Source organism: Hemitrygon akajei, chromosome 19, assembly GCF_048418815.1.
Source record: "Hemitrygon akajei chromosome 19, sHemAka1.3, whole genome shotgun sequence".
NCBI lineage: Eukaryota > Metazoa > Chordata > Chondrichthyes > Myliobatiformes > Dasyatidae > Hemitrygon > Hemitrygon akajei.
Genome location: NC_133142.1, coordinates 13,091,823 through 13,163,911, shown reverse-complemented (window position 1 = coordinate 13,163,911; position 72,089 = coordinate 13,091,823). Strand labels below are relative to the sequence as shown.

At 42.9% G+C, this 72,089-nt stretch overlaps 1 long non-coding RNA gene across 1 annotated transcript; it reads left to right on the top strand.

Annotated features, from left to right (window-relative positions):
• The first annotated feature begins 15,877 nt into the window (after nucleotides 1-15,877).
• On the top strand, nucleotides 15,878-45,819 carry LOC140742099 (uncharacterized). The gene is made up of 3 exons (XR_012102215.1): nucleotides 15,878-16,062; nucleotides 28,463-28,611; nucleotides 45,112-45,819. It is a non-coding gene; the product is annotated as an uncharacterized lncRNA (long non-coding RNA).
• The last annotated feature ends 26,270 nt before the right edge of the window (nucleotides 45,820-72,089 follow it).

The following is a 72,089-nucleotide window of genomic DNA, read 5'->3' as shown; positions in this document are numbered from 1 at the left end:
AAAGAGAAAGCAGCTTCAAGTTCCTGAGTGTCAAGATCTCTGAGGATCTAACCTGGTCCCAACATATCGATGTAGTTATAAAAAAGGCAAGACAGCAGCTATACTTCATTAGGAGTTTGAAGAGATTTGGCATATCAACAAATACACTCAAAACTTTCTACAGTTGTACCGTGGAGAGCATTCTGACAGGCTGCATCACTGTCCGGTATGGAGAGGCTACTTCACAGGACTGAAAGAAACTGCAGAAGGTTGTAAATCTAGTCAGCTCCATCTTGGGTACTTGTCTACTAAGTACCCAGGACATCTTCGTGGTGCGGTGTCTCAGAAAGGCAGGGTCCATTATTAAGGACCTCTAGCACCCAGGGCATGCAATTTTCTCACTGTCACCATCAGGTAGGAGGTACAGAAGCCTGAAGGCACACACTCAGTGATTCAGGAACAGCTTCTTCCCCCTGCCATCTGATTCCTAAATGGACATTGAATCTTTGGACACTACCTCACTTTTTTAAAAAATATACAGTATTTCTGTTTTTGCATGTTTTTTACACCTATTCAATATATGTAATTGATTTGTTTATTTATTATTTTTTATTTTATTTATTATAATTATTATTTTTTCTCTGCTAGATTATGTATTGCATTGAAATGCTGCTGCTAAATTAACAAGTTTCATGTCACGTGCTGGTGATAACAAACCTGATTCTGATTCTGAAAATCAAAGGAAATATGTCAAGATCCCCCATTCTTAACAAATTGAAAGAATTTGCTGATAAATGAATGTAATTTTCAGCATAGCCCAACCCTTCATCACATTCACCTTCAAAAGTTAACAGCAAAGATGAATCATTCATGTTGTGGGCGAGGCCCAGGAATTACTGAGAGAAAGAAACAAGCTGTGCCAAATTCAGATTAGTTTACGAAACTTAACTCTTCCGCAACTCATGGAATGCAGCAGCAAGCAAGTGTCTGGCTGCATTTGAACAATGTCAGTGGTTTCATATCCCAGTGCAATGATTCAGAATTGAGATCTGCACACAGTGGCAACTGTTGGGCACTTAAGTGAGAAGCCTCAGACACTGAGTACAAATGAGAATCATCAACAAAACATTTCTAGTTGAACCATAGTAAAGTGTCCGCACTCTTAAGTAATTACCGGTAAATGCATTATAGTCAATAAAGCTAATTTCTTGTTTCTCCAACTTCCTACGTGATACAAGTAGACTGAAATAATATTTGTGTTCAGCTTCAAGTAGGCTGTCAAAGTCAGATAAAATCTCTGAGGAAGCAATATTTTTGAAAAAAAATTGTGTCCAGTGATTTCCCATGGCACTCACTAAGAGAAACTTAGAGTTTTTCCTGCTGTTCTGGCCATTATTTATCTCAAACTCAACAGCACTAAAAAAATTATCTTGTCATAAGCTCGTGAAACAATGATTTAATTTAATCAGAAAATGATAGAAATACTTTTAGTTGTGGTATTTGTGGAAAGAAAACTTAATGGCTCAGATTACTGACTTTTTATGGCTCTGATGAAATTTTCTGTTTAAGGGTCACCCTGTCTTCAAAGATACCATCTGATCTGTTGTGCTTTTTCAGCATTTTCTGATATATTTAATCTGTTTCTTCCTTTCTATGTGATTTTTACAAAATTCTTTCCCAATCTCCATGGAGACCTGGAATAGTATTGATTGAATGCAAAGGGAAGAGGCATTAATTATCAGAATCAGAATCAGGTTTAATATCACTTGTGTATGTCATGAAATTCGTTAACTGTGGTAGTAGTTCAATGCAATGCATGATAATACAGAGAAAAAGAAAACAGTAAATTATAGTAACTATATAAAATATATAATGAATAGTTAAATTAAGTAGAAGTGCAAAAAAAAAGAAAATAAAAAACGTAGCGAGGTAGTGTTCATGGGTTCAATCTTCATTCAGAAATCTGATGGCAGAGGGGAAGAAGCTGTTCCTGAATCGTTGAGTGTATGGCTTCAGGCTTCTGTATCTTCTCCCTGATGGTAGCAATGAGAAGAGGGTATGTCCTGGGTGGTGGAGGTCCTTAATGATGGATGTTGCCTTTTTGAGGCACTGTTCCTTGAAGATGACCTGGATACTATGGAGGCTAGTGCCCATGATGGATCTGGCTAATTTTATAACTCTCTGCTTCTTACTTCAATCTTGTACAGTCGCATTCCACCCCCCCCCCCCCCCCCCACCCATACCGGATGGTGATCAATGGGATTTTCATGCTGACCAACAGAAATTTAAGGAAAAACAAACTGCAAGCTCTGCCAATTTGAAAGGTCAAATAATTAGTGAGTAACTTCAATGATTTTCTCCCAGATGATAAACTTGTAAATTTTCTCTGCACTCTTTCAGTTTTATTTTTATCTTTCCTGTAGGTGGGTGACCAGAACTGCACACTATGTTCCAAATTAGGATGTACCAACATCTTATACAACTTCAACCCAACTCCTGAACTATTGTACTCTTACTTTAATTTATGACCAATGTGCCAATTATGACCCTATCTCCCTGTGATCATTAGTCAGTGCTTACACACTAATCAATAATTTAAACAAATCCCTCCCTTTCTCTCCTCATGTACAGTCGAAATCCTCCGAAGCAAAGGTTTCAGACTTCTAATTGAAAGGTGTTTGGATAAGGCAAAGTGAAACAAAAGCACAAGGAAAATAACCCTGTCATCTGAATTGCCTTTACAAATCACAAATCAAGGAGGGATTGCATTTTTGACCTAAAATCTGTAACTGGAATGCATTTATTTTATTTAAAGAGCAGGCCCTTCCAGCCCAACAAACCGCACCACCCCTCAACCCATCTATTTAATCCTAACCTAATCACGTGACAATTTCCAATTACCAACTGACATACTAACCAGTATGTCTTTGCACAGTGGGAAGGAACTAGAGCACCCAGAGGAAGCACACACACCCGCAGGAAGAAACAGAACAAAGTCCTTATAGACGGCGCCAGAATTGAACTCTGACCTCCGACAGCCCAAGCTGTAATAACTTCACTCCAACTGCTACGCAGTTGTAGTGCCCAACGGAAGAAAAACATACACCAGTGAATGAGTTAAATAAAAGGTTAGTTATCATTGGTCAGAGCTACTTCCTAATCATAGGTAAATATTTATTTATTTATTTTATTCAGATACAGTGCTGAATCGGCCCATCAAGTCACCCCACCCAGCAATCCCCTGATTTAATCTGAACCTAACGACAGGACGATTTACAATGACCAATTGACCTACCAGCCGGTACATCTTTGGACTGTGGGAGGAAACTGGAGCACCTGGAGGAAACCCACGTGGTCACAGGGAGAACGTACAAACTCCTTACAGGCAGCGGTGGGAATTGAACTTGGGTGGCCTGTACTGTGAAGCGTTGTGCTAACCACCGTGCTTCCGTGCCACCCCCATGGATCCCATATGTCTCCTCCATGAGATCACAGTTACTAAAAAATTAATATTCCTCACAAAAACAGCACTAATTCCAACTAATCCCCAACTGCATTGATGCTGTTTGAAATAACAATAGGGAGGTTTGTGTCTGATTCTTTCTAATCTCTTGAAGATTGAAATACTTTATTGAACCAAAGGATGGATGTAGGTCACTGTTATCAAATTAGCTTTTTTTTTCTATTCTTCTAGGACAGCTTATGTTTCTTAATGATATCATGTCGATCTGGTTCTAACAAAGGGAACTTAAAGAAAGGTGAGACATAATTGCTCTATTGGCAAGCCTAGCATTATATCAGTCTTGAAATCATGTCATTTGAACTTCTCCCTCAATATTTTCCCTCAGGTAAATCTCATACGGGTCCAGAGAACTATTTATACATTATGCCACCTTTAGTTTTTTGATGATTTCAAGCCTGGAATGGAAAAACTAAAGTATTCTCACAATACACAACGGTGCTAATCACAGACACATCAATAAAATCTGCTCCAGTTTGCTTCTTAGGGGCTTTATAAAGCTCTTTATAAAAATCTATCCTGTTCAAGCTTAACTAGATAAAACATATAGAAACAGGTTTCTGGTCTCTCCAGTGACTCCAGGTGCTGTTTTGCCTCCAAAACTAAGATGAGGCTGCCCTCAGGGTGGAGGAGCAACACTTTATATTCAGTCTGGGTAGCTTCCAACTTGACCACATGAATATTGATTTCTCCTTCTGGTAAAATGCTTTCTCATTTCCCCTCCTGTCTTCTTCTCTTCCTCACTCAGGCCTCTTACCTCTTCTCACCTGCCTATCTTCTGCTCCTGAATTCCCACCTCCTTCTCTATCTCCCATGATCCTCTCACCTCTCCTATCAGATTCCTTCTTCTCCAGCCCTTAACCTTTCCTACCCACCTGGTTTCCAACTATCACCTTCTAGCCAGCCTCCACCCCAACCCCCCACCACCTTTTTATTTTGGCGTCTTTTCCTCTTCCTTTCCAGTGGTGAAGAAGGATCTCGGCTCGAAACGTTGACTGTTCATTCTTTTCCATTGATACTACCTGAGCTGATGAGTTCCTCTAGCATTTTGTCTGTGCTGATTTGGATTTCCAGCATCTGCAGACTTTCTTGTGTTTACATTACCTTTGATAGAATTGAAAGCAGGGTAAAATAGCCAGTGGCTACTACAGGTATTTGTTTTTATGATCAATGGATTACCATGGTAACGTAGCAGTTAACACGACACTATTACAGCTTGAGGTGTTGAAGCTTGGAGTTCAATTTCGGTGTCCTCTGTAAGCACACTTGCACATTCCTTCCCATGTGACAGTGCTCGGAGAAGCTGTGCCGGAGGGGATGGTCGTCGGCTTGGAGGTTCGACGGACTCGGAGTCCACTGTGGTCAGGTCGCTTTCGGTGTGTGCTGCGTCTGCGAGGTTGGGTTCAATGGAGCTTCCATTGTGTGCTGCGTCTCTGAGGCTGAGTTGGGCGGCGCCGTGGAAGTCCATAGCGGGGGTACTCCCTTCTGCCGCCGGCGTGGGATGGCGAGTCTGTCGGGACCCTGGGGACTTGTAGAAACTGTGTGGTGATTTCTTTTGAATGTATAGTCCTTTAACATCTTCGGACTATTTTTACTGTGCCCATAGTCTGTTTTTTTTATCAGTTATGCTATTGTTTGCACTGTTGCAACTATATGTTGTAACTATGTCGTTTTGTGCAGGTCTTGTAGCTTTAGTTTTTGGTCTTGTTTGTCTGGTGGATTTGGAGCTCCTTTCCGGGGAACGCGCTGAGATGGTAGCGCGATATTAATACGCAGCAGCCTCTCCCGGACTCTGGATTGGGGATTGCCAAACGTTATGTGGATTTTCTGGTGTAGTCTGTTTTGTCATTGGCTTTTGTGATATCATTCTGGAGGAATGTTGTCTCATTTTTTAACTGCATTGCATTTGTGGTTTCTAAATGACAATAAGCTGAATCTGAATCTGAATCTGAATGTGCACATGGATTCCTGTTTTCCTCCCATAGTCCAGAGGTGTGCCAGCTAGTAGGCTAGTTGGTCATTGTAAACTGGCTAGAGTGAAATTGGTGGGTTGCTGTGTGATGGGACTGAAAGGGCTGAGAGGACATGTTCCTTGCTGTATCTTTAAATAAACAAAAGTTCATTCCTCTGCTTGAAAATGTAATGTTAATGTCAAGCATTGCTGTAGAAGAAAATCCTTCCATTCGTCCCAAGGATCTTAAAGTCAATAGACAATAGACAATAGGTGCAGAAGTAGACCATTCGGCCCTTCAAGCCTGCACTGCCATTCTGAGATCATGGCTGATCATCTACTATCAATACCCGATTCCTGCCTTGTCCCCATATCCCTTGATTCCCCTATCCATAAGATACCTATCTAGCTCCTTCTTGAAAGCATCCAGAGAATTGGCCTCCACTGCCTTCCGAGGCAGTGCATTCCAGACCCCCACAACTCTCTGGGAGAAGAAGTTTTTCCTTAACTCTGTCCTAAATGACCTACCCCTTATTCTCAAACCATGCCCTCTGGTACTGGACTCTCCCAGCATCTGGAACATATTTCCTGCGTCTATTTTGTCCAAAGTCAAAGTCAAAGTTGAGCTTATTGTCTTATGTATATGGACAAGTTGCAATGGGTGACTTACCTGGAGCAACATCACAGGCACATGGTATCAGATAATCATTCACAACATAAACATAAGCTAAACATAAATTATACACAACTTTTACAAGAAGGAATGTATTTTGAACCAAAAAGAAACAAAGTCCATTGTAGCGCAAAGTGATCCTTGTGATCATGGTGGTGCTGTTCTGAGGTCACGATTGGGTTTCTGGCTCTCAGCTCAACAATTGAGTGGTTGAAGGGAAGCAGCTGATTTTGAACCTGGAGATGCAGGACATTAGGCTCCTGTACCTCTTGCCTATAACTTCACAACAAACACATTAACTAATCCTGTAACTTTCCATTTCAAATACCAGCCAAACTTTTGATCTAATTATCACAATGTAATGGTGAAATGGGTAGATTCTGGGGAACGTCTACATAAACCTTAAACTGGATCCTAGTTTCCTTAAGCTTCTTAATGCAAAATTAAACCAGCTAGCAGAGAAATTTCATTTCAGCAATTTGACTCCATATTGAAAAAGCGGAAAAGCAGTCCATCACACCTCCCACCTCTTGATTTCTAATCTGTTTTATATGTCTGCACATATGGTAAACACATTTATATCACAGAAGTTATGACGTGGTTGTTAAGTCCAATGTCATTTAACAGATACTTAAGGCACACCCTATGACAAAGCAAAAAAGTGTTCATCAAGGTTCAACAACAGAACCAGATAGCAAACAAACATTATAAATGTGTGTCTAGCTTCAGATTAATAGCAGAAGTATTACCCCACACCAGGAGAGAATAAACCTGCTGAGGAACCAGCATAATACAATCATAAATAATTCAGATATCATGCAAAAGAAAAAAGATAAGGGTAGTGAACTAATGATATTCTATTAATATGACGGTCATCACAAAACTCTGGAAGAGGAAACTTAAAGGATGGAGTAAGGTGTAGTAAGAAATTGAAAACTGGATTAGACAAGCTCGAGCTTCCAAATCCAGCTTCCTCCAAAATTTTATTCCTGCCATTGCCAACCATACTTAATGGCATGAAACTGAGAACGTGGAGAGAATATTCTGTTCAAAGTAAAATTATTATCAAAGTACATTTGTGTCACCATATACAACCCTAAGAATCATTTTCTTGTGGGCATACTCTATAAATCCAACAACCATTATAGAATCAATAAAAGACAGAACCAACTGCGCGCACAATTACTGTGCAAAAAAAATAAACTGTACAAATATAAAAATAAAGAAATAATAAATAAATATATTGATTGATAGATAGATAGATAGATAAGCAACAAATATTGAGAACATGAAGTGAAGAGTCCTTGACAGTGAGTCCATAGGTTGTTGGAATATTTCAGTGATAGGACAAGTGAAGATGGGTGTAGTTCTCCCCTTTGGTTCCAGAGCCTGATGGTCGAGGGCTTGTAACTGATCCTGAACGTGGTGGTGTGAGTCCTGAGACACCTGTACCACCTTCCTGATGTCAGCTGTGTGTAGGGAGCTTGGGCTGGGCAGTGGGGTCCCTGATGATGGATGCTGCTTTCCTGCAACAACACTCTGTATAGATGTGCTCAGTGGTGGGGAGGGATTTAAGTGTGATGGGTTGTGCCATTTCCACTACTTTAGTGGGATTTTCCGTTTAAGGGCATTGGTGTTTCCATACTAGGCTGTGATGCAGCCCGTCAATATGCTCTCCACCACGCATCTATACAGTTTGCTCGTGAAGTAGACAGCATCAATAATTCACACAATCACACCACCAAACCTGTGTTGGATGAGCGTAGATCCCTTTAAATAAGGTATCAGCAGAACTCCTCCACAAACTTGTGCAGTTCTTAACCTTTGGAAAGGCAGGCACAAGCAGGAAGCTGTCAGTTTGCACTCTCCCAGTCCAAAGTGAATCTACGCGGCATTCAATTCCCAGTGTTCATTGTGTAGACAAACACAATATACAATGATGAATGCTGCTGTCCCTCGGCAGTCATCATGCCTCAGCGTGTTACTGTAGTTTAATAATAGACAATGCACTTCTTTTGCAGAGACAGGGAGTCTCTTGTGTGTGGAAAATTATGTACATGGGGCTTCTAGTGCTTTGGGAGGTGGGGGGGCAGGGTGATGGGAAAGAATATCAGGAGATTCATTGATGGTAATCCCCTGTGCCATTCCAATGAGCAACCGTAGGTAATTTCAAGGGAAACGCTAGTGGATTTAGAACGTGGGGATACCTGCTCTGCCTGTAAATAAACATGCCAACAGAAGAACATGAATCAATTAGCTGGTCTGATTTCTTTAATGAATGTATAATACAATACACATATATACATAACGTAATTAATGCATGTTTCTCTATATTTATCAGGTATTGCATCGTACTGCTGCCACTAAGTTACCAAATTTCACCACATGTGCTGGTGATATTAAACCTGATTCTGAACAGATTTAGAACCTGGGTATTTCTGCTGTGTCTGTAAATAAAGATGGTAACAGGGGAACGAGAATCAATTAGCTGGTCTGATTTTTTTTAATGAATGTGTGGTACAATACGCAGAGAAGTTATGTGTTCATATATCAGTGGAAGCTGATCTTCGTGATGTCAGTGCTGCATACGTGCATCTATTCATAATTATGATACAAAGTTTCAATCCACACACACTCTTATCAGCATTCACATCAGGATCAGATTTAATATCACCGGCATATGTCGCTGTCATGGAATTTGTTTAACTTTGCGGCAGCAGTACAATGTGAGAGAGGAAAAGCGGGGAGTTATAGTAAGTGCAAAAAAATTAATTAAAATGTAGTGAGGTAGTGCTCATGGGTTCAATGTCCGTTTAGAAATCGGATGGCAGAGGAGAAGAAGCTGTTCCTGAATTGTTGACTGTGTGCCTTCAAGCTTCTGTACCTCCTTCCTGATGGTAGAAATGAGAAGAGGGCATGGCCTGGGTGATGGAGGTCCTTAATAATGGATCCCACCTTTTGAGGCACCTTGAAGATGTCCTGGAAACTACAGAGGCTAGTGTCCATGATGGAGCTGACTTACTTTGTAACTCCCTGAACTTTCCCTTGACCCTGTGCAGTAGCTCCCCCCCTCCCCCTCCCATATCAGATGGTGATGACGTCAGTTAGAATGTTCTCCACAGTATATCTATAGAAGTTTGTGATATACTTCCAGGGTACCACTGAAGAAAGTGACTCATGTAAGCAGCCTTCTTCTCAAAAATATCTCTTGTACAACAAAAATTGAGTTGCCACGCAAGTTCTGTCACAACCACGGATTTGGCAGCGCTGCAGTTTCGGCAATTGCGCTCGTGAATAAACAGGTGTCAGCTAATTATTATTTCATTGTCGTAGTATTTAACTCCAATCATTCCATCGCAGTATTTGTCGAGACTTGGAACAGCAACACTTCGCTGTCTGCATTCCGCCTTGCCTGAGAATCTGAAGACTAGCAGTATTCGTTTAATTTAGTTGTTTATTTCAGCCACAGTGTGGGTTTCGTTTTCCATTTGAGAGTTTTAGTTAATGGCCCTGTCTGGCCTAGCTTTTATTGTTTTCTTTCCCTTTAACACTGTTTTCATTAAAGTCTGTGATCTTTCAACCTGCTTCAGTGTCTCTCATTCCGCACTTGGGCCATATCCGAACCTGGTGACACTATCGGCGCCTCGAACAGCTGCCTCATTATCCGACACATTCCTGTGAGGCACAGTGTCCAGTCAAGTTTTCAGGAGTTTTCTTTCGTAGAACATAGACCATTATAGCACATAGTGGCATAGTGGTTAGCACAACGCTTTAGAGTGTGGGCAACCCAGGTTCAATTCCAGATGCTGCCTGAAAGGAATTATTACATTCTCCCCATGACCATGTAGGTTTTTCCAGGTGCTCCGGTTTCCTCCTACAGTCCAAAGACGTACTAGTTGGTAGGCTAATTGGTCATTGTAAACTGTCCTGTGATTAGGTTAGGGTTAAATCGGGGGATTACTGGGCTGTGTGGCTCAAAGGAACAGAAGGCCCCATTCTGTGCTGTATCTCAATAAAATAATACAGGCCCTTTGGCTCATGATATTGCACTCCACTTTTAACCTACTCTATAATCAATCTAACCTCACCAACATAGCCCTCTATTTTTCTATCATCCAGGTGCCTATCTAGAAGTCTCTTAAATGCCTCTAATGTCTCTACCCCCACCCCTGGTAGTGCATTCCACACATCCTCACTTTCTGTATAAAGAACTTACATTAACATCCCCTATACTTTCATCCAATTAACTTAAAATTGTACCCCCTTGTATAAGCCATTTCTGCCCTGGGAAAAAGTCTCTGGCTGTCCACTCTACCTATGCCTCTTATCATCTTGTACACCTCTATCAAGCCACCTCTCATCCTCCTTTGCTCCAAAGAAAAAAAGCCCAAGCTTGTTCAACCTACTGTCATAAGGCATGCTCACCAGCCCAGTCAACATCCTGGTATATCGCATCTGTGTCCTCCCTAAGGCTTCCACAAATCCTTTGTATAATGAAGTGACTAAAACTGAACATATTTGCATGGACGAGGAAATCTGCAGATGCTGGAAATTCAAACAACAACACACACAAAATGCTGGTGGAACACAGCAGGCCAGGCAGCATCTATAGGGAGAAGCGCTGTCGACGTTTCAGGCCGACACCCTTCGTCAGGACTAACCGAAAGGAAAGATAGTAAGAGATTTGAGAGTAGTGGGGGGAGGAGGAAATGCGAAATGATAGGAGAAGACCGGAGGGGGTGGGATGAAGCTAAGAGCTGGAAAGGTGATTGGCGAAAGTGATACAGAGCTGGAGAAGGGAAAGGATCATGGGACGGGAGGCCTCAGGAGAAAGAAAGGTGGGGGGGAGCACCAGAGGGAGATAGAGAACAGGCAAACAACTAAATATGTCAAGGATGGTGTAAGAAGGAGAGGAGGGGCATTAACGGAAGTTAGAGAAATCAATGTTCATGCCATCAGGTTGGAGGCTACCCAGCCGGTATATAAGGTGTTGTTCCTCCAACCTGAGTTTGGATTCATTTTGACAGTAGAGGAGGCCATGGATAGACATATCAGAATGGGAATGGGACGTGGAATTAAAATGTGTGGCCACTGGGAGATTACATTTTCAATTGTGGTAGTTTTGATGCCATGAGTTGTTCAGACTTGAAACATGCAGTGTATATTTTGGGGATATATTCTGTATATTTTGCCCCTTTTTCTGTGATATATGATGCATCTCTTCTTTCTAACTAAGAGTTCCATCTAGGTTGGGTAGGTGAATAAGGAAGATGTCCTGAGTGCGTGGCTTTCAATGGTTCAATGGTACAATTTAATATCTGAGAATGTATACAGTATACAACCTGAAATTCTTACTCTTCATGGGCATACACGAAACAGAAAAAAATACAAAGAATGAATAATAGATACATCAGAACCCCAAAGCCACACCCTCCCCTCTCCCTTACACAAGCAACAGCAAAAGCATTAACACTTGCTCCGTAAGTGATCCGTTAGTTGAAGCTATTGAAACATGTGACAACACACAGCATGCAATTTGTTGTCAGTCCATTCATCAGAGCTGTAAAGTTCAACCATCAGAGCCTTACATAAGAAACATTTGCGTTGGAGCCATGTATCTATTTTCCATCTGATTGCATTTTGTGATACACTTGCTTAAGTTTAAGAAAGATTAAACACACTTAAATACATTTGAATATTCTTGAATACATTTAAGAAGGCTTGGCTTAAGTATATTTGGTACGCTAAGACTGCTTATTTTGTTATATCGCTAGCTGTGGTTTCAATAGTTTTTTTTATCACTTACAGATTGTTTGTGTTGCTATCTTCTTAAATAAAGATCCAATGTATTCTTCAACTTTGGAGCCTTATTATTGGATTGGATGGGAGGTGCATCATACAGGAGCTGCTCCCCCTCCACCCCGTTTAGTCTCTAAGCGGTATTGGCTTGTTCCGAGTAGCTGTTACAATTTGTATCATTTGTGTAAACTCCTGTCATCTGCTGCATCGGGCGTTTCCATTTCCCAAGACAGCAGAAGCGGCACAGAGGTTAGCATAACACTATTGCAGCGCTAGCGGTCACTGATCGGAAATCAGTTCCCACCGCTGCCTGTGAGGGGTTTGTACGTTCTCCCCGTGACTGCGTGGGTTTCCTCTGGGTGCTCCGGTTTCCTCCCACATTCCAATAACGTACAGGAGAGGGTTGGTAAGTTGCGGGTGTGCTTTGTTCAGCTGAGCATGGCAACATTAGTGGCCTGTCTCCAGCACATATAGGGACTGTGTTGGTCCTTGGCGCTTACGATGCACTTCACTGTTTGTTTCGGTGTACATGTAACAAATATAGTTAATATTTAAATCTAATTCTTTAAAAATTATATTTTTGTATCTCCATTAAAATGCCAAAATGCTCTAAGGTGCTTCAGGCAAAATTAGGATTCAGGCCAGGTGACTTGGTGGAAGGGAAAGGGTTGAAGGAGAATCTTTAAGGTGGAGGGGTAGCACAGCCACATATCTGGGTGCCAACAGACAGCAGGGCTAGAACCAGCTTCTGGAGGATTTCCATTGTCTGGTTTTCTCATGGGTGAAGTTTGACAACAGCATCCTGTAGAACAGAGCAAGATTAGATTATTTCTAGTCCAAGCAATTCATTGTTAATGATGGAACATTGCTTTTGGAGGGGGAGGGGGCTCCAACGCAAGTTCCAGTCGGATAGTTACGGGCGCAAACGTATTCTGGAACTCACGTGGGCAAAACTGCACAAATGCAACTTACTAGGTTCCTTCTTTGTTGCCATCAACTCTACATTGTCTAAAAACTGCATTCATAGTTGATAGCTGAACAGCAAACTCTGAGTGCAAAGAAGCTCAATTGGATTTAAATTCCTTTATTAACCTGAAACAGTGGCGGCACGGTTGCATACTGGCTAGCACAACACTTTACAGTACCAGCGACCCGGGTTCAATTCCTGCTGATCTCTGTAAGGAGTTTGTACACTCTCCCTGTGACCACATGATTTTCTGCAGTGCTCCGGTTTCTTCCTACAGTCCAAAGACGTACCCGTTGGTAGGTTAATTGGTCACTGTAAATCATAATATTACAGCTACATAAGACCGTAATTAGACCCCACTTGGAGTACTGTGTACTTGGAGTAATGTAGATACTATAGAGTGCGGAGGAGATTTACAAAGATATTGCCTGGATTGAAGTGCGTTCCCTATGAGAATAGGTTGAGTGGACTCGGCCTTTTTTCCTTGGAGCGACCGAGGTTGAGAGATAACCTGATGGAGGTGTATAAAATGATGAGAGGCATTGATCGTGTGGATAGCCAGAGGCTATTTCCCAGGGCTGAAATGGCTAACACGAGGGGGCATAGTTTTAAGGAGCTTGGAAATAGGTACAAGGGGGATGTCAGAGGTAGGTTTTCTGCACAGAGTGGTGGGTGCATGGAATACACTGCCGGTGAAGGTGGTAAAGGTGGATACAACAGGGTCTTCTTAGAGACTCTTAGATAGGTACATGCAGCTTAGAAAAATAGAGGGCATTGTGGTAGGGAAATTCTAGGCAGTTTCTAGAGTAGGTTACATAGTCAGCACAGCATTGTTGGCTGACTGGCCTGCATTATGCTGTAGATTTCTATGTTTCTGTGTTTCTGTGTTATGTGACTAGGCTAGGGGTTGCTGTGCGGTGTGGCTCGAAGGACCAGAAGGGCTGACTGTATCTTAATAAAATAAATAAAACATTCCCCTTGATGCCCCATGCTCCTGACCTGCTGAACTCCAACAAGCTGTTCTTGCTTTATGGAGGGTCTAGTGAATTACTCTGACTTCAGTGGCCAGGGAATATCAAGGCTTTTTTAGCCATAGTAGTTCAATGGTTAAGTGTCTGGTAAATTTCTGGATGGACTGAGATTTTCCTGGGCAAAGTGAAGGAACTCGGGCTAGAGTTACTGTCATATCGTCAGAGCCGGTGTGCTCCACTGGGGGTGGTGTGGCACAGTGTCCAGACTAGAGTCACTGCTTCCCCCCTCTCCCCTGGCACCGAGTTTACTCAGCAGAAGCCAGGCTCTGTTGTGGTTGTAGGCAGATTTCTGTGCCATTGGATGCTTTGAGGTTGGACCCTTTTATTGAGTGGCTGTATCTTTCTGTTGTGTACATGCTATATGTGCTTCATGCTGGCTGTAACTTGGTACTGTGTTTTGCACCTTGGCCTCGTTTGGCTGTATTCATGAGTATTCGTGTACGGTCGATTGACAATTAAACTTGAATTGAATAACAGAGGCTTGAAGAGCAGTGCATGGATGTTATATGTTTGACAAGGATTGCTTAAAATATCTTGGCATTTATGAGAAGGGTTTGAAATATGAAAGCAACAGTAAGGCTGTCTGTTTGATATGTTTTGGCATCAAATGAAAACCGTATTTTAAAGAGACCTTATAAGGTTTGGCTATGTCCTTTACCTGAGATGTTACTCGGATTTATGGTAAAGTTTGATCTGCAGGAGGATCGTTTATGCATTGATTTCCTCAGAATATTTAGACGATTGGAGGTCATTAAAAGATGTTGTTTCTTTACACAGCTCATCCTACAGAAATCAAATTAGAAAGTCCAACAAAATTAAAATTTGCGACATTGTTTGAAAGACTAGCAGCAATCAATGTAGGAACACAGGGGACCTCAGCACAGCTGCCGTCAGTAACTAGATCACCTTGCACCTTGTCCAGCCTGAGCCAAACTGGACCTAGTTCTGTGCCTTCATGGCTGATCCCAGTGAGCAGAACTTTTCTGATGCACCATGCAGTCTATTTCCATGTTCTCTTGGGGAACAATTCTTATAGGATTGGGTCACCATTTTCCACAGGACAATATTATTTATAAGTCACTGGAAGTCTCAAAGTTTGTCTTAATGATTATATATTCATAACCAGCATCTATTTTTCCAAAAACGTGTTTTATTTTATCTTGATTTGAGAATTCTTTCTTTTACTGTAGTACTTCTGTAGTCCATTTACGGTCACTGTACCAACTGTAGTCTTTTGAATGGAAGGTTTCAGATGAGACCCTGTAGCCTTGCTACCAAATATAAAAAGATCCCAGAGCAGTATTTGAAGATGAAGAGGAGAGCACTCTCCATGGTCCAGGGATATTTATGCTTTAATCAATGCAATCAAGACTGATTGTCTGGTCATAACCAGAAGAAAGTCTGCAGATGGAGGAAATCCAAAAACAACACACACAAAATGTTGGAGGAACTCAGCAGTTCAGGCAGCATCCATGGAAATGAATAAACAGTTGACGTTTCAGGCCGAGACCCTGCTTCATGACCGGAAAGGAAGGAAAAAGATGCCAGAATAAAAAGGTGGCAGTAGCGGAAGGAGGATAGCTGGAAGGTGATAGGTGAAGCCAGATGTGTAGGCAAGGTAAAAGGCTGGACAAGAAGGAATCTGATAGGCTGGGAATAATACATGGCTGTGGTAGCAGGTCTGGGTGAGTACATGGTCAAAGAATCGTAGTGCAGCAGAGATCACAGGAAGGGAACAGTGAGAGAGTGTCCCACTGAACTCCCTTCAAAGAGAAGATTTAAACTTCTTCAGGGTAGGTCCTCAAAGAAACTTCGCCGTGAAGTAGCAAATGATTAACATGACAAATTCCACAGATTCTGGAAATCCAAAGCAACACACACAGAATGCTGGGGGAACAGCAGGTCAGGCTGTGGAAATGAATTAACATTCTAGTTTCAGTCCGCGGTCGTTACTCTACCTGTTGCCTTGTTTCCCACATTACAACAAAGGCTTCATCACAAAGCTGTACTTCGGGATGTCCTGAGTTGTAAAAGACACAAAGGAGATATGAGGAAAAACTTACCTCAAGCAGAATTTCACTGTGGCTTTTAATTCACAGCCTTATGGACAGTGGAAGGGGAATCAACCAGTGTCTTCTAAAGGTAATTTAAAGTCAATATTATATGAGGAGCGTTTGATGGCTCTGGGCCTGTACTCACTGGAATTCAGAAGAATGGGGGGTGGGGGGATATCATAGAAACCTAATGTATGTTGAAAGATCTCAACAGAGTGGATGTGGAGAGGATGTTTCCTATGGTGGGGAAGTCTAAGACCAGAGGACACTGTCTCAGAGTAGAGGGATGTCCATTTAGAATGGAGATGAGGAGGAATTTCTTTAGCCAGAGAGTGGTGAATCTGTGGAGTTTGCTGCCACAGGTGGCTGTGGAGGCCAAGTCATCGGGTATATTTAAGGCAAATACTTGATTAGTCAGAGTATGAAGGGTTATAGGTAGAAGGCAGGAGTTTGGGGCTGAGAGGAAAAAGGATCAACTGTAATGAAATGGTGGAGCAGAGTCGATGAGCCGAACGGCCTAATTTTGCTTCTATATCTTATGGTCTTATGGTTTTAACAGATACATGAGAGAGAAAACGGAGACACAAGAGACTGCAGATGCTGGAATCTGAAGTAAACACTCAATGTGGCAGAAGAACTCAGCAGGTTGAGCAACATCTGTGGGAGGAGAGAAACTGTTAATGTTGCAGACTGAAACCCTGCGTCAGGACTGAGAGTGGAGAAGTGAGATGGCCGGTGTAAAGAAGAGAAAGGGAATAGCAAGAAAGGTTTGGTGGACTAAGGCAGGTAGCGCGAAGTAGGAGGCGTGAGTGGGGATGCCATTGGAAGGCAGTGGCAGGTGAGTGATATGATAGATGGAGGAAAACACAAAAAGGTGGAGGAACTCAATAGGTCAGGTCTCATCTGCGGAGGAGAATAGACACACAACACATACATAATACAGAATAACTCAGGAGAGTCAGAATTAAATGTACAAATGATTTATGCACAGATAAACAAAGTAATGTGCATTGATTAAGTATTGTAGGGTACAGTACAGATTATCTGTTGACACTTTGAATGGATGCAGCAGCGAGCTTAGAAGCCTGATGGCCTGAGGGAAGAAGTTGTTTGCCATCCGGAGGAACATTCTTATCTAATCAGTATGCTATTAGATTGATGCGATCCTTAATGATACTATACACCCTGCTTATGCCCTACTTGGCTCTACCTGCCTGTTAGTTGTAGGCAAATTAGCCTTGGTTAGTTAGGAGCTGGCATAGATCTAACAGGCTGAATGGTTTCCTTCCATGCCATGGCAATTCTTTGTTTTAGAAACATAGAAACATAGAAAACTTACAGCACAATGCAGGCCCTTCATCCCACAAAGTTATGCCGTACATGTCCATACCTTAGAAATTACCTAGGCTTACCCATAGCCCTCTATTTTTCTAAGCTCCATGTACCTATCCAAAAGTCTCTTAAAAGACACTATCGTATCCGCCTCCACAACCGTTGTTGGCAGCCCATTCCACACACCCACCACTTTCTGAGTAAAAAACTTACCCCTGACATCTTCTCTGTACCTACTCCCCAGAACCTTAAACCTGTGTCCTCTTGTAGCAACCATTTCAGCCCTGGGAAAAAGCCTCTGACTATCCACACGATCAATGCTTCTCATCATCTTATACACCTCTATCAGGTCACCTCTCATCCTCTGTTGCTCCAAGGAGAAAAGGCCGAGTTCACTCAATCTGTTTTCATAAGGCATACTCCCCTATCCAGGCAACATCCTTATAAATCTCCTCTGCACCCTTTCTATGGCTTCCACATCTTTCCTGTAGTGAGACGACCAGAACTGAGCACCCTACTCCAAGTGGGGTCTGACCAGAGTCCTATATAGCTGCAACATTACCTCTCGGCTCCTAAATTTTTATTGCCCCACCATCTTCATGGTTATTAATCTACCCCACTTCTATTCAACTCCACCCAGGTAACTTTCTTCCATCCCATTCAAACCCCAGCTCTGGTCTTGAACTTAGTTCTTTCCATACAGAATATTCAGAATCAGAATCAGATTTAATCTCACTGGTATATATCATGAAGTTTGTCATGAAGACAGCTCTTTCTCAGTCAGGGCAGCTACCAGTGAGGATACTGAATACATACATGCAGAGAACCCCTGCCTGCTGAATTTATTGGGATTTCCCAGATGTTGACAGTGACCCCCAACTCCCTCACACTGGCAAACTCTCTGGCCCCAGAAGAAGCAACAGTTTGCATACAAGCAAACGTACATTGTGGCATTACACATGGTGAATGCTCGTTGGACTCTTTCACTCAGCTGGTGTATCAGCAGCTGTACAAATCCCAGAAGATGAGAGACTCTCTGCCTCTCTCAACATAGAACTAACTGGAGGATAAGCACTGGGGTTCTGAATATAATCGATCACTTATGGTGGAACATTCAAGATTCTTCAGTACACGATTATAAAAGGCGAATGAATACCTTCTTCAAAACCTTCCTAAACTATGTCAAGGAAACAATACACTTGAACTCTTTTCTAAACACGCTTTGGATTACTGGCACTTCCCCAGCCACTAACTAAATATACTTCCGTAGCCTTCTTTTGTCTTGTTCGCAATGTTCATTTGAAACTATGTTACATTCCACCCAGTGAAAAGGGAAGAACATTAAAGTGACCGGGAACATTTGCCGATCCTTCTATTCAGGACTGTTTTGTATCCTTTCCAGTACACGTGTAAAAGGAGAACAAAATTACTGTTACTCCGGATGTGACGCTGCACAAAAATGCCCACATTAAGATAAAGAACATAATAATGAGCTCCACTGTAGCGTAGCCATTATCATAGCTCAGGGTGATGGAGTTCATAGTTCAATTCCAATGTCCTCTCTAAGGAGTCTCTGTACATCCTCACAATTGTAATGGGGAACTTCAAGATGCAAGGGGATTGGGAAAACCAGGTTGGTGTTGGATTGCAAGAGAGGGAATTTGTTGAATGCCAATGAGGTGGCTTTTTAGAGCAGCTTGTGCTTGTGCCTACTCGGGGAATGGTTATATTAGATTGGGTGTCGTGTAATAATCCAGATTTTATTGGGGAGCTTAAGGTAAAGGAACCCTTAGGAGGCAGTGATCATAATATGATTGAATTCATGCTGCAGTTTGAGAGGGAGAAGCATAAGTCAGATGTATCAGTATCGCAATGGAATAAAGGGAATTACAGAAGCATGAGAGAGGAGCTTGCCCAGGTAGATAGGAGTGGGACACTGACAGGGATGACAATAGAGCAGAGGCGGCTGAGGTTTCTGGGTATAGTTCGCAAAGCGTGGGATAGATAAGTCCCACAGTAGAAGTTGTTCTCAAGGCAGGGGTAGGTAATTATGGTCGACAAGGAAAGTTAAGGACTGCATAAAAGCCAGGGATAAGGCATATGATGTAGCAAAAATGAATGGGTTGTTGGATGATTGGGAAGTTTTTAAAATCCAACAAAAGGCAATTAAAAAAGCCTCATGAAGGGAAAAAATGGAATAGGAGGCAAATTGGCCAATGATATAAAGCAGGGTACTACAGCATTTTTTCAGTAACATAAGCAGTAAAAGGGAGGTGGGAGTTGATATTGGACTACTGAAAATGATGCTGGAGAGGTAGTAATGGGGGACAAAGAAGTGGTGGATGAACTTAATAAGTACTATGCATCAGTCTTCACTGTGGGAAACACTAGCAGCGTGCTAGAGGTCCGTGAGTGTCAAGGAGTAGGAGTGAGAGCCACTGCTATTACAAAGGAAAACATGCCAGGCAAACTGAAGAGACTTAAGATGGATGTCACCTGGAATTGATGGACTACATCTCAGAGTTCTGAAAGAGGTTGCTGAAGAGATACAGATGTATTGGTTATGGCCTTTCAAGAATCTCTTGATTCTCGCTTTGTTCCGGAGGACTGGAAAATTGCGAAGTCACTCCACTCTTTAAGAAGGGAGGAAAGCAGAAGAAGGGAAATTGTAGACAGTTTGCTTAACCTCAGTTGTTGATAAAGTGTTGTAGTCTATTATTAAGGACGAGGTTTCTTGGTACTTGGAGACTAATGATAAAATAATTCTTAAGTCAGCATGGTTTCTGTAAAGGGAAATCTTGCCTGACAAATCTGTTAGAGTTTTTCAAGGAAGTAACAAGCAGAGTGGACAAGGGAAAGGCAGTGGATGTCATTTACTTAGATTTTCGGAAGGCATTTGATAAGGTGCCACACTTGAGGCTGCTTAACAAGATAAAATCCCATGGCATTACAGGAAAGATACTGGCATGGATAGAAGAATGGCTGACAGGTAGAAGGAGGTGAATGGGAATAAAGGAGGCCTTTTCTGGTTGGCTGGCTGTGACTAGTGTTCTTCCTCAAGGGTCAGTGTTGGGACTGCTACTTTTCACATTGTTTGTCGGTGATTTAGACAATGGAATTGATGGCTTTGTGGCAAAGTTTGCAGATGATATGAAAGCAGTTGGAAGGGCAGGTAGTACTGAGGAAGCAATGGATTGCAGAAGGTCTTAGACAAATTGGAATAATAGGCAAAAAAAAGTGGCAGATGGAATACAGAGTTGGGAAATGTATGATAACATGTTTTGGTAAAAGGAAGAAAAGTGTAGACTGTTATCTAAATGGGAAGAAAATTCAAGCATCAGAGGTCTAAAGGCACTAAGGAGTCCTCTTGCAAGACTCGCAGAAGATTAACTTACAGGTTGAGCCTATGGTAAATACAAATGCAATGTTGGCATACATTTAAATGGGAATAAAATATAAAAACAAGGAGATAATGCTGAGGCTTTATAAGACACTAATCAGGCTGCTCTTTGAGTATTGTCAACAGTTTTGGTCCCCATATCTCAGAAAGGATGTGCTGTCATTGGAGAGAGACAAGAGGAAGTTTGTGAGAATGATTTTGGGAATGAAGAGGTTAACATATGAGTAGCGGTTGGCAGCTTTGGGCCTCTATTCACTGGAATTTAGAAGAATGCAGGGGGATCTCATTGAAACCTACTAAAATTTTAAAGGGCTAGGTAAGGTGGATGTGGAGAGGATGTTTCTTGTGGTTTGAGGGGCAACCCTTTAGAACAGAAGTAAGAAGGATTTTTTTTTTTTAGCCAGACAGTAATGAATCTGTGAACGCTCTGTCATAGACAGCTGTGGAGGTCAAGACCATGGGTATACTTAAGGTGAAAATTGATAGTTTCCTGACTGGTTAGGGCATCAAAGGTTATGCTGAGGAGGCAGGTGTATGGGGTTGAGCTGGATCTGGGATCAGCCATGATGGAATGGTGGAGCAGACTCAATGGGCTGAATGGCCTAATTCTGCTCCTGTCTTATGGTCTTATGGTCCTCCCCATGGAATTTCCCCAGATGCTCCATTTTCTCTCATAGTCTACAGATGTACCGGGTAGGTTAATTGGTCATTGTAAATTGTCCCATGATTAAGTTAGGGTTAAATTAGGGTTTCTGGGGTGGTGCGTCTCAAAGGGCCAGAAGGGCAGATGTATCTCTAAATAAAAAAAAATAATTTTAAAAACACAATAAATATAAATACATAAAATAGCTTGTTTATATGTCCATAAAGTGACACTAGGCACAGGAGTACTTGATCATAAGATGACTCTGATGGGAAATGATAAATTGGTGATGGTGGGGGTGAGGGGTGTGCAGAGGTGGGTTAGTGAGTGGAAGTGTTGATCAGCCTTACTGCTTGGGGAAAGTAGCCGTTTTTGAGTCTGGTGATCCTGGCATGGATACTACATAGCCCCCTCATGGATTGTTTGTCCCACTCCCATCAGAGAAGGGCTATGTAGGGTGAGTGGAATCCTTCATGATGTTGCTGCCTTTTACCAGTGTCTATCTGTACATATGTCCTTAATGGTGGGTAGGTTGGTGCTGGTGATGCGTCCGGCAGTTTTTTCTACCCGTAGTAGAGCCTTCCTGCCTGCAGTAGTGCAGTTTCCGTTCCATGCAGTGATGCAGCTTGTCAGGATGCTCGCCACTGCAGAAAGATGGAGTAGTCAATACTAGTTTTCATAGTAATACATAAAGGGACTATTTACTTTGACACTAGTTTTCTCATATCAAAGCATTATAACAACAGTACCTTCTGTGTAAAAAATTATAAAAGCGGACTCCATGTGAATAGAGATAATGTTTGCCATTTTTGGGGGGACTAAAATCCTTAACAACAGATGAGATAATTGCACACAATGATTTAGAGTATTTCCTTAAAATTGTCCCCCACAGCTTGTGATAATAAATCAATGTTTCCTTCTGTTGAGAATCTCTTGGTATTGCTAGTATTTTACAAACACTGCCAATTTGGCAGATACCTTTGGAAAATACAATGCTCTGTTTTTCAAGCTGTTTGTGGAAGCTCTTTTGAAAACTTCCAGTTTTTACTCAAAGAGCTAGACACACACACACACACACACACACACACACACACACACACACACACACACACACACACACACACACACACACACACACACACACACACACACACACACACACACACACACACACACACACACACATTAGGGACAGGACCCCATGGCCCTTCCCATCTGCTCCACATTTCAATAAAGTGATTGCTGATCTGACTGCAATCTCCTTCTGGCATTACAGCTTATCCCTGTGTATTCTTTCACTTACCCCGGTACCAGGTTCTCCCACTGGAGGAAGTATCATTCGCCACCTCAAGTCTGACAAGATTCCTCCAGGTCTTATATCTTTCAAATTACCTTGACTTAAAATAACACCAAGAAATAATAGAAACCTGTGCTGGAAATATTCAACAGGCCAGTAGCAACAGAGGAGGGAAGAGACAACATTTTAGCCCAAGCAGAAAGTCCTCCTCCAATACGAAAGCCTGTTCTCTCAAATTAATAAAGAGGACAGAGAGCGAAAAGAAAGTCACTAAAGATTACTAAAGCCTTTTCAAAGGTTAATAATAACAAAATGTAATAGAATAGCTTAAGCCTAGCAATCACCCATGTGAATCATTTATATGAAACACAGAATTTTAATTACTTTATAATTCATATGTATTAAAGTGTATTATGGAAAATTAGTAATGGCATTGTGCAAGCAAGGTAATATAGATGATTAACAAACATTTACTTGAAATCTGCTACCTTGAACTCACAAGATGTCTGTTAGTATTGTCAGGAAACGTAGAGGCGGCTTGACCCAAACACAGAGCAGCAGTGACGATTAAGCAGTGAACAAGAACTTTAATAATAAATTGTAAAATCACAAACCAGGAGGGAGCACAAAAGAGAATGGATATTTAACACAACAAGGTAACTGAAAGCTAGGAGCAACTGTTTGAGGCTGGCTGGTTCGATGGGTGAACAAGGACTGTGGCTGAATGCGGGGTCTAAATAGGTTGCAGGTGATGGGTTGGCAATGAGAGGCATGTGACTCCTGTTAGATGGGTGGAATCAGGGATGTACCTTCTATGGCCAGCACTAGGTGGCCCAGGATGATCCAGATGGATCTAGTAGAACTCCTCAATGAGTGATGGATCAAAGATGATTGCAGAATCAAAAAGAAAGGGGGTCCATTTCAGCTTATGTGGCTGAATTGAAGAAATTGTCTAGCATTAACAATTTGGTAATAAGCTTAATGATGCACTGTGAGATTGTTTAGTTCGTGGAATCTTACAAGAAAGCACTAAAAATAGCACTTAACTGAAGCACCATTTCCATTTAAAAGAGCAGTTGAAGTTGCTGTATCAATAGAAACCGTAGACAGAGGCTCAAGTGAGTGACAGAAAGGAACGAAAATGAGTTTGAACAAAATTGCAACACCTAAACAGAAATTGCATTACTGTTGTGGCAGGGTTTCACATACACCAGACCAGTGAAGATTTAAAGGCAGGACTTATAGAAAATGCAACAAAGCAAAGAGCACCCAAGACCTCTGCTCTGGGCCATACCTTTTCCAGTTGACCAGGTACTGCAAACCCTGTCCACAATGACATGATCCCATCAAATTGCGCATCAAGTACACTGGTCCACCTTCCACCATTCTAGGTGCAGGCTCAGGTGGGGTGAGTGGTCCATAGACTACGGGCTTGAGGCAGGACCTGTGGAAGGTAAGGTCTGATCCTGAGGGACAGTGGCAGCAGGAGACGATAAGTGACAGGTTTGACATGATTGAAGAGACTGATAAACCAGGGTGAGAGTTTGCGGGATTCAGTGTGCAAGAACAGATCTCGGATGAACAACCAGACATGGTCCCCGGGCCATATTAGTCAGGCTGTGCACTGCCGGCATTTGGCCTGGTGGCAGTAGGCATGGCTGGCAGCTAGGAGTGGCCCTCTGTACCCTATCTCAAGCATTCCGGCAATGGGGAACCAGGGCAGGGCAGACAGGACCTCCACCGTTGGCTCCTCCCTGGGAAACAAGGGGGTTTGTAGACATGAAGTACTTCAAAGGTGACATATCAATGGCAGAAGAGGCGAGTAGATTATGGGCCAGTTCTACCCAGAGTAGGTACTTCTTCCCTGCAGAAGGGTTAGAGGCAGCGAAGCATCACAGAAACCTCTCCACTTGCTCATTGGCTCTTTCCGATTGACCATTGGCCTGCGGATGATAGCCGAAGGACAAACTCACTGAGGTGTGGAGGAAGGAGCAGAAGGCTCAGCAGAAGTGGGAGACGAATTGTAAGCCTCCATCCAACGCAATATCCCAGGGGAAACTGTCGAGGTGAGCTACATGTTGGAGAACCAGGACTGCCGACTCAGTCGCTGACAGAAATTTGGGAAGGGCAATGAAGTGGACTCCCTTGGAAAACCGATCTAGCACTGTCATGGTCACCATGACCACACTGGAAGGTGTTAATCCTGTGATAAAATCTATGGTGATGTAGGATTGCAAGTACTGGGGCTGCAGGAGACCAGAGGGCCAAAGATTGAAGGAATTGGACTGGGCACATTGAGGGGAAACAGTGACGAACTGATGTTCAGCTGCAATCATGGTGGGCAACCAGAGTTGGCATAGGAGAAAATCTTTGGCCATCGTGCACCTGGATGGCTGGAGAGGGGTGAGGAGTGAAGCCACTGAAGTGCCTTAGAGAACATTGCCGCCAGCACCTACCCACGGTTGTCAGCTATGTCAGCCAGAGCAGGCTTGTGCTGTAGGGCATGATGGATCTGCTTCTCAAAATCAGGCTGAGGATCTGCAAGGATGAGTTAAGTGTTTTTAGAGCCAGGTCAGTAGGAGACAGTGAAGCTGAAATGATCAAAGAAAAGAGCCCAGCAAGCCTGATGTGGGTTGAAATGGGGTTCTGTTGAATTGATGAGGTTCTGATGGTCAATGCATAGCAGAAAGGGCTCTGCACTCCCCATCAGTCAATGTCTCCTTTCCTGCAAGGCCTACATTTTTGGTGAGGAGCTCCCTGTCTCCTACTCCATAATGGTGCTGTGTAGAGATGAACATGTGTGTGAAGAAGGCACAAGGGTGCGTCTTCCCTTCTAGTCATCGCCCACGTCAGCTGCATCCAACTCTACCACAAAATCACAATGGTGGAGAATGGGAGCGGGCTGAAGCATCTCTTGAGCTCCTGGTAAGTGTGGTCCATGGCAGCAGACCATGGTATCAGTTCCTGCCCACCTACATCCGTGACATCTCACACACTCTTGATCTTTTCTAGAATTTCAGGTTCCCTGGCCCCCATCATCTTATTTTTACTATGGATGCCCAGACCCTATATACCTCCATCCCCCACCAGGAAGGCCGCAAATCTCTGCGCTTTTTTCTGGACACCAGACCCAATCAGTTCTCCTCCACCATCACTCTCTTCTGCCTAGTGGATGAGGCTTTTCATTCTAAAACGAAGATGTCCTCCTTTTTCAAAGAAAAAGGCTTCCCTTCCTTCACCATCCACAATGCCCTCAACCACATCTCTTCCATTTCACACATGTCTGCTCTTACCCCATCTTCCCGCCACGCTACCAGGGATAGGATTCCTCTTGTCCTCACCTACCACACCACCAGCCTCCGCGTCCAGCACATTATTCTCTGAAACTTCCGCTGTCTCCAACAGGATCCCACCACCAAGCACATCTTTCCCAACTTTCTGCTTTTTTCTGGGATCGTTACTTACGCAACTCCCTTGTCCATTCGTCCCTCCCCACTGATCTCCCTCCTGGCACTTATCCTTGCAAGCAGAACAAGAGCTTCACCTGCTCCTACACCTCCTCCGTCACTGCCATTCAGGGCCCCAAACAGTCCTAACACGTGAGGTGGCACTTCACCTGTGCGTCTGTTGGGTCATATACTATGTTCAGTGCTCCCGGTGTGGCCTCTTATATATCAGTGAGACCCGATGCAGATTGGGAGACCGCTTCGCCGAGCATCAATGCTTTGTCAGCCACAACAAGTGGGATCTCCCAGTGGCCGCCCATTTTAATTCCACTTCCCATTCCCATTCCAATATGTCTAACCATGGCCTCCTCCACTGTAATAAGGCCACACTTGGGTTGGCGAAACAACACCTTATATTCCGTTTGTTTAGCCTCCAACCAGATGGCATGAACATCAATTTCTCAAACTTCCAGTAATGCTTCCCCCCCCTCACCATTTCCCATCCCCTTGTCCCTCTCTCATGTTATCTCCTTGCCTGCCCATTGCCTCCCTCTGGTGCTCCTCCCCCACCCCTTTCTTCTTTCTTCCGTGGCCTTCTGTCTCTTTCACCAATCAATTCCCTAGCTCTTTGCTTCATCCTTCCCCCTCTAAGTTTCACCTATTACCTGCCGTTTCTCTCTCTCCTCCCCCACCTTTTAAATTTACTCCTCAGCTTTTTTTCTCCAGTCCTGCCAAAGGTTTTGGCCTGAAACATCGACTGTAGTTTTTTCCATAAATGTTGGCTGGCCTGCTGAGTTCCTCCGGCATTTTGTGAGTGTTGCTCAGATTTCCAGCATCTGCAGACTTTCTCTTGTTTGCTTCTCTTTCTCTTGTTCCCGTGACGTAGGTCAGTTGGTGAGGGAGGTGATGGAAGCGGTGATTTGGCTTTAGTTTCTGATGGAATGGGGGTAGAAGCTGGAGAAGCCTAAGAAACAGTGTAACTGTTTGAGGTAGTGTGGTCGGGGCCACTCAACCACGGCGTGCATCTTCTCTGTGTACGTGGTTACGCTTTGGGGTGAAAGGATGCAATGAGTGATCAGCTGCCCCACAATAAGCGCACAAGTTGCCAGATGGACTACACCCCAGGGTTCTGCAAGAGGTAGCCAAAGAGATGGTGGAAGCATTCTTAGTGATCCTTCAAGAATCACTAGATTCTGGAATGTTTTTGGAGGACTGGAAAATCACAAACATCACTCCACTTTTTAAGAAGGGAAGGAGACAAAAGACAGGAAATTATAGTCCTGTTAGCCTGACTTCAGTGGTTGGAAAGATGTTGGAGTCTATTATTAAGGATGAGGTTTGGGGGTACTTGGAAGCATACAATAAAATAGGCCAAAGTCAGTATGGTTTCCTTAAGGGGAAATCTTGCCAGACAAATCTGTTGGATATCTTTAAAGAAATAACAAGCCATATAGACAAAGGAGAGCCAGTAGATGTTGTGTACTTGGATTTTCAGAAGGCCTTTCTCAAGGTGCCGCGCATGAGGCTGCTTAACAAGTTAAGAGCCCATCGAATATAGGAAAGATACTAGCATGGATACAGGATGGGCTGTCTGGCAGGAGGCAAAGACTGGGAATAAATGGGGCTTTTTCCGATTGGGCTGCTGGTGTCTAGTAGTTTTTGCTATGAGTTGTAACTCTAAAACATAAAAACTAATTGAAGGGAAAAGAAAGGAGCTGGGAATGCAAGTCTAACTATTTTTAACTTTAAGTGAGTTGCACTTATCACGTAAAGGCATAATGACATATGCCACTAATGTACTTTCACAGATAACCTGCAATTCATTATATAAACAACAGAGAATGCTTAATCAAACAATATATTCATAGTTAGTCAAATATTACTGAAATATTAAACACACAAAACTCCTCCTGAGCTGTAAACCCCAACTCAATATAGAATGCATCTCAACTATATATACAATATAATACAACTACTATACAGACGTCCTCAGCATAGTAAATTTTAAACGATTCCTTTCAGGCCTAAAGATTTAATTGCTGTCGAGGCTTTCTTACTTTTGTGGGAAAACATTTTCCCTGATAAGAGGTTCACTCTGCTTGGCTGATGAGACTTGTGGCTGTGAGACTATCTCAGGGTCTGAGGCCTCCTCCTTGGTGATTGTCAGAGCTGATTCTGGGACTGCAGGGAGTGGCTATGGCAGCTCTGCCACCTGCCTTCTCTAACAATTGACTCTGCTCTCCTCAAGTAACTGATGTGTTGTCTCCAGATTGTATGAGACGCAATCTCCACTGCATCGGAGAGTGGGCCAGTTCTCCCTTTATTCTTCCCAAGTACCCACTTTCGATCACCTCTGTCGTCCCTCCCCAGGGCTGCTTGTCCAGGAGTGAAACGTGGAACCTCCTTGTCTGAGGAGCCTTCAATTTGTTTCAGCTGCTTTTCCTGCATCCTCCTTCTGAGATTGGGTTTGAGGACATCCAAGAGTGAGTGCAAGGAACGACCCAGGAATAGCATAGAAGGTGAGCTGTTGGTTGTGGAGTGTGCTGCATTGTGATATACAAGAATGAAATTGCTGAGCTTCAGTTCAGTGTTAGTGTTGTGCATTCTGCTAACATTGATCACAGTGCATTCTTTAAACCAGTGGTTCCCAACCTTTTTTTGGCCATGCCCCACCTAATCACCTCTAAAATCCCGATGCCCCCTGTGGTGATATATAATTGTTATTATTCAAAAAGTGAACTCCTATTCACCTGGAGGAAGCCTAAAAGACCATTAACTTGGTTTAAACAAGCTTCCAAAGAACATGGCATTCATGAAAGAGAAAAATAAAAGAACCAAAGGACTGTTAAAGTTCTGAGGAAGAAATTACTAAGAAATTGTAAAAAAAAAGAACATTAGGTGATATTAAAATAATAATAATAATAATAATAAATAAAACAATGCCAATTCGTTTCTACAGCATACAAAGACAGATACACCGTTTAAAAGAGATGACGCAATGTACACACCTTCACACCACCAAGAACCGAAAGCTACTGCAAAAAGCAGCATTGGCGCGACCTCGTACGAGTTTCTTACGCGTTTGGACTTGTTCATTCGTTCCTTCCTACATCAGTCAATTCATTAATTTAATTATGAAAGCCATTTGATGGTTGTAATGATGGTGATACACTATATATACAGTACATACGCAATTACACATGTACATACACACAAGTATTTTTATGTATGCATACTGTATATACACATATGTATTAACTGGCACACACACTCATACTCACACAGACTTACTAGAAAAAATTCACTGTTAATAACTCATTCTCGAATTGCCCCCCTTAAAAATCAAATTACCCCCCTGTGGGGCTTACGCCCCACGTTGGGAACCACTGCTTTAGACTCTGGACAAACCTTTCCACCAAGCCATTTGCAGCTGGGTGGTACGGTGTAGATGTAGTATGTCTTATTCCACTCATTTTTAGGAATGACTGAAACAGTTTTGCAACAAACTGTGGTGTATTGTCATAGACTAAGTGTTCTGGAAGAGGCATCAACAGTGTGCGAAGATGTGCTGGAGGCTACCGCGAACACTACTAGCCACTTTGTAGCTGCATCCACTACCACCAAAAAATTTGTGCCCCTGAACAGTCCTGCAAAATCCACATGAATCCTTTGCCAGGGCAATGCAGGCCATTCTCACGAAAGATGAGGTGTTGCTCTTGGCATCTTTTGGACGATTTGGCATCCTAAACAGTGCAAGGCAAGCTGTTCGATCGGCTGATCTATCCCAGGCCACCAGGCAACACACGGAACAAACGCTTTCATTTTGACCATGCCTGGATGACTGGCATGCAGTTCATCCAACACCTTAGCTCTCAGCTTGGATAATACAACAACTCTCAGTCCCCACATAACGTAACCTCCATCAAGGGTAAGTTCATCTCGGTACTGGTAAAAATGGGTAACTGGGATTTCTGCTGCACATTCCAGCCATTTTGAGTTGCCATGTAGACCTGACACAGTGTGGGGTCTTTCCAGGTTTCCCTTTCAATCATTTCTGCTGTGATAGGAAGACTTTCACTTTGAGTTAGGAAGAACACATTGAGAGGAGTATCCTCTTTTATTTCAGCATTTCCTTTTCCAAGAATAACAGGGCAATCCATCAGCATTTCCAAGATTAGTTGTCCTCTTGAATTGAATCTTGTAATTGTGCCTTCCAAGAAACAGAGTCCATTTGTGCTGCTACTGTTAGTGCAACACCCTTCTGTGGATTGAAAATGGACACCAGTGGCTGATGATCAGTAATGGGGATAAAATTTCTCCCACACAGATACTGATTGAAACTTTTTACACCCCATATCAAATATGATGGCAGAATATAGCTTTAATGGTAAGACTCTTGGCAGTGTGGAGGATCAGAGGGATCTTGGGGTCAGAGTCCATAGGATGCTCAAAGCAGCTGCGCAGGTTGACTCTGTGGTTAAGAAGGTGTACCTTCATCAATCTTGGGATTGAGTTTAGGAGCCGAGAGGTAATGTTGCAGCTATATAGGACCCTGGTTGGACCCCACTTGGAGTACTGTGCTCAGTTCTGGTCGCCTTATTACAGGAAGGATATGAAAGCCATAGAAAGGGTGCAGAGGAGATTTACAAGGATGTTGCCTGGATTGGGGAGCATGCCTTGTGGGAATAGGTTGAGTGAACTCAGCCTTTTCTCCTTGGAGCAACAGAGGATGAGACGTGCCCTGATAGAGGTGTATAAGATAATGAGAGGCACTGATCGTGTGGATAGTCAGAGGCTTTTTCCCAAGGCTGAAATGGCTAGCATAAGAGGGCATAGTTTTAAAGTGCTTGCAAGTAGGTACAGAGCAGAAGTCAGGGGTAAGTTTTTTATGCGGGGAGTGGTGAGTGCGTGGAATGGGCTGCCGGCGGCAGTGGTGGAGGTGGAAATGATAGGGTCTTTTAAGAGACTCCTGGATGGATAGATGGAGCTTAGAAAAATAGAGGGCTATGAGTAAAGCCTAGGTAGTTCTAAGGTAGGGACATGCTCGGCGCAGCTTTGTGGGTTGAAGGGCCTGTATTGTGCTGTAGGATTTCTATGTTTCAAACTAGACTCAAGGCTTCTCTGTCAATCTGTGCGTAATTTTTCTCTGCAGCAGTAAGGGAACATGGTGCTAAGTCATGGGGTGTTCACAAGCCATAATGCTTGTCTAGTTTTAGTTCTCACATTGTAAATCTCAAGGCTACGCAGTTCTGTGTCACTCTCAACATTATCAGATTTTCCATCAAACCCATGCAGATTAATGCTCTTTTTGGAAACTGCAACTTGGCATTTTAGCTTTTCTCTTCCCTGTACAGTCCATTAGTCTTTGACTGCCCGACATGCTCTTTGTTTGTGTCTCACTTCGTTGCATTTTCTGCAAGTTTCACCTTTAAATGTGCTTTGGTCTGGTGTATGAGAGCCCCTACCATAATGGTACACAATTTGTTAGGCCAGGCCAGTTTCTGCTTAGACACTCCGATTTCATTCACACTCACTTTCATTCCTGAATGCAATTCAGTTGTGTTTTTATCTGCATTTTCCATTCATACAGCTACTTCAGCTGCTCTTTTAAATGGAAGTTGCGTTTCATTTAGGAGCCAGTTTTGAATGCATTCTTGTAAGATTGCACAAACTAAACAATCTCTCAGTTCATCATTCAGTCCATATCTTCATTTCAGCCACATACCCTGAGATGGATTCATCTTCCTTTTGATTCCACTTATGAAACCTAAAGCATTCTGCAATGAACAATAATAACAATAATGCATTACTTTCATACTATGAGTAAAGCTCACTTCGGCTGGTTTGGTTGGGAGGAAAATTAATCAGACTTGATGGAATGGTGGAGCAGGCTCAATGGGTTGAATTGACTAATTTTGTTCCTAAGTCTTATGATCTTATAAGTAGTTTCAAATCTTTTTGACAGGAATCACACTCATAGGTCTTTTGATTTGTTATGAAATTCAGTTTGATGATGCTTGGCCTGCACTTAGATTCAACAGTCTACTCTTAATCTCTATCATTGATTTCCCAACTAACAGAAATACAGCGTTCACAGGCTCAGAGTAATGAAACATCTTGAAACAAACTTTGTTTCCCCCTTTACAGATACCACCTGATTTCCCAGATCTTCTCAGCATTTGATGCGCTTTTAGTCCAAATTTGCAGAATCTGTAGTAATTAATTTGTGTAGGCGATATTTGCTTTGTTCAGATGGAGGCTCCATTGCACAGGATCACAAGAGGCCGCAATAGTTGTGGACTCAGCCATTTCCATCATGGGCACAACCCTCCCTACCACTGACAGCATCTTCAACGGCTGGTGCCTCAAGAAAGTTGCACCCATCATCAAAGACCCTCATCATCCAGGGCATGCTCTCGTCATGTTACTATCACTGAGGAGGAGGTACAGGAGCCTGAAGTCCCACACTCAACACTGTAGCAACAGTTCCTTCCCTTGTGCCATCAGATTACAGAACAGTCCAAGAACTTATGAGCAATACCTCGTTACTTGTCTTTTCAGAATCAGAACCAGGTTTAATATCATCGGCATATGTCATGAAATTTGTTGACTGTGCGGCAGCAGTACAATGCAATACAATACATAATAATAGAAAAAAACTGAATGACAGGAAGTATATCTATGTATATTAAATAGATATATCAAAATAAGTAGTGCAAAAACAGAAATGAAAATAAGTAGTGAGATTGGGTTCAATGTGCATTAAGAAATCAGACGGCGGAGGGGATGAAGCTGTTCCTGAATCATTGAGTGTGTGCCTTTAGGTTTCTGTACCTCCTCCCTGATGGTAGCAATTAGAACAAGGCATGACCATGATGGTCCTTAATGATGGACACCACCTTTTTGAGGCATCGCTCCTTGAAGAGGTTCTGGATGCTGGACAGACTAGTGTACATGATGGAGCTGACTTATTTTACAACTCTCTGCAGCTTAATTTGATCTTGTGCTGTAGCTATCCCCCCCCACCCCCCACACCAGACAGCGAGGCTGCCAGTTTGAACTCTTTATTTATCTTTGAAACTTATAGTAATTATTATGTCTTGTATTGTACTGCTGCCACAAAACAACAAATTTTATGAAATATCTCAGTGATGACGAACACGATTCTGAACGTGAACTGCACAGTTCAAGATGTATTTTCTTTGAATATGTGCAGATCTGCTTCACATTTACAAACTCCCTAAAGCTCTGCATTACCTCCATTTCTCCAGGGTCATAGCTCTGCAGAATGAACTGGAGCAGGATACAGGTTATGAGGGTTGTTGAGCCTGTTCCATCGTAAGTTCAAATTGTACCTTCAAACAAGCTCCTCCCAGTTCCCTATAATCCCACTATTCCCCTAAATCCAATAATTAGTTTATCTCAGTTCTGAATACATTCAATGAATTAGCCTCCACTCCTCTTTGATATAGAGACCAACAACCCACAGAACAAAGAAATTTCCCCTTATTCTGAAATGACCCCTTTCCCATCCCCATTCTAGGCTCACCCATTTGGTGAAACATCTTTACGTGGCTCAGCCATGAGCTGAAATTCAGAACGCGAATGATATTCTTAATGCTTTGCCGTTGCTGCCTGTTTTTAGGCAAGAGGTTGCTAAAACATAAAAGATTGCTCCTTCTGATGTGAAAACAAATGCAACGATTAAATCTGTGTATTACTGCCATAGAGATAAATTGATGCAGACCAAATTCATCAACATCTCAAAGTAACCAGTTAGTACAAATGAGGGTACAACCTGAGCTGAACCTTCAAGGTCTAAAAGCAAATTTAAATTGAGAATTTGCTTTTTATTTCCAATTTGCTCATCAGGTGGATTTGGCTACAATATTAAGTAACTTCTGGAAGACATTTTGCAGGTGGAAATCATGAACTTTCAAGCATTTCCACTATCATCAGAGAACAGTGTTTTGACCTCAGATGGCATCTCTGAGTGGCCATAACTTATTGTTTGAGAACAGCCACTAACATTAGGAAGGAGTAAGCTATGCAAGCAATCGCTGTTTTTCAAAGATGTTTGAGAGTGGGAAAGTTATGGAAGTAGAACTAAGAATTCTAATGTAATTAGCAAATTCATAAACACAAAACAGCTGTAAATAAGTGTTTGGCCCAACACGTCGACTGTTTATTCATTTCCATAGATGTTTATTCAGTTCCTCCAGCATTTTGTGTGGGTTGCTCAAGATTTCCAGCATCAGCAGACTTTCTCATGTTAACCTACATTGAAAATTCCGACGCACGGGAACACAAGGGTCTGCAGAAAGCAACGAGTGCACCCTTCTCCATCATTGACAGCATCTACAGGAGGTGCTGGCTCAACAAGATGACACCTATCATCAAGAACCCTTACCATCCATGTCATGTCCTCTTCTTGCCGCTATTGTCAGGCAGGAGGCACAGAAGCCCAAAGTCCCACACCATCAGATTCAAGAATAGCTACCTTTCAGGTTCTTGAAACTACCTGTACAAGCCTAACTCGACCTCTGCAATAGAACAACAGAACACTATGGACTCTTGCACTACTGTGGACATTTCTTTGATTGCATCTTTGTCCTTTATCGTACTGAGGTCTCGTATTTGCACAGTTGTATTCACTGCACGGGATAATCTTGCAATTGGAATTGATTTATTATTGTCACATGTACTGACACAGTGTAAAGTTTGCCTTGCATACTGTTCGTACAGTTCAAATTATTACATGGTACATTGAGGTAGAACAGGGTAAGACAACAAAAATGTGGAATAATGTGTAACAGCTATGGAGAAAGTGCAGTGCAAGTCAACAATAAGGTGTAACGAGATAGGTAGTCAGGTCAAGAGTCCATCTTATTGCATTAGGGAACTGTTCAAGAGTATGATATCAGTGGGGTGGAAGCTCTCCTTGAGCCTGATGGTTTTATTTATAACTTATATTGAAGATGAATTATACCCTGTGACTATAAATTATACCCTCTGAACCTATGTGCTGCTGTAAGAAAAAAATTATTAACATGTACCACCATACTTCTGAATGTGATAGTAAACTTGAATTGACTTTACTTGAAGTACCTAATAGGTTGGTCCTTCCTGAATGTGTACTGATACTTTCTGAGATGCAAACAACTGATGGCCAGATATTCACTTCAGAAACAACCACTATCAGTTGTCACGATTAGGTGTATTGTGCACTCCAGGCTATCTTCCTTCTACCATCAGCAGCTGCACCTTCAGAAGCAAATCCATGAATTCCTTCTCTATATCTCTCCATCTTTCTCTATCTCCCTCTTTAAGACTCCATTTTAAAATTCTTTATTTCATTTTCATGAGTCATACAGCACAGAAACCCAACTGCTAGCCCCAGTTGCCTTTGTCCGGCCCATGACCCTTGAAGTCCTTCCCCATCACGTACCTAACCAAATGCCTCTTATATGTTAACACGAGTGAATCTGCAGATGCTGGAAATAAATAAAAAACACGAAAAGCTGGCAGAACTCAGCAGGCCAGACAGCATCTATGGGAGGAGGTAATAATGAAGTTATCTCTTTGGGCTCTTTAAAATCTCTCTCCTTTTATGTTGAATCTTTGTCCTCTAGTTTTCAATTCCTCAACCGTGGATAAATAATTCAAATCATCCACCTTATAAAAACACTTCATGATTTTATGAAGTCACCTCTCATTTTATGCTACATAAAAAACTTAAAAAGGAAATCAGGAGAGCAAAAAACGATTGTAATGGATGTAAAAGTATGTAAAGTATCCATTAAAGTATGTAATGGATTTGGCAGCTATAGTTAAAGATAATCACAAGAGATTCTTCAGTTATGTTAATAGTAAAAGTGTGACTAGGGTGAGACTAGGTCCTGGTGAAGACCATCAGGACCACCTATGGGTGGAACCACAGGTAATGACTGAGATTTCTGATGTCTATTTCTCCTTGGAAATAAAGACCCAACGTGGCTAAGCTCTGCCTGTCATTAATTTCCATAGATGCTTCCTGACCTGCTGAGTTGCTCCAGCACCATTCTTGTAAATACTTTCTGCACCCTCCCCAGCTTGACAATGTATTTCTTATAATGTGGAACCAAAACTATATACAATACTCCAAGTGCAGCCTCACCTTCGACTTAGATAACCGCAACTCCGTGCCCCTACTCCACGCCTTGTTTGATGAAGGCCAGCATAGTAAGTGATTTCTTCACCACCCTCTACTTCAGCAAGCAATCCCAGGTCCCTCTGTTCCACAACCTTTGTCAGTGCCTTACATTTTGCGGTATAGGTCCTACCATGGTTTGACTGTCCAAAATACATGACACATTGATCTAGGTTGAGATCCGTTTTGCCTCTCCTCAGCCCATTTCCTTAGGTGATCAAGAGCTCTTTGTACTTCATTGTAACCTGCTTCACTATCAACAAGACATCCCTAGATTAATAGCATCAGGAAGCTTGCATGTCTTACCATGTGCATTCATATCCAAATCATTTACATCAATAACAGAAGTCCCAACACTTTTCACAGGCCTCCAGTCATAAAGTCAACCTTCAACCGTTCCTCTCTGCTTCCTATCACCGAGCCAATTCTGAATCCAACTCATTAGTTCCCCCTGAATCCCATGCTACCTAATCTTCCAAATCAGCCTGCCTTGAGGGATGTCGTAAAAGGCCTTACGAAAGACCATGTAGACAACATCTACTGCCCTACCTTCATCTATCGCCTTTCGAAAAGCTCAAAAAGATTAATCAGCCATCACCTCCCATGCAAAACCATGCCGACTGCTATTTGACCATTCATATGATGGTAGATCTTCTCCCTCAGAATTCCCTCCAGTAGCTTCCCTACAACTGAAGTCAGGCTCACCCCAGCCTGTAGTTCACTGGCCTATCCCTGGTACCTTTCTGAAAAATGGAACAACACTAACCACCCTCCAGTCTTCTGGAACTTCACCAAAAACTAATAAAGCAAATACCTCTACAATGCCTCCTCAATTTCTTCCTTGGCCTCCCATAAAGTCTGTGTGTGCCCTTGATCAGGTCCTGGGGATTTACCAACCTTAGTGGGCATCAAGGCCACAAATACCTCCTTCCTTGCAATTTGCATATGTTCAAAGATATTAATGCTTATCGCTGTCATTTTTTGATTAGCTGAGTATCCCCACAGGAAAATGAGTCTCGGGGTTGCATGCAGTACATATTTGTACTTTGATAATAAAATCTCCCTTGAACTTTGAACTTTGCATCCATGGTATTCTCCTTTCTAAATACCAAGGAGAAATAGACACTAAACATCTCACTCATCTCCTGTGGCTCCACACATAGGCAGCCCTGATGGTCATTACCAGGACCTAGTCTCTCCTAGTCACACTTTTACTATTAATATAACTGAAGAGTCTCTTGGGATTATCTTTAACCATAGCTAACAAATCCATCTCATACAACACACACAAAGTGCTGGTGGAACACAACAGGCCAGGCAGCATCTATAAGGAGAAGCACTGTCGACGTTTCGGGCCGAGACCCTTCGTCAGGACTAACCGAAAGGAAAGATAGTAAGAGATTTGAAAGTAGTGGGGGAGGGGGAAATGCGAAATGATAGGTGAAGACCGGAGGGGGTGGGATGAAGTTAAGAGCTGGAAAGGTGATTGGCGAAAGTGATACAGAGCTGGAGAAGGGAAAGGATCATGGGACGGGAGGCCTCGGAAGAAAGGGGGGGGGGGGAAGCACCAGAGGGAGATGGAACCAGAGGGAAACAACTTCTCTAACTTCCGTTAATGTCCCTCCTCCCCTTCTTACCCCATCCCTGACATATTTAGTTGTTTGTCTGTTCTCCATCTCCCTCTGGTGCTTCCCCCCACTTTCTTTCTTCCGAGGCCTCCCGTCCCATGATCCTTTCCCTTCTCCAGCTCTGTATCACTTTCGCCAATCACCTTTCCAGCTCTTAACTTCATCCCACCCCCTCCGGTCTTCTATCATTTTGCATTTTCCCCTCCCCCACTACGTTCAAATCTCTTATTATCTTTCCTTTCGGTTAGTCCTGACGAAGGGTCTCAGCCTGAAACGTCGACAGCGCTTCTCCCTATAGATGCTGCCTGGTCTGCTGTGTTCCACCAACATTTTGTGTATGTTGTTTGAATTTCCAGCATCTGAAGATTTCCTCATGTTAGGTCATGGTAAGGATTGGAATTAAATCCCTGCTGATTTCATAGGATTCAAAGGGTTCAATGAATTCAAAGTACATTTAATAACAAAGTATGTATACGACCCTGAGATTCATCTTCCCCACAGACAGTCATAAAACCAAAAAAACCATAAAACCCATTCAAAGAGAAACATCAAACCCCGCTCCCTCCTACATGCAACAAAAATCGCATGAATGACAACAAAAAAGAGCAAAAGCACAGAATATAAGGCACAAAATCAAAAGGCATATTTCAGTTCATCTTGATGTTCATTATCTGCAAGCTGCCCTGATTCAAAATCGCCCAAAAAAAGAGTCACAAATAAAAGGAGTGACCAGAAAACGGAACACATAGTGATGTGAACTAGAGTCCAATCTACAGACTGTGTCGATTAAACCTTGTTCCAGCACCATTCTCTGACAGCATCGAGAGAGCGAGAGAGGGACCATTTGAAAGCAGGGACTTTCCTTCAAGAGCAGCAAGAGAGGAGGGCAGAGAGAAAGACCGTTACATGCAGACACTCTCCTCCAGCAGTGGCGACCAACAGGCTGGTAAACGGGGCTGAACACTCGCTCGCCTCCACACCCATCTCGATGACTTCAACCTTCCTCTGCGCTTTGCTCGGCAAGAGATGGATTCAATCATGAGCCCGCGCCCTGTCTCCAGGCCTGCTGGCCGTCATGCTGTGCGCCTTGCTTCAACCCTCTCCAAGACAGCAAAACGCCAGTTCACCCGATCGATCCGATAACACACTGGCAGATTGTAGATAACCGGCTCCGACAGTAGCAGAAACATGTCTGAAATAAAAAGAAGAAATAAAATAAGTGAAACGAGTAGCCTCATGACCTGTCTTGGTAGCAGTGTTCGCCGGCACCATCTTCTTCCAGACCAATCTTTCATCATTGCACTCATCTTACCAGAGTAATGAACTTATTGCTTTAATGCATAACGATTAATAATAACATCTTGCTTCAGAAGTGTAAATGTTTTTATAACCTTTATCTTTCCCTGTCATACTTCAATCTCAAAGGGCATTGGAAAAAATCTCCTTGTTTACAACAGGGCCAGGCTTATCATTGGCCTCAGTGACAATATAAAATATATATAATAGAAGTTAGCCTTTAATCTGACCCAAAATGGCATAAAATTAGAATGACTCATTTCAATAAATTCAATAATAGTGCATCTGGAACACAATGCAAGTAAAAAATTATAATAATAACATATGCAAATATAGATTTAGTTTTGATTCTGCATAGAGTATTTTGCTATATAAGCCCAAGTGTTTGAAGTCTTGTGAATGCAGTTTTCCATATTGTTTTCTCAGTGGCAATCCTAATTAACAGATTGTGTGGCTACGTGAGTGTTTGAAGATAAAACGGCCCAGCAATCACTGAACTTTACTGTCATTCCAGCACATCTGTGTTCTACATTGAATTGAAACTGCAGAAAGGACTGGCCTCTTGGTGTTTATTCACATTACCACGCAGATGTTTTTTCGATTGTGGTTAGTGCTCAAAACCCAGGTGGTAACTGGTATTTCCCTTAATCCCTCGAAGAACGGATGTGTTTCTGCAATCAGTAGACATTCATAGCTGAGATGAAGAACTTTTCACAGAGAAATAAGAAAATGTCATCTTTATAGATCCGCACACACGCAATAGGGCAGGCAGTGTCTGCCTTACTTTCTCTTCATAAACATATTTTAACCCTCTGATAAAGGAGATGCTTCTCACTATTAGTTTGAATACAACTGATTGCATTTGTACATAAGCCAAAAATTCTCACTTTTGCGAATTTCGCTTCTGATTAATCCCCCTCCCCACATTCATGTACCCCATTTCCACCCACACAGTTTGAAATTAATTAATTTTGATTTAATGCGATACATTGCAGAATAGGCCCTTCTGGCCCTTCGAGCCTAGCCCTAGCTCTTTAACCCTAGCCTAATCACAGGGCAACTAGCAATGACAAATTTAATTTGTCAAATGGTTTGTCTTCGGTATGTGGGAGGAAATCACAGCTCCCAAACCAACGTGGTCATGGGGAGAACATGCAAACTCTTTACAGGCAGTGGCGGGAATTGAACTCAGGTTAGTGGTACTGTAAAGCACCGAACTAACCACTACGCTACCATTCCACCTCCCCATTTTACACTTTGGATCTGGTTATCAAAGGCCAGTCCAATATTTATTGCCCTGTCATAGATCTACTCACGTGGTAGTGACTCGTGGCAAGTTGATATAACCGGAAAGATTGCAGCAACTTTCAGAAGAGCCATACATATTAGTGTAAACTGGCAGGTACTGGTTAATATGCCTCAGGAATGAAAACTGTTAACTATCAACCACCAATGTCTACACTTTAAGTATGTCTGTGTGAACATTGGACTAGAATGGGATCACAAATCACTGTAGCAATGGACAAGATAGCACTGTGTTCAGATTTATACAGTGCCGTTCAAAAGTCTTAGGCAAATGTATATACCTAGGGTGCCTAAGACTTTTGCACACTATCGTATCTACTAAATGTTTTACCAATATTAATGCATACTTAAGACTCACAGATATTGCTGTTCAAGAGCAAATAAAGAGAGGATGGAGGTGGATGTCTTTCTACCATGTGTTTCAAATGAAATTAAAATTAACCCACGCAGGAAATGATATAAAGACAGCTTATTGTACTGTGCAGAAGGTTAGGCACATATGTATTTAGCTAGGGTGCCCAAGACTTTTGCAGAGTACTGTACAAAACGAACAACTACAAGAAACAGTAAACAGCAAAGGCTGGAGCCTAACATGTCTTCCACTTTTAAAAAAAACTAAGAAATTATCAGTGGGAATACACCTGTCATTACAATGGACTAAACATTATTCTTGGTAACTCTGCTAACAGATTATACAGTCATTAGGATGACTTCAGCATGTTGTCATTAACAAGTGTTTTTGCAGTTTTCATAAAGATACATCTCAATGACAAGTTAATGCATTTCTGAGGTTAGAATTTGTATGAATAATTTTAAAACATCTTTTCAATGCATATTAAGCTGGAACCCTACCACCAAAAGTATAACGAAGTAAGTCACAGGACTTGTACTGAGCTGAATCTGGAAAGTGATCAATAAAAGGACTGACAGAGAAGTTACAAACTTTTATCTTTATTTAATACTTTGTGCATCTGTTCAATGCAGATTGTTTGAACATGAAATGAGATTACCAGTCCAGCTGCTAGAGCCTTGGTTTGATCTTTGACAAGAATGTCGCATTACAATATTTAATTTCCTTATATTACACAGAAAGCAATCCTTCAGAATTTTTTCAAACCACTGAAATTGTAAATATCATTCCAGGCTCCCCTACTTGGACAAACTAAGATCTACTAAATTGGCCTCTTTGTATACAAGCCAGAAAAGCTGGCTGCCGATAATCAGATAACTGCCCCTTTTGAAAGATAGATACTGAATATGGAGGCCCCTTAATGCCACGACTCTGCTTCCATACAAAGCTGATATATCAGACAGATGAGAATTCATTTCAAGTTACAAAGGTTTTATGGTAACATCATGATTACGTTAGGATAAATGGTTTATAAATTAACAAGCCTGATTAACTATATAACCTTTTTTAAATGTTAGAAATTGCATTTGCTGTCCTGTTGTTGTTGGGTACTTGCCTGGTGCTTACACAGTATCAACTCAACTGTCAACAATTGCCCTTCTCAGTTCCTCAAGGATTCTAGGCTATGGCTTCAGGACGAGTACAGATATACCTGCACTGAAGTTAGATTTTACCCTTCTTTGATGGGCAAAGCACGTGCTGCATTTTTGCACTGATACCCACTCCGAAAGTGCTTGTCAAATTGGGCAAAAGTCCATTAAAAGCAGCATTATGGCAGGCTGCACACTGAATAATACACTCAAGCGGGGCATGCGTAGCTCACAGGGACCTGAAACATTGCTGCACTGACCACCAGGAACTGAGTCCACCCTTAAAGAAATCTGACAGGATTCATTGTGTGGAGCCGTCAGAAATGGGCGAGGTTTTAAATGAATACTTCTTGTCCATAATGGACCTGGAGGCAGGAGAATTCAGGGGAGGGGACAGTGGTATACTGGGGCATATCAACATTATGACGATGGATATGCTGGAGGTCGTGAAACAGATGCCAGTTAATAAATCCTTGGGCCTGACCCAAGGTATCTTAGAATGTCATGGGAAGCAAAGAAAGAGATTGCTGGGGTCCTGCCTGAGGTTTTGCATCTTCATTAGCCACAGGCAAGGTACTTAAGAAGGCAGCAGGGTGAAGCCAGGAAACTACAGACCAATGAGCTTTTCATTTATGGTGGAAAATCTATTGGAAGGGGTCTAAGAGAGAAGATTTATTTGCGTTTGGAAAGAGAAGGATTCATTAGGGATAGTCAACATGGCTAGCGGATCACAGTAAAAGAACCAAAGAGTTCCCCTCCATCACCACCCTGCTCTCTCTGGCAGTACCGGTCCTCACCCTCGACAATTTTTCCATCAGCTCCTCCCACTTTCTCCAGACTCAAGGGGTTGCCATGGGCACCTGCATGGTTCACATCTATGTCTGCCTTTTCATTGGCTATGCAGAACAGTCCATGTTCTAAACTTTCCCTGGTAATGCCCCCCAACTCTTCCGCCACTACATTGACGACTACATTGGTGCTGTTTCATGTACCTGTCCATCCATCTCCTCCTTCACCTCCATTCAGGGCCCCAAATAGTTCTTCTGCACGAGGCAACACTTCACCTGTGAATCTGCTGGGGTCGGCTATCGTGTTCAGTGTTCCTGATGTGGCCCCCTCTACATTGGTGAGACCCATCGTAACTTGGGGGACCAATTCGTCGAGCACCTCTCCTCCATTCGACGAAAGCGGAACTTCACAGTGGCCAAACATTTTAATTCCGATTCTCATTCCTGTTCTGACATGTCAGCCAATGGTCTCCTCTTGTGCCAAGATGGGGTCACACTCAGGGTGGAGCAGCAACACCTCATATTCTGTCTGGGTAACCTCCAACCTGATGGCATGAAAATCGATCTCTCCTGGTAAAAAAAACATTCCCTCCCCCTCCCCTTTCCTTCCATTCCCCACTCTTGTCTCTTACCTCTCCTCACCTACGTATCACTTCCCCCTGGGTCCTCTCCTCCTTTCCCATCTCTTATGGTCCTCTCTTATTAGATTCCTTCCTCTCCAGCCCTTCACCTTTTCTACCCGCCTGGCTTCACCTATCACTTTGTAGCTATCCTGCTTCCCCTTTCACCACATTTTTATTCTGGCACCTTCCCCCTTCCTTTCCCATCCTGAAGAAGGTTCTCAGCCTAAAACGTTGACTGTTTACTCTTTTTCCATATTGGCTACCTGGCCTCCTGAGTTCCTCCAGTATTTTGTGTGTGTGATTTCCAGAATCTACAGAGTGTTTTTTCGTATTTGTACTTGGTCTCCACAGCTGCCTGTGGCAACAAGTCCCACAGATTCACCACTCTCTGGCTCAAGAAGTTCCTCCTCATCTTCGCTCTAAATAGATGCCCCTATTCTGAGGCGGAGTCCTCTGGTCTTAGACTTTCCCACCACAAGAACATCATCTCCACATAAACTATGTCGAGGCCTTTCAACATTCAATAGGTTTCAATGAGGTCACCCCTCATTCTTCTAATATAGGTAAGTGGAATCAGTATAGATGCTGTGGGCTGGAAGGCCTATTTCTATGCTGCACGTCTCCAAGAATCAATGAATATAACCCCCTTAGGTAGTTCAATCCTGTGTTGCTTGGACCTCGAGCCACTCTGAGATAAGGGTTGATCAAGGTGCCAGCGTTCACAGTTTGATCCTCTGAACTGACTTGCAAAAGAAGCCTGCAAACGGCAAAGGCACCTCTGAATCAACTTCTGTCATCCCACCCACTGGAAATTTTAAAGCTGGTGCAGGATGCAAGCCGTTAACATCACCTTTCAGGATCTTTTATTGTCATCTTATTGTTTATCCTTGCCACTCATTAGTCTAAAGGTCAAAGATTGCTCCCCAATCATAAATATCTCCTGACAGTTGAAATCTACACGCTGCACACCCTATGAAGTCATCAAGCATGATAAATGCCAGGCAAATGTTAGCAGCACAGCTGGCAATCGAACACGGAGGTAGACAGAAAGTTTACATGGATATTGCTGGGACTTGAAGACCTCAGTAAATGTTGACTAGGTTATAACTTTATTGCCTGGAATGTAGGAGAAGGAGCCATACAAAATGATGAGGGGTGTAGATATGCTTAACGTAAGCAGACTTTTTTCCACTGAGGTTGGGTAAGACTAGAATGAGAGGTTATAGGTTAAGGGTGAAAGGTGAAATATTTAAGAGGAACCTGAGGGGAAACTTCTCCATGCTGAGTGTGAGTGTGAAAGAAGCTGCCAGCACAAGTGGTGGACATATGTTCAATTAAGAGAATTTTGGATAGGTTCTCGGTTGGGAGGGGTATAGAAGGTTATGGACCAGCTATGGGTCGATGATATTAGGCAGAAAAAGAGTTTAGCATGGGCTGGATGGGCCAAGGGCCTGTTTCTATGCTGTAGTGCTCTGTGACTGCCTGAGCCAATTTAGGGCATGATTTCAGCCCACATTGATGCTGGCGTAAGCTGCACTGGATAAAGTTATTTATTTTCATGATAAGTATATGAAAATAGTGTGCAACTGGGTCCAATTTGTAGGTTACAATCCTTCCAGTTTCTGTTACAACATTTACATATGCCATAATTAATATAAGTGTTTCCATTTTCAATTCCCTTCCCTTTCAGATCTCCAAGCAGGGCTTCAACAGCCCTCAACAGATGTGTTAAGAAAACAACCTCTCCCTCAGTGTTGCAAAAACAAAGTGGCTGGTTGTGGACTACAGGAGTAACAGAGACAGGCTCACCCCTATTGACATCAATGGACCTGGGGTGAGAGGGTAAATAGCTTCAAATTCCTTGGTGTACACATTACCGAGGATCTTACTTGGTCTCTACATACCGGCTGTGTGGTGAAAAAAGCACAACAGCGCCTCTTTCACCTCAGACGGTTGAAGAAGTTTGGCATGAATCCCCAGATCCGAAGGACTTTCTACAGGAGTAGAATTGAGAGCATCCTGACTGGCTGCATCACTGCCTAGTATGGGAACTGTACTCCCCTCAATCACAGGACTCTGCAGAGAGTGGTGTGGACAGCCCAGCACATCTGTAGATGTGAACTTCCCACTATTCAGGACATTTACAGCGACAGGTGCATAAAAAGGGCCTGAAGCATCAATGGGGACCCGAGTCACCCCAACCACAAACTGTTCCAGCTGCTACCATCCAGGAAACAGTATCACAGCATTAAAGCCAGGCTCCGGGACAGCTTCTTCCACCAGGTCATCAGACTGATTAATTCACGCTGACACAATTGTATTTCTAAGCTATATTGACTGTTCTGTTGCATATCTTATACTATTTATTACAAATTACTATAATTTGCACATTACACATTCAGACGGAGATGGAATGTAAAGATTTTTACTCATCATGTATGTGAATGATGTAAGAAATAAATTTAATTAAGTTCAACTCTATTCAGCAGCATCAGCTGCCTTCAACTAGTGCTTGCTGCTCATGAAGCTAGCCCCTCTGAATATGCACTAAAGCAATACATACTCCACATCATTAGCACTTGCTGAACACCATAATCATCATAATGAGTCTGGAACATGGATTTTGAACACAGCTTTCTCTGAATACTACAGATGCAGATTAATCTCACACCATGATCCTTGTGTAAAATTCCCAGTACTTACCAATATAGAATTTTACATTCTAAACCATGTGCAGCCAAGCATAGTATTAACTTAACTTCAGACCAAAGGAGTAATATGACTTCTTGAAGTTATAGCTTTGTACAAAATTTAAGAGATTAATTAATATTGCAATAAGACTTTTCATAGGAAACAATATTTATGTGCAAGAGAGCATTCCGATCATAATTTTCAGATATAATATTTTTAAATTTACCATTAAAGCCATTAATATCGATCTTCCCTAGCCACCTCAACATTGCTGTAGTTTTGGAAGAGGTACGGGTTTGAAACATATTAGTCTCACCAAGCCAAATGAAGCAAAAGATTTTCAGTAAAGCTCTGCAGGACTTTAGTAATAAAGGGAAATTCTTCCACTTTCACATTAAGTATGAGATAAACTGTAAGACCATATGACATAGGAGCAGAATTAAACCACTCAGCCCATTGAGTCTACTCTGCCATTCCATCATGGCTGATTTATTATCTCTCTCAACCCCATTCTCCTGCCTTCTCCCTGTAACCTTTGACACCCTAAGTAATCAAGAACCTATCAACCTCTGCTTTAAGTATACCTTATGACTTGGCCTCCACAACTGTCTGTGGCAATGAGTTCCACAGATTCACCATCCTCTGACTGAAGAAACCTCTGCTTATCTCTGTTCTAAATAGACATCCCTGTATTCTGAGGCCGTGCCCTCTGGTCCTAGACTCCTTCGCTATAGGAAACATCTTCTCCACATCCACTCTGTCTTGGCCTTTCATTATTCAGTACGTTTCAATGAGATCCCCCGTAATTTATTGAAACTCCAGGGAGTACAGGCCCAGAACCATCAAACAACAATCTCTACCTACGCTACAAGATCTTCTACCTTAATCCACATACTGTGTGTATTTAAATATAACACTTGCTGTCCAGTATTCATCACCTTTTTCAATTTTGTCCTCACGTTACACTTTAACTCATCTCATTGACTGCAATTTTGCCCTATCATCTCCCTTCCCTTCCTTACAGTCTCTCTACACCATGCATCTACTTGTATACCAACTGCTCCATCCTCAGCCCTATGACTCCAGCTCCCACCCCCCTGCCAAATTAGTTTAAACCTTCCCCAACAGCTCTAGCAAACCTACTAGCAAGGATATTGGCCCCCTCAGTTTCAGGTCTGACCTGATCTTTTTGTACAGGTCATAACATCCCCAGAAGAGATCTCAATGATCCATAAGTCTGAAGCACTGGTTCCTACACCAGTTCCTCAGCCACGCATTCATGAAAATGGACAAGGGAGAGCCAGTGGATGTAGTGTACCTGGACTTCCAGAAAGCTTTTGATAAAGTCCCACATAGGAGATTAGTGGGCAAAATTAGGGCACATGGTATTGGGGGCAAAGTACTGACATGGATTGAAAATTGGCTGGCTGACAGGAAACAAAGAGTAGCGATTAATGGGTCCCTTTCAGAATGGCAGGCTGTGACCAGTGGGGTACCGCAAGGTTCGGTGCTGGGACCGCAGCTGTTTACAATATACATTAATGATTTAGATGAAGGGATTAAAAGTAACATTAGCAAATTTACCAATGACACAAAGCTGGGTGGCAGTGTGAAATGTCAGGAGGATGTTATGAGAATGCAGGGTGACTTGGACAGGTTGTGTGAGTGGGCAAATGTATGGCAGATGCAGTTTAATGTGGATAAATGTGAGGTTATCCACTTTGGTGGCAAGAACAGGAAGGCAGATTACTATCTAATAGGAGTCAAGTTAGGAAAAGGGGAAGTACAACGAGACCTAGGTGTTCTTGTACATCAGTCAATGAAAGCAAGCATGCAGGTACAGCAGGCAGTGAAGAAAGTTAATGGCATGCTGGCCTTTATAACAAAAGGAATTGAGTATAGGAGTAAAGATGTCCTTCTGCAGCTGTACAGGGCCCTGGTGAGACCCCGCCTGGAGTACTGTGTGCAGTTTTGGTCTCCAAATTTGAGGAAGGACATTCTTGCTATTGAGGGAGTGCAGCGTAGGTTCACAAGGTTAATTCCCGGAATGGTGAAACTGTCATATGTTGAAAGATTGGAGCGACTGGGCTTGTATACACTGGAATTTAGAAGGATGAGAGGGGATCTGATTGAAACATATAAGATTATTAAGGGATTGGACACGCTAGAGGCAGGAAGCATGTTCCTGCTGATGGGTGAGTCCAGAACTAGAGGCCACAGTTTAAGAATAAGGGGTAGGCCATTTAGAACAGAGATGCGGAAAAACTTTTTACCCAGAGAGTGGTGGATATGTGGAATGCTCTGCCCCAGAAGGCAGTGGAGGCCAAGTCTCTGGATGCATTCAAGAGAGAGTTAGATAGAGCTCTTATAGATAGCGGGGTCAAGGGATATGGGAAGAGGGCAGGAACGGGGTACTGATTGTGTATGATGAGCCATGATCACAGTGAATGGCGGTGCTGGCTAGAAGGGCCGAATGGCCTACTCCTGCACCTACTGTCTATTGTCTATTGTCTATTGTGTCATATCATCCTATTTTTACCCTCACCAGCATGTGGTTCAGCCAGCAATCCACTGGATATCCTGTCCTGTTTTACAGTTTACTACCTAACTCTGTAATTCTCTCTTCAGGACCTCCTCCATCTTCCTACCTATTAAGCAAAAATTAAATGAGGAAGTCTACCTCCAGCCTTCGCCTCTTTTCATCATAGCCTCTATGACCCAGAGCCCGAGCTCCCCACTCTAACACAGCCCACTCACGCAATGTCCACTCCGTTTAAACCTAAGTTCTTTATATTGGCCCTCGCCAAGTCCTAATTATACAGAATCTAATGTCCCAATGGGAACTTGTGGCATGGAGTATGCCTCGACTGCCCTTGCTCACTTCTTTTGAACCCTCTCCCCTGCTACGCAATCTAACGACTACTCAGGAACAATGGCACAAAGAATAGTTGATTGCCTTTTGGTGCAGGCAACATGGAACATGAATAATCATTTCAGATTCTCCCTCACATTCACAATAAACAAATAACAAAATTTAATCCAAATTCTGCCTGAACTGAAATGACCCAGAACCACTTCTTGATGAAGTGCCATTCACAATGTTATCAACAATGAATTAATCTTTTCTAACATTTCTGTCTGATTTTTTTCTCTCATATGTTTACACTTCCTTACTTTAACAAAATACTGCAGAATTTTATATACCACAGTTCAGTGTAAATGAGAAGTCAGTTTAACCAATATGATGTAAGCACTTATTGGTAGTGGCACAGTTTCTTTCTGCTTAAGTTACCACAGAATACACATATATTCTTATGCTCTTCCTTTCTGAAGTAGATTGAAAGTTGAACTTCCTCTCTCGTTAAGAAGAAACTTCTACAGCTCCTCTCTCAGCCTCGGGACATGTAAGTCCTCAACCAATTAAATGTTATCAGAAATTAAAATTTCTTTACAGCAGGTAACTTAATTAATATAATTATCCATCATTTGTCTGATTTATACAGATTTGTGGATTTGATTTATTTGAAATGAAGCATCGAAATGAATGCACACCAGGATTTTACTAATTATCTGGCAAGAACAAACGTTAAAATTCATAAGGTCATAGTATTGGTACCTACACAAGATGAGAAAGAAGTGAGATTTATATTTTTAATAACCAACCACAATCTCATCCAAGGAACCATTCAAAAATTGTATTCTGTGCTGTCAGGCTCATTGAGAAAAATCAACTGCAAGTTCTTGACAAGCAAACAGATTCATAAATGCAAGAGGTTCAGCAGATGCTGGGAATCTTGGGGAGCGCACACAAAGTGCTGGAAGAACTCAGCAGGACAGACAGCATATATAGAGAGGAATAAAGAGTCGATAATTCAGGTCAAGTACCTTCATCAGGGCTGGAAAGGAAGGGCAAAGAAGCCAGAATAAGAAAGTGGGGCAGGGGGGAAACAGTACACCCTGGCAGGTGATAGGCAAAATGAGGTGAGGGAAAAGGTTAGTGGGTGGGGGAGGGGAGATGAAGTGAGAAGCTGAGAGGAGATAGGTGGAAAAGGTAAAGGTCTGATAGGAGAGGAGAGTGGACCATGGGAGAAAGGGGAGCAGCAGAGGCACCGGAGAGAGCATTAATAGCAGCAGAATTAGTCCATTTAGCCCAATCAAGTCTGCTTCACATTCCATCATAGCTGATTTATTATCCCTCTCAACCCCATTTTCCCACCTTCTCTCTATTAACCTTGATACTCTGATTAATCAAGAACCTATCAACCTCCACTTTAAAAGACTAGGCCTCCACAGACGTCTATGGCAATGAAATTACACAAATTCACCACACTCTGGCTAAAGAAATTCCTCCTCATGCTTCTAAATGGATGTCCCTCTATTCTGAGGCAGTGCCCTCTGGTCCTATACTCCCCCACTATGGGAAACAACCTCTCCACATCCATTTTATCTAGTCCTTTCAATATTCAGTAGGTTTCATTGAGAACCCCCCTCATTCTTCTAAACTCCAGATCATACATGTCCAGAGCCTTCAAATGCTCCTTTTACGTTAACCCTTTCATTCCTGGAATCATACTCATGAACCTCCTCTGGATCCTCTCCAATGCCAACACAACTTTTTGTAGATAAGGGGACCAAAACTGCTCACAGCATTCGAAGTATTATCAAATAATAGAGTGAGATAGTGCTGGTGAACCACAGTGAAGTGTTATGGGCAGCTTACAAAACTTCTAAATATTCTTCTTCTGAACTACTCTCACTGCAATCTGCAACCTGTAATTTACCTTTAAGCAAAGCACTTTTGAATTATCTTAATGAACGAGTGATTTCACGATCTTCTGAAGGACTCGGCAGACTTAACACTCAAGAATGCAGGTACAGCACCTTTAAGTGGACAAAGGTACATTGCTAGGTCCAAAAGAAAGAAAGGAGGGGCGGACTCCATACCTACCTGAAACATTGAGGTATGAAACTTACTCTACCCAGTATCTTGTTAGCAATGTACTGTCACTGGAGAACAAGACTGAGCATCTAAAGGCAAGATTGCTGTATCAGAGAGAAATGATGTATTGATATGTTCCATGTTTCACGAAGGCATGGCTCACTCTGGACATGCCAGACACGTTGGTAACACCTGAGGGCTTCCCTATATACAAGGTGGACTGGACTGGTGATTCGGAGAAGGTAAAACATGGGGGTCTGTGTTTCACGATAAACTCTTCATGGTACTTGGACACAGAAGTCTTGATGCACTCTTGTTCGCCCGACTTAGAACATCAAATGATGAAGTGTGACCATTCTACTTGCCAAGAAAGTTCTCCTCCATGATCCTGACTACAGCTTACACACTGCCAAAGGCCGGCATTAAGCAGGTATTCGAGGTACTGAGTAATGCCATCAGCAAGCAAGAAACAGTGAACTCCCGACACCTTCCAGATCATTGTCGGGGTTTAATTTAGGGTTATTCGAAAAAATCTCTGCCCAATTATCATCAGCATATCAGCTGGAGCACCAGGGGTCCCAACACACTTGACCACTGCTACACTATAATTATGAATATTATTCGTTCCATGCCTAGACTGCATCTCAGGAAATCAGATCACTTGGCTGTCCTCCTACCTGCATAAGGCAGAGGCTAAAGTGCAAGGTTCCAGAGATAAGGGCAACAAAGAAGTGGTCACAGGAGATGGAGGAGTGACTACCAGTTTGCTTTGAGTCAATGGACTGGACGGTGTTTAAGGACTCATCAGAGAATCTGAACAGATACACTGTGGCTGTTATGAATTTTATAAAAACAGTTGTACACGACTGAGGCTGCACAAAATCATTCGGCGATTTCCACAGCAGAAGCCCTGGATGAAGCATGAGATCCACAATCTGCTGAAGGCCAGATCAGTGTCATTCTGGTCTGGTGACCAAGTAAAATGCAAGACGTCCAAGTACCATCCCATATGTGTATGATCTCAATTGCTTCCATAGAACGTAAGGCCATAAGATGTAGGAGTAGAATTAGGCCATCTGGCTCATCAAGTCTGCTCTGCCACTCCATCATGGCTGATCCCAGATCCCACTCAACCCCATACACCTGCCTTCTCGCCATAACCTTTGATGCCTGACCAGCCAGGAAACTATCAACTTTTGCTTTAAATATATCCATGGACTTGGCCTCCACAGCTGTCTATGGCGAGCATTCCAGAGAATCACTATTCTCTGGCTAAAAAATTTCCTCCTGATATCTGTTCTAGAGGGTCGTCCCTGTTCTAATAGTCTGGAGGACATTGAGGAAATCAGAGCAGGTCCAGTTCCAAGTCTTTTTCAAAGAGCCATTGTAAGTACAGAGGGATAAATGGTCTTGTTCTATTAAATACAGTTTGGGGAAAAGGATGAAGAATAAGAAGCGAGTTAGAATTTCAGGTTGTATATTGTATACATTCTCTGATATTAAAATCATCCAGCCAGGAAAATGAGACCACACTCAGTGCTGACTAACAAGATGGAGTAGAATGAATAGTCACATCTTCAGCAACCACAGTCATAGAATTATGCAGCATGGAACCATATCCTTCAGCCCTGACCAAAGTGAATTTCTAAGCTCTTTCCATATGCCTTCACTCAGTCCTACCCCTCTAAACCAGGGGTTCCCGATCTTTTTTATGCCATGGACCCTACCATTAATCAAGGAGTCCATCTGGATCCCAGCCTGGGAATCCCTGCTCTAAACCTTTCCTCTCCTTTTACTTTTTCAGTAATTGCACAGTCCCTGCCTCTACCACTTCCTCTGGCAGCTCATTACTTATATCCACCAACTTATATGTGAAAAGGTTACTCCACAGATCCCATTTCAGTCTTCCCCTGTCAACTTAAACCTTGCTTTAGACTCCCCTACCTTGGTGAAAAGACTTCTATTAGATTTTATTACTTTGCATAAGTTGCCCCTCAGCTTCTTTCACGCCAGGTAAAAAAGTCCCAAATCACCCAAGCTCTCCTTATAAATCAGGAAGGGAAGATTTTTAAACCTGTGAATGAAAGAAAAATGGACGCCTGTCACTGGTTGATTACCTATACAAAAATAGCTTTGCAGAAATAAAATAGGGCTAATGTTAAACTGACAACAGCAATGCCAATGATTTCAGTAATTGTAGTTCATTACCTCTGTGGCAGGCCATGATCACACTCACGAAAGATGTTCAGAAGTCTCGCTCCAATCCTCTGCAATTCTACAGGCTTCTATTCCATGTTCTCCACCCCCGTTCCAATTGCTGACAACTGTAATAACTAGGAACTAACGGGAAAGTTCTAGAAGACTGGGATGTAGCAATCATTACTGGTTATCATATCTGCAGAAGATTTACTGTTCTTGTAGCATGCAATCACCAGAATGGTATTAAGGTTGAGAAGCCTTTCCAGCGACAACAGGTTGCAAGGATTACCCTGGTATTCCACTGATTATAAAAGGTTGAAGGATTATCTAATTAGCATGCATAAATTGTTGAGATATAAGAAGGGAATTATTTCTAAGTTGAGGGAAAAGAAGGGGAAAATCTTAAAATAAGAGTTAAGGTATTACAGGATGATGTCAAGATAATTTCTTCACTTAATGGGAATTGAAATCAGATACATGGATTTCTTGAAATCCTGCTGAGCTATGGATAGCTTGTGATAAACTGAACATTTCACAATGGAGATGGATAGGTTTATATTGGAGAAGGTCAGTAAAGTATCTGAAAACAGGGCTAGTTAATGCACAACATATAAATCAGCCATGATAGAATTGAACAACAGAATGAGGTCAAAGACTGAACAGACCATTCACCTTGCCATCTTGAAATGCCTCATCTAGATGGAGACAGGGTAACATTTGCTTAAATGTAAACATTCTAAGATGTCCTTGTAAATCAGTGGACCCCAAGCTCTTTTTATGCCATGGACCCCTACCATTGACTGAGCAGCCTATGGACTTCAGGTTGGAAACCCTTGGTGTAAATAAACAGGAAGTATTCACATTATTTAAAACAACATTCAAAGATAAGCTCTAATTAACTTGTCTCTCTTTTTTCATTCTTTTACTGTGATTCTTCACCCTTCAGATATTTAGTGGCAGCTTGTATCCATTAAAGTGAGTAATCTCAGTAGAAGGTTTGTGCTCTCCAGCACCTACTCTACAATAGGAACATAAAGAACAGTAATATATAAAATACTTCGTCTAAATTATCTTTCATGTATGGACAACTAAATGAATCACAATATCAACAGTGGAAAGAAAAACAGAGTTAACATTTCAGGTCAATGAACCTCAGTTGGAATTGAGAAAAAGAAGAAACAAATTAGATTTTAGCTATAGAGAGGATGGGATGGATAGAACAGGAGGAACATCTCTGATTGGGTGAGGCAAGGTTTGCACTGAGGATAAATGGTTAATGAAAGCAAGTGGTTAATAGGTTAATGAAGGAAAATACAGAGAAGAAACATAAACACATGTAAAGCAATTAGAGGGACAGGAAATACAAAGGAATGTAAACACTTTTGTAGTGTTTATAGGAAATACCTGGCAACTGGCTAGTTCTAATGCAGAGAAAGCAAGCTGAATGAAGTTGTAAGGTTTGATGCAAAGTCTGGAAGGCTCAGTTGGAAGCTAGGGTGTTGACCCAGAACAGGTGTTTCCAACTTGGGGTCCACAGACCCCTTGCTTAATGGCATTGGCCCATAGCATAAAAAGGGGTTGGGAACCCCTGAACTAAAAGGACTGCTTGGCTTTCTGGATGCTGAGAAGAGAGGATGGCTGCGGACTAGCTCTGCAACCTGCTATTAGTGAACAACGTAACACTAGATTGAAGTGAACTGAGCTGAAACTGAACACCCCTATACTGTTTCATTGACTTTGTCGTTTGATGTTTTATATTCTGTGCTTTTCTCTAGTTTGTTTTGCCATTTGCGCCATTTGTTCTTTTTTTAACGCGTTGGAAGCTTCTAAGTTTTTCATTGAACGGGTTCCATGGTTTTCTTTGTTTCGTGGCTGTCTGTGGAGAAGATGAATCTCAGGGTTGTATACTGTATATGTACTTGGATAACAAATGTACTTTGAATCTTGAATCTTTGAGCATTTGAATATTTCACCCCATCCATGCCAATACATAACCACAGTTTGTTCAGTTTAATTATTGCTTGAAGTTGTCCTACTGACATTTAGATTCACTTTATACCTGCAGATTGGTAGGGAATATTGTGGCCTGCCACAGAGCCTCAGAACTTGTGTCCATTAATTGTGATATTGTCCTATGATTGATACCATTCCTTTTTATTTGCCTTTACTTTACCCTCCCGTTACGAACGCATTCCTACACGTATGAGCCTGCTGCTTCTGCAAGGAATAATTATGCAAATAAGCTAACACTGGAGAATAATGCAATTAGAACTCGATGGTTCAGAAGGGATTTAGACTACCCTTTAACTATTGAAAACTAATGAACTATCAGATTCAAATCCTTAGTAATCATAATCTGACACTGCATCAGTCAGGCTACATCCACACTAGACCGGATAATTTTGAAAGCTCCGGTTTCATGTAAAAACGATAGGCGTCCACACTATGCGTTTTAAAAAATATCTCTATCTACATTGAAACGGAGATTTCGGCGAATCTCCTCCTCCTGTGCATGCGCAGGACACATCTACCGAAAACAAGCCTTTGCGTTACTGGTCATGCCTTGGTGTCGAATCTCGCCGTAAAAGTGCACAATTGTGCAGTTACAGACTAGAAAAACTTAAAACGACGGACAGCTGTTGGCTTTCACACAGGAGTGCTTAAAAGTAAAAAAAAACAAATACTAGAGCTTATGGAGGCAACCTGTGGTAAACTATGTATACCTGTCTGGACACGCCCCTCTGCTGACTGCTCCTGTGGCTCCTCCCACAGACCCCTGTATAAAGGCAATTGGAGGCACTGCTCCTCCCTCAGTCTCCGAGATACTGTGCTCCCTTTTGCTGCTAATAAAAGCCTATCGTTCGCCTCCTGTCTCCAAGAGTTATTGATGGTGCATCAATTTTATTAGCAGCAATTTTAAACCATGGAGAGCATTTTACGACCCGACAGATTGGATATTGACCCTCAATCTCCGGAAGCTGACATCGCTTTTGAACTCTGGCTTGCATGCTTTGAATCGTACCTGGAGGAGATTCCGTGACCGAGCCTGCCACGATGCACAAAATTCTCCTCTCCTGGGTCAGTCCGTGGGTCTACTCCCTGATCAGGGACCTGCCGACCTACCAAGGGGCACTGGACGCCCTCAAAAGACAATACCGGCGGCCGGTGAACACCATCTACACAAGACATCGCTTAGCGACACGGCAGCAGCGGGCCGGAGAGTCGAGTGCTGAGTTTGTCCGGGCCCTACAGACACCCGTGCGGGCCTGCGACTGAAGGGGGCTGATGGCGGAACAGCATGCGGAGCTGCTAGTAAGAGACGCCTTCGTTACGGGGATCAGGTCAGTGTACGTGCGCCAGCAGCTGCTGGAACACACCGATCTTACCTTACATTCGGCGATCAAGCTGACCGACATGCTGGAGGCCGCTTTGCACAACGCTGATGCTGTCCAGGCGTGTGATCTCCCGCTGGCCCCGTGGATGCAGCAGACCCCGCAACCCACCAGCGAATTGACCTCGGCTGCTGCCAGTCACAAGTCCGCACAGTGTTACTTCTGCGGACTCGAAAAGCACCCCTGAAAACGCTGCCCGACCCGAGAAGCTACCTGCTCCAGCTGCGGAAAGAAGGGCCACTTCGCCAAGGCCTGTAAGTCCAAACTGCGAGCAGGGTCAAACAGTGCCGCGTGCAAGGCATGGGGGCGGCCATCTTTGTCGGCGCCACCTCGCCCCGCCTCCAACCCACGGGTGCTTACCGGGCACCAAAACGGCAATGTAACTCTGGCCTCCGTGACCCTCGACCAAAGTGCTCCACACCAGCTCGCCAGGTCGATGATGGACATCCTAATGGAGGGGCACAGGGCTAGCTGCCTGTTTGACACGGGCAGCACTGAGAGTTTTATTAAACCAGACACAGTGCAACGCTGCGGACTCGTGACACAGCCAGTAAGCCAGAAGGTCAGCATAGCTTCTGGATCGCATTCCACAGACATCCGGGGGGTTGTGTAGCGACATTGGTGGTGCAGGGCACAGAATATCGGGACTTTGCGTTACTGGTCATGCCTCAACTGTGTGCCCCTGTGGTATTGGGGCTCGACTTCCAGAGCCAACTGAAAAGTGTGACAATGGAGTATGACGGGCCCCTCCCACCAATCACTGTCAGAAATCCTCAGTTTTGTGGGACTTCATCATATGCCCCGCTACTGACCACACACACACACACCGACCCGCACATCCCACCCAGCACCATGCCGACAAGCTGCGCTACTGACACCACTTGCAGCCTCTCCACCCTCAAGATCCCTCCCCCACCACTGTTCGCCAACCTGACCCCCGACTGTAAATCTGTGGCAACTAAAAGCAGGAGGTACAGCGCGGGGGACAGGGCCTTTATTCAGTCAGAGGTGCAGCGGCTGCTCGGGGAGGGGATCATTGAGCCAAGCACAAGCCCTTGGAGGGCCCAGGTGGTTGTTGTTCGGACCAGGCAGAAAAATAGGATGGTCGTGGACTATAGCCAGACCATCAATAGGTTCACGCAGCTTGACGCGTACCCCCTACCCCGCATCGCGGATATGGTCAATCAGATAGCTCAGTACAAGGTGTACTCAACCATAGACCTAAAATCCGCTTACCATCGGCTCCCCATCCGCCCGGAGGACCGCCCCTACACTGCCTTCGAGGCGGGCGGCAGGCTCTATCACTTCCTGTGCATCCCGTTTGGTGTCACAAATGGTGTCTCTGTCTTCCAGAAGGAAATGGACCGGATGGTGGACCAGTGCCAACTGAAGGCCACATTTCCCTATCTGGATAACATCACCATCTGCGGTCACGACTGGCAGGATCACGACACCAACCTCCAACAATTTTTCCAAGCGGCCAAAGCTCTTAACCTCACCTATAACAGGGACAAGTGTGTGTTCGGAACCACTCGACTTGCTATCCTTGGGTATGTCGTGGAGAAATGGGGTCATTGGCCCTGACCCCGACCGTATGCACCCCCTGTTGGAACTCCCTCTTCCCACCACCCTCAGAGCCCTCAAACGGTGCCTGGGCTTCTTTTCCTATTACGCCCAATGGGTCCCTCACTACGCAGACAAGGCCCGCCCCCTGGTCAAGTCCCCTGCATTTCCCCTCTCAGCCGAGGCCCGCACGGCCTTCAGCCGCATTAAAGGGGACATTGCCAAAGCAACGATGCATGCAGTGGATGAGACCATTCCCTTCCAAGTAGAGAGTGACGCCTCTGACTTCGCGCTGGCTGCTACCCTCAATCAGGCAGGAAGGCCAGTAGCATTCTTCTCTCATACCCTTCAGGGCCCTGAAATTCAGCACTCCTCGGTGGAGAAAGAAGCCCAAGCCATAGTGGAAGCTATTAGGCACTGGAGGCACTATCTCACCAGCAAAAGGTTCACCTTGCTGACCGATCAGCGCTCAGTTGCGTTCATGTTCAGCAACCAACAGCAGAGCAAAATCAAAAATGATAAAATTTTGAGGTGGAGAATCGACATCTTGTACTGGCCTGGAAGGCTCAATGAGCCCCTTGATGCCCTATCACGGGGAGCATGTGCCAGCGTGCAGCTGGACCGGCTATACGCCCTCCATGCAGATCTTTGCCACCCGGGGGTCACCTGACTTTACCATTTTGTGAAAGCCCTGAACCTGCCTTACTCCCTTGAGGAAATCAGGACGATGACCAGGGACTGTCAAGTCTGCGCTGAGTGCAAACCGCACTTCTACAGTCCTGAAAAGGCACAACTTATCAAGGCTACCCGCCCCTTTGTGCAACTGAGTGTCGACTTTAAGGGCCCCTTTCCCTCCACCGATCGCAATGTCTACTTTCTCAACATAATCGACGAGCACTTGCAGTTCCCCTTTGCCATCCCCTGCCCCGATACCACTGCCACGTCCGTCATAAAAGCCCTGCGCCAGCTCTTCACTCTGTTCGGATATCCCTGCTATATCCACAGTGATAGAGGGTCCTCCTTTATGAGTGACGAGCTGCGCCAGTACCTGCTAGCTAGGGGCATTGCTACTAGTCGGACCACGAGCTTTAATCCCCAGGGGAATGGACAGGTAGAGAGGGAGAATGCCACTGTGTGGAAGGCCATACTCTTAGCTCTCAGGTCAAAGGGATTGCCGGTCTCTCGATGGCAGGAGGTCCTCCCCGAGGCACTCCACTCCATCCGCTCCCTGTTATGTACGTCCACCAATGCCACCCCTCATGAGTGACTCTTTTCTTTCCCCAGGAAGTCTGCCACTGGGACCACCCTACTGGCTTGGCTGACGTCCCCAGGGCCAGTGCTGCTCCGGAAACATGTGAGGAGCAATAAATACTCCCCAATGGTCAAGAGGGTTCACCTACTTCATGCAAACCCCCAGTACGCCTACGTGGTTTTTCCTGATGGGCGGGAGGACACGGTCTCTGTCCGCGACCTGGCGCCCGCAGGAGCACCAGACCCCTACCCCGAACACTCCACGGTGACTATGAACCCCGTACCCACCGATGTATATACCCACGAGACACCCCGCACACCAAGCCCTACACAGACTCCTCACGACACTCCCATACCGGGCGCCTCGCACACGCATGAGGGATTACTGACGCCTAACGGGCTGGCACCTCAAGTCAGGCCGGAGCCAGCACAACCACCATCACCGGTGCTATGTAGATCGCAGCAATAGACTCGACCGCCTGATAGACTTAACCTGTAAATATACTTGTAAGAAACTTCACCCCGTGGGGACTCTCTTTTAAAACAAAGGGGGGGTGAATGTGGTAAACTATGTATACCTGTCTGGACACGCCCCTCTGCTGACTGCTCCTGTGGCTCCTCCCACAGACCCCTGTATAAAGGCGATTGGAGGCACTCCTCCCCACCCCCCAGTCTCCGAGATGCCGTGCTCCGTTTTGCTGCTAATAAAAGCCTATTGTTCGTCTCCCATCTCCGAGAGTTATTGATGGTGCATCACAACCGACAGTGAGTTCACAGGCTGTGCGACCCGGCTGATGACGAACATTGAAAAACTGATGAACTCTGTTGCATTAATAAAGCTCCTTGTTAAATGTGTAAAACATGTCTGCATCAGTGTTATCTTGTATTTCCATACAATGTTACATTAGGCTGTTACACATCTATTGTCAGAGAAGTACTTGCATAAATAGGTAAACCACCTTCATACGAGCAAGGACAGAAAACAGGGCAAAGTGAGTACAGTATACTTATTTATTCAGTAAGTTATGGGTCAAAGTATTTGGTGAGTACATTTCTAACTCTTCTGGCTTCAGTCTCGTTACCATCTGTTCTGAAATTGTTAGGTTGCGTTCAACAAAACAATGAAATGGCGCACTACCGTCTGACAGCATTTTAAAATTTCTCCAGTTACCCTGTTCACACTGATCTGCCGAAATGGCGTTTTCAAAAATACCCACCCTGGAGAGCGTTTCTGAAAAGCTCCAGTTTCAGGGGACGAAATCACCTTTTTAGTGTGGACAGAGGGTAAAAACGAAGAGAAAAAGCTTCGGTTACGGATTTATCTGGTGTAGTGTGGACATAGCCTCAGGCAGCAGTTAGATTCAAGCAGTTTTGGAAAATTTGGTGGTGCTATTGATAAGGGCTATAGTTACTGCCCATGTCTAATGTTGAAAGTAAAGCCCATTCAACAACATTGAAAATCAAGTAGTCATATTATTGAGTCTTAGGGATAGACAAAGCACAGTCCAGTGTAACAAATTGCATTAATCCTACATTAATCTTCTTTTCTTAGCTTCCCTGCATTTTCATCCATTCCCTCTCACCTGCACACCAGGGGCAATTGACAGTGGTCAACTCTTGCACCTGTGGACCATAGGAGAGAACTGGAGGAACCCCAGATGAGCACTGGGAAAGCATGCAGGCAGCACCTGAGCCCAAGATTGAACCTCAGCCTCTGGCTCTATGAGCTGGTGGCTTTTTCCAGCCATGCCACTCTGTCGGCACAGCTAAGCTGTGACTCTTATTCTTTATCATTGCAAACACAATTACCAAAAAAAAATCACAAAAAGTACCTAAAACAAGTCAGATACAGGAATAGGACGTTCAACTTTTCAGCCCTGCTTTGTCAATACAGTCATTGCTTACCTGCAGCATAGGTGGATGCTCCATACCTCTTTCTCCCTGAACCGAATAAACACCGAGTTAATTTGAGGGAGAGTTCCAAAATTCAACTAACCTTCATGGACGGAAAATATTTGTGTATCTGACAATAAAAGCTAGATTTTCAACTTCTGACTTTTGACCTTCTTCCAGATTTTATTCCTCGGTGGCCAAGCTCCAGATTTAAACTAAATCAAAAACTGAAAATTCTTCCCATCAAATTCCATCAAGGCTCAAAGTTAAACACTGTCAACAACAATCAGTTTCTGGTAAAATATAGCAATACTGGGGTTTCCCCAAAGCAACAAGTCCCTCTCTGAGATTCAAAATTCATTGCTAACTAGGATCATGACCATGCAATCAGAAAGTGTGTTGAGAAAAGATCAAATGGATTTCACACAGGGCTATCTATGAGTCATTTACGAAATCCTTTCATAAGCATTCTTATCAAAAGATAGGCCCTAGAGCAGGGATTCTTAACCTGGAGTCCATGGACCCCTTGCTTAATGGTATTGGTCCATGGAATAGAAAAGGCTGGGAGCCCCTGATATAGAGGAAGAAGAATTTGCTAAAATCCAGAGTAAATCAAAGACCTCACCTCCTTCGATTGTTCTGTCACTTTGAAAAGCAATAGGTATAGAAAACATCAAAAGAAAAAGTTCAAAAGAAAATTCACTGAAAGCGGTTCTCTGTTATTACAAGGCTCTCAAAACGGACGGTGAGGTGTAATAAGTCTCTACCAAAGGAGGTGTAAGACACTCCTTCCCTCCGCTAGCCTGCAGGTCACCCTTGGGCAAGGTGTATCACCTGCTTAACCCTCGGTTAGGGTCATGTGAAGCCATGGGAGCAGGTGGTGGATGGTCGTATGAGCAGCTGGTGCGTATCACGAGTCCTGGTTATGCCACCACTGACGCCAGGCAGACAATCTCTGAAGAGTATTGATAATGGTTGGTGTCACCCGTCTTTTAAAGACCCTGCCCAGAAGAAGGCAGAAACCACTTCAGTAGAAAAATTTGCCAACAACAACTTGTCTATGTTATATGGCACAGCACATAATGATGATGATCAAAATGACAGGCATTACCTCCTTTCATTTTAACTTCACCATCCGTAACTGATTAAGAACTATTTTATTTCCTGTTATCTTGTTTTTATTGAGCATTTTTTTGCAACTCCATTGCAAAATTTTACTACTGTGTCACTGTTTTAAAAGTTATTGATGCTGTAAAAAAGTCATGTTGCCCATCCCTATTGGGGTAAGAACATAAATCCCGTGACATGAGTGATCTGAAGTTATGACAACAGGTCAGGCACACAAAGAGTGTTACTAATGCATATTCTGGATGGACGGGAGAAAGAGAATGGGTGCCCTTGATTCTACTTAATGGTACCTGTCCCTATTGAACATGAGGCAGACTCTGGGTGCGGACAGAGGAATGCTACTGAAGAGAAATCCAAGTAGCTCTGACCCCATAATGCACTGGAGCGAGATGCCGTTTCTCTTAAGGCTGGCATACAAAGGAAGTCATGTAATATAAAGGCTTGTTTTCAAAATAATTCCATTTGAATATTATACACAATTGTGAGTGCAAAAGAGCTCCAGACATCTACCAAGGTGCTTCCGAGGAGCACGTCTCAACCAGGCATCAACAAGGTTTTGCATTCCTGCAGTCTTGCATGGTCCGATTAATACTGAGTGGCTGTTACAGGTGAGCCTCTGCCTCCACCGAGGACTGTGGGAAACTACTGTCCTATCTCAGAACCCCAATAGAATGGGCCTTGGTCTTGTGCAGCCAAGGTGTTGTAGTTGGCTGGACCACTCAGCCCTACTCTAGGCTGAGTCAACCTTGAGGCCTCCATCTGCTGAATCTCTTCAATCTCCTTAAGTAAAGCTCAGTTTCTCAAATTGTCATTACTAATCGCTTTGTTCGTTCCTTATGTGCCATGTCATATGACATTGGTGATCATGGTCCTTCCATGGTTAGATTGATCTTAGCAAATTTTGCTACAGAAGTGGTTTGCCAACACCTTCTTCTGGGCAGTGTCTTTACAAGACAGGTGACCCCAGCCATTATCAATACTCTTCAGAGATTTTCTGCCTGGTGTCACTGGTTGCATAACCAGGATTTGTGATGTGCACCAGCTGCTCATACAACCATCCACCACCTGCACCCACAGCTTCAGGTGACCCTGATCGGGAGGCTAAGCAGGTGCTGCATCTTGTCCAGGGGTCACCTGCAGGCAGGTAGAAGGAAAGATGACTTATACCTTCTTTTGTTCGAGACATACTTCCACCCTGCCACTGAACATAGATATCGGAAATTCTTATTTTTGCTATTTTGGAAAGAACATTAACACAGTTGTAAAAATACTTGCTGTTGTTAGAATTCAGAATTTTTTCATCTCAGGTATTAACAGTAGCTCACTTACAACATGCTTTTTAGCTTAATTGATAGCATTCAAGTTCACACCACAGAGAAATATTTCCTTTTCAAATCCTGGTGTTATATTACATCGATTTCCCAGAGACTTGTCTAATTCCTTTCAATCTTCAATTATATTATAAATCTGACAGCTTTATTTCTTTAAAAACCAGCGTAAACTTGTGGCAGAGTGGAGGAGGAGGAGGGAGAGGGAGAACAGATAGATGGCACCAAATTTAATTCACAATTCTCAGCGGCCAAATTGAGAGAAATGTTACCTAATTCCCATGGATCTGAATGCAGACCACAATCTTATGACAAATAAATCAATAACATGACTTCACTGAGCTTCACCTTTAGTCCTTGAGATTATTAAGGCCAAGAGGTCATAAAATACTGGAGTAGAATTAGGCCATTTGCCCCATTGAGTCTGCTCCACCATTTCATCATGGCTGATCCATTTTCCCTCTCAGTCTCAATCTCCTGCCTTCTCCCTACACCCTTTCATGCCCTGACTAATCATGAATCTATCAACCTCTGCATTAAATATGCCCAAAGACTTGGCCTCCACAGCCGCCTCAGGCAAAGAATTCCACAGATTCACTACTCTCTAGCTAAAGGAATTCCTTCTCAACTCCATTCTAGCAGGATACCCATCTATTTTGAGGTTGCGTCTTCTGGTCTTAGATTCCCCCAGCGTAGAAAATGTCCTCTCCACATTCACTCTATCGAGGCCTTTCAACATTCAATAGGTTTCAATGAGATCAGCTCTCATTCTTCTGAATTTCAGTGAGTGGAAGCCCAGAGCCATCAAACATTCATCATATGACAAGCCTTTCAATCCTGGAATCATTTTCATGAACCTCCTTTGAACCCTCTCCAATGTCAGCACATACCTTCTTAGATAAGGGGCCCAAAACTACTCACAATACTCCAAGTGAGGCCCCACCAGTGCTTTTTAATTCCTCAACATCACATCCTTGCTTTTTTATTCTAGTCCTCTTGTTATGGTTGAGTGGTTTGTAAAAAGAAGGTCGAATTTCAAACATAATATGCCCAGGCAGACAAGTACACAAACTCCATTGTTAGCCAGAAATCATTTTTCTCTGAAGAACCCAGGAGCGGGAAGCAGTATATCAGAGTCAGAGTATGAAAAATGTGCATCCCTCGGGGTTAGTAATGTTCAGGTTGGTATTTATTGAGACTCTTCATGACAATGATACATAACAAGGGAGAATGGCTGCATATGTTTTGCTGTTGAGAAGACAGGGCATTGACTCACCACTAGAGAATCCAAAACAATTAGAGATTCTTAATTCAAGTTAAGGATCTGAGCGTCATTGTCAAGATTAACAGTTGGTGCCTACTCTGAACTGCCCTGAGTAAAAACTCTATTTATCTTTATTGCTATTTAGAGATGCAGCATGGTAACAAGCCCTTTTGGCCCATCAAGGCCGCACTGCCCATTTACACCCGTGTGACCAGTTAGACTGCTAACCCAAACAACTTCCGCACAGTAGGGCGGCACGGTAGCGCAGTGGTCAGCACAACGCTTTACCGTACCAGCGACCCGGGTTCAATTCCCGCCGCGGTCTGTAAGGAGTTTGTACCTTTTCCCCTTGACTGCGTGTGTTTCCTCCAGGTGATCTAGTTTCCTCCCAGAGTCCAAAGATATGCTGGTTGATAGGTCATCGGTCATTGTAAGCTGTTCCATGATTAGGCTGATTAAATTGGGGGATTGCTGGGGAGCACGGATGGAAGGGCTGGAATGTTTTAAACTTCGGAATTTTGGAGGAAACAGAGCACCCAAAGGACACCCATGATGTCACTGGCAGAATGTTCAAACTCCTTACAGAGAGCAGCGGGAACTGTTTACCCAGTGCTAATCCTTCTGTGGAAAGAACTTCCTCTGAGATTTTGGGGAGTGAGTCCAATACATAGACCCAGTAACAATGACACTGTGTTATGTATATGTACCTCTATGACAGCAATATATACAATACTGCAATGCATTTACAAGTCAAGACAATGAAGGAATTTGAGAGGAAGCCAAACCTGGTGGTGCTCCCTTGTGCTTACTGCTCTTGTACTTCTTGGTGATAGAGCTCTTGAGGTAGGGTCTCGGCCCAAAACATCGACACTTTGTTCTTTCCATAGATGCTGCCTGACCTGCCATGTTCCTCCAGCACTTTGTGTGTGTTACAGTGATTTAAATGTTTAGGTGCCAATCAAGTGGTTTGTTTTGTCCTGGATTGTGCTGGGCATCTTGAGGTTTGTTGAAGTTATATCCATCCCGGCCAATGAAGAGTATTCCATCAGTATCCCAATTTGTGCCGTGGGATCATGGGAAGGCCCGGGGTGTCAGAACATGAGTCGCTTGCCACAGGTCACTTAATATCAAACCATTCTTATAGCCACAGAAGTTATGCAATTACCTCTGGTGGTAAGATTTTTCTTTGGCTATCAAAGCTGTGCGTTGTTGTCTGCATTAGCTTACTGTCACTAGATATCAAATCAAGTTAAAGAGGAGGCACCAATTTAGGAATACCCAGTGTAACAGCTGATCACAAAAGCAATGTTCATGCTTCCTGTGTTATTTTAACAGTCAAGTGCTAGCCTGCAGGCTACCTAGCTTTCAAAGTTTGAAGAAAATTTATTGTCAAAGTGCATATATATTCACCGATTACATCCCTGAGATTAATTTACTTGTGGGCATACTCAGCAAATCCAAGAACCAAAAAAGAATCAATATAAGACCACACCCAACAGGACGGAAAAAATAACTGCGCAAAAGACAGCAAACTGAACAAAAACACAAGAAAAAAGAAATCATAAAAATAAATAAATAAGCATTAAATATTGAGAACATAAGATGAAGAGTGCTTAAAACTTAGTCCATAGGGTGTGGGAACAATGGGGCAAGTGAAGTTGAGTGAAGTTATCCCCTCTGTCCTGACGTTTGAAGGGTAAAACTGTTCCTGAACTTGGTGGTGTGGGTCCTGAGGCTCCTGTACCTTCTTCCTGATGGCAGCAGTGAGAAGAGAGCATGGCCTGGATGGCGGGGGTCACTGATGATGGATGATGCTTTCCTGCTTTCATGCTTTCCATGCTCTCCATGTAGTTGTGCTGAATGGCAGGGAGGGATTTATCCAGGACAGTCTGGGCAGTATTCATGATTCTAGTGTACATGTTGCAACATATATCATGTTTTCTATAAGTTTTCCCCAATGGTTTGGGTGAAAATAATGAGATTCTTCCCATATTGTTTAACTTCAGCATGCATTTCAAGGTTCAGTGAAGTTTCTCAGTTTGACATATTTAACCAAAGGAATTACAACTCCTTAAGATATATTTTTAAGTCAGTTATGTTGATAAGTAGTAATTATGTATCAAGATACAGCATTTTCAGGTGAGATTTTATTTTATTGAGATAAAGCACAGAACAGGCCCTTCCTGTCCTTCAAACCATGCCCTGATTTAATCCTAGCCTAATCACAGGACAATTTACAATCATCATATAACCTACCAACCAGTAGGTCTTTGGACTGTGGGAGGAAACCAGAGCACCTGGAGGAAACGTACAAACTCCTGACAGGCAGTGGTGGGAATTGAACCCTGGTCGCCTGGTACAATATAGCACTGCACTAACCACTATGCAACCGTGTACCCGATTTCTTGGGTACTTTCTCATATCAGTTCAGCTGATTTACCTTGATTCTGTTGAATATGCTACAAACAAAAATCACAGCTGGGGGAGGAGCGATGAGTCACTGAAAGGAACTTCAAGTTTTTCTTGTTTTACCGTACGTGTGAAAATCCTGAAGGTGCTGTCACTTTTTTGGTACAAAGACAGTGCATGCTGTTTGTTCCATTTTCAGTGATGTTTGTACTACTCAGTTTGGCAGAATATCTCCCAGCAATAGACACCATTATGTACTAATGCAGCAATGATTGATTTGTTGGAGATTGAACGTGTCACATGGCTTGTGCTTAATGTTTGAGAGTTAGACTGCAAACTAAACACAATCACTGTGAAGTTAAGTAACCATGACAATAACTGTTATGATGATGGCCGCAATGATTGATATTGCAGCTTGATATTTTAGTAACAATGTTATGCTAACCCTAAACATGATGAGTGCCAATCCTGCCATACTTAACATAATCGGCAATTCATAATTAAAATGAAAAAAAAATCATCAATTAAGTACTTATAGAGGTATCAAACAGTGTAAAATAATGTCAAATTGAATAACATCTGCCAATGAGGGAGAAAATGAATTATAGAAAAAAAATCAAAACAACTGAAGTGGTATTTTAAATGATAATTATCTCCCTTCGGATGGTGAATTTTGCTCCATCATCTTAACAAGAGCATTTAATACCTTGAATCGGAATCAGAATTAGGTTTAAGATCACTGGCATATTCATGAAGTTTGTTGTTTTGTGGCAGCTGTATGTGCAATAGTACATACAGTACATAATTTTAAAAGAACAATAAGTAACAGTAAGAAATAGATTTTAAAATACATATGCAATTAAAAAGCAAAATAAAGAAAAAAATAGTGAGGTAGTGTTCATGGGTTCATTGTCCACTCATAAATCTGATGGCAGAGGGGAAGATGCTGTTCCTAAAAAACTGAGTGTGTGTCTTTGGGCTCCTCTGCCTCCTCCTTGATGGTAGCAATGAGAAGAGGGCATCTTCAAGGTCATAGGGGTTCTTAATGATGGATAGATTTTTGAAGCATTGCCTTTTGAAGATGCCATCAGTGTTGGGGACACTCGTGCCCATGATTTGGCCGGCTGAGTTTGCAACATTCTGCACCTTTTTCCAGTTCTGAGCATACCAGATGGTGATGCAACCAGTTAGAACATTCTTCATGGTACTTCTGTAGAAATTTGTGTGAATTTTGGGTGCCATACCAAGTTTCTCAGACTCCTGATAAAAAATATCTGCTGTCTTGCATTCTTTGCAATTGCATCATTATATCAAGCCCAGGATAGATCTTCCGAGACATTGACACCCGGGAGCTTGAAACTACTCACCCTTTCCGCTACTGATCCCTCGATGAAGACTGGTGTGTGATCCCTCTTCATGAAATCCACAAGAATTTCCTGATGTTGAGTGCAAGATTGCAGTTGCAACACCACTGAACTAGCTGATCTATCTCTCTCCTGTACACCTCCTCATTTCCATGTGAAATTCCATCAATCATAGCTGCACCATTGGCAAATTTATAGATGGCATTTGAGCTGTGCCTAGCTACACAATCCTGGGTGTAGAGAGAGTAGAGCAATGGGCTAAGCAGGCATCCTTGAGGTGCACCGGTCTTGATTGCGGTGAGGAGGAGATATTATTTCTGTTCCACACTGACCCTGGTCTCTCAATGATAAAATCAAGGATCCAGTTCAGAGGGAGGGTCAGAAGCCCAGGTTTTAGAGCATGTTGATTAGTACGGAGAGTATGATTGTGCTGTAATTGAAAAACAGCAGCCTGACCTAGGTATCACTATTATCCAGATTATCCAAAGCCAAGGGGAGTGCCAGTGAGATTGCATCTGCTGTAGATCTGTTGTGGCAATAGGTAATTTGCAGTAGGTGCAGGTCCCTGCTTAGGTAGTTTATTCTGGCCATAACCAACCTCTCAAAGTACTTTATCACAGTAGGTGTGAGTGCGACTGGGCAATAGTCATACAGGCCCTCTCTTCTTGAACACTGGTATGGTTGTCACCCTTTTGAAGCAGGTGGGAACCTTTGAGTGCAACAGTGAGAGACTGAAGATGTCTTTGAACACTCCTGCCAGATGGATGGCACAGGTTTTCAGTGCCCTACCAGGTGCACCATTAGGGCTTTACACCTTGCAAGGGTTCACCATCTTGAAAGACGTTCTAACATTGGCCTCCGGGACAGAGATCACCGAGTCTTTAATTCATTTCTTACTTTAATTCATGAGGCACTCTTTATCTCCACCAAGTTAACAAGTACAGGAGGTACAAGAGCCTAAGGTCGCATATGATCAGGTTCAAAAACAGTTATTACTCTTCAACCATCATGCTCCTGAACCAGTGTGGACATCTTCACTTACCATAGCACTGAACTGATCAATGAACACAACCTCTGGATTCACCTTCAAGGACTCCACAACTCATGTTCTCAGTATTATTTATTGATTTATTGTTATTATTATTATTACTATTGTCACTTATTCATTTTGTATTTGCACAATTTGTCAGTCTTTATGCATGGTTTTTCATTGATTTTATTGTACTTCTTTGTTCTACTGTGAAAAAGCATCTTAGAGTAGTATTTGGTGACATATATGTGCTTTGATAATAAATTTACTTTGAACTTTCAAACAACCATTGTAACAACTTTCTACAGGAGCTAAGTTGAGAATGTCCTGTCTGGTTGTATCACTGTGTGGTACGGAAGCTGCAAAGCAATGAACCCCAAGACCGCATGGAGTACTGTAAAAACTGTCCAGAGGATCAATGGGGTCTCTCTCCCTCTTATTTATGACATTTACCAGGAGTGCTGTATAGGAAGGGCCCAACATGTTGAGGATCCCTGCCACGGTTTGACACACTACCACCAGGAAGGAGGTACAGGAGTATCAAGTCTAGGACTACCAGAATGGGTAATAGCTTCTTTCCTTAGGCTGGGAGATTACTGAATGCCCTGCAACTGCTGGGATCTCATCACTGGGAAAGCAAGCTGTTTGCTGTTGACCTGTGCTGTACACTACATGTGCTTTGAATTATATTTTATTCACTTATTTGTTGTACTATTTTGTTTTGTGTGCTGTGTGTGATACATTTTGCGGATCCACATTGTTTCATTTGGTCGTATATATGTACAGTCAGGTGACAATTAAACTTGAACTTGAACTTGGAGTTGTTGTATCTTTGCAATCTGCACTTGCCTTCCTGGACCAAATGTAACATTGCAACTTATATTTTCAAACACCAAAATAAAGTGTAGCATTTCAACATTAATATTTGTCATTAACAGCTATAATGACTATAATATTAACAGTATGATATTAAAACACTTCAATGCAACCTTGACTACAATCATTGTAAATCTGGTGCCTGTCTATTTTTAGATGGTTTGGGACTTGGCAAAGTATATTTATCTAATAAAATGACTTACAGTGGAGTTCAAGTCTTTTGAAACAATCTTTGTTGTCTATATTTGTATATTTGATCAGAATTTGTTAAACATGAAGCAATGGAATTGCAAAACATAACACAGTAAATTTTCAGTGGTATAAGTAAGGCTCCATATCTTGAATATTTTTAATTTTAGCAATGACTTCAAACATACAGAAGAAAAGCAAAAGATAGTTTAAACGCAAATTTCTAAACTGAGATTCCCAAAATTGGGAAGTGATTCCCACACTAGTGTAACTTTCGCACTGGATCTTGAGGTGAAAATCCCCTACAAGAACACTAATCATTCTTCTATCTATTTGTATTCTATTTTTATGCCTTTTTTATTTTCTAATTCCAATCTATTGCTATATACATCACCCTTACCCCAGTTTTTAATACAAATTATTAAAATAATTTCCACCTTCTTACATACTTCCAACAACCATTTTAGAGGATAACTATGCAGTGAGGGGCTTTCCTACCTGATAATCAATCTTAAAAAAATTGTTTAAAAATCTTAAAACTGGTTTCATGCATTTGAAGAGCCATGTATCTCACATGAATTGGCCCTCATCACTTGTCCAACAAGTTCACCTTTTCAAATATTTAAAACCTTCGAATTTGCTCAGAGAAGTTACCAAGGTTGATGATGTAGGAAATATTCCAGACTTATGTGGATATAGCAGATATTAATTCAAACAAGAACTAGTCTTCAGTTAATTGTAAAATGCAAGCAGTAAATTGAACTTAAAAGCACATGAATAAACTCTTCTTGGGCTTCCAGCTGGGTACAGGTATCAATTTTAACTAATATTTTGATGACAAACTCTACGACCTTCTTCAGGGATTATGCCTGGGTATGCCTAATCCTGTGGTATTTATATCCCCGTTGTATGCTCCTCCTGATTGGTTAGTCTTCATCCAATCAGTTTTCCACTGTCTCACCTTGAATGAGGACTAACCAATCAGGAGGGATGGACGACAGGGTATAAATACTACCAGACATGCCCAGGCATAATCTCTGATGAAGGTAGCAGAGTTTATCATCAAAACATTGGTTAAAGTTGATACCTGTACCCAGCTGGAAGCCCGAGAAGAGTTTATTCATCATATACATTGGGAAATCACTGGATCAT